The following is a 56,634-nucleotide window of genomic DNA, read 5'->3' as shown; positions in this document are numbered from 1 at the left end:
AATATCCCCCAGCGGGGGATGAGGGGTTTGGGGTGTAGGAGGGTGCTCTGGGCTGGGATCAAGCAGTTCGGAGGGCGGGAGGGGGATCCAGGCTGGGGTAGTGTGTTGTGGGAGCATGAGGGGGTGTGGGGTCTAGGGTGGGGGTGGGGATGAGGGGTTTGGGGTGCAGGAGCATGCTCCAGGCTGGGATCAAGGGATTCAGAGGGTGGGAGGGGAATAATGGCTGGAGCAGGGGGTTGGGGCACGGGGGGGAGGGCTCCGGCTGGGGGTGCGGGCTCTGGGGTGGGGCTGGGACCTAGGGGTTTGGAGGGTGGGAGGGGGATCAGGGCTGGGGCAGGGGGTTGGGCGCAGGAGGGGGTCAGGGGTGCAGACTCTGGGCAGCGCTTACCTCAAGCAGCTCCTGGAAGCTGCAGCATGTCCCCACTCGGGCTTCTACATGGTTGTGCAGCCAGGTGGCTCTGCGCGCTGCCCCCGCAGCTCCCATTGGCTGCGGTTCCCGACCGGCTCTGATTGGAGTCACCAGGGTCCCTTTTCAACTGGGTGTTCTGGTCGAAAACCGGACATGTGGCAACCCTACAGCAACCTCAGGCTGGGCTGAAGGATTGGCTGTTGCAGGGCTTAGCTGCTAAGAACCGAAGACGCTCCTTCCCCTGGGACCCCCTGCTCGCAGGTGCCTCCCACCACCTGGCTCACTGTGTCTGTGTGTGTGTGCAGGGGGGGAGAGAATCTGTTGCAGGATGGAGTTTGGAGGGGGCCAGGAGGGTGAGAGCACAATACAAGTGATAAATAACAACACTGAGGTCAAGGAGTGTTATGCAATTTGCTGCCTGGGCGGCACCATCTCATGTGTCTGAGGGAATCGTGCCGGGGGGCAGTTGGTCAGTGAGATCTTCTGGCTTTGTCTGTACAATGGGAGCAGAATTAAACGTCATTAGCAGAATGTCGTAGAAAGAGAGCCTGAAACACGGGGCCTTGTATAAGAGGCCCGCTATGAGGCCTGAATTAAAGTAGAAGTCAAGCCTGGCTAATATAAAGCAAAGTTAGCAAAAGTCGGGCTGTGAGCAGAAGTCAGGCCCTGTTATAAAACACGCCTGCTTGCAGGTCACAGAAGCTGGCAAGAATAGGGCTGGTATTGCAAAAACACACACATTCCTAAGAAGCGCTAGGCACAGGACACTCCCACCTGCACAGTCCAGAACACCCCGATGCCAAGTATGGTACAAACACACGCCCCAAAGAGAACAGGAACATGCTGACCTCTCTTAGAGATAAGGTCAGGATGACAGGGTGATGGACAGAGATGTTTTGATTGAACCAACAGGTACGAGGTAAAGGATGGTAACGAGCTACGTCAGAGGGGCCGTACGTAACTTGTTTGTATCGGTGTATAGGGCGGGGTCTTGGAGTGTCTTTGGCCAGCCGAGGGGGCAATGGAAAGTCCCGCCATTCACCGAGCTGCGTCCATTGTCATGGGCACACGTCTTAGTATCCCCGTAGAGTCTGCCAGGTGCTATATATCGTGCTTCGTCAACAGTAAACCTGGCCGGGTGCCTTCGCTACTAAACCGAGTCTTGTGGTCTTCCTGGGTGGTTTGATCGGAGCCGCTGTACGGGCTAGCTGGCCAGAGCCAGTGCAGCACACAGAGAGACCACACATGCAGCCAGCGTCTGACAACACAGAGCTTCATGGGAGGTGGTTACCCTGGCCCAGGAATATTTTTGAGATATGGAAAAAAAAATTCCCTTCCCAAACTGCGATGAAAGTTGCCATCTCGAACACTTTTGCCAGTGCTGGTGCTAGCCCATTGGGGGCCTTAAGCAGGAATATTTTGCCCCCCCCCCCAACACAATAAAAAGCAAATGTGGGGAGGGCCTTTGAGCTGCTTGGAGCCCTAAGCAACTGCTTAGTCTGCTTATGCCTAGCTCTGACTTTTACTAACTGAAAACTAATTTGTTCTGGGTCAGTTGAAACATTTTGTTTCAACGTCAACATTTTTCAGTCTAAAGTCACTAAAAATCTTGAAGCAAAAAGTCGTTTTGACTCAACCCCCCCCCCCCCCACACACACACGTTCATCCCCCAAAACATTTTCCAGTTAGAATATGCGGAAATGTCCCATTTTGACTATTCAGCAATTTGTTTCCTGCCAAATGTTTTAAGTCAGGAGACTCATCAAAACCAACCCTCTTCACAATCAGGTTTGGAGTTGCTGAATTAGCTACGTTGTATCATTCTGTATTAGGCACATGTTCAAAGTCTCTTTATAGTAAGGTTCCATCATAAAGATTCAACAAACAAGTAATAGATGTTTTAATAAACAGTTAATCGATAGTTACAAAAAGTCCAACAGGTCAACAGGTTGTGTATAACCATGGCTTATAACCATTGTATGACACATTATACTGATGTGCTTGTAACCATCTATAACACATGCTACTCAGGTCTGTGGCATGCTTAGAACATCTATTATGCCTTTATAACCCCTTTGAAACCATTTATAAATGTAACTCACTATAAAGTGTGAACCTCAAACGTAAGTGCTCTGCTGAATAGTGGCAGGCTGTTGACTCAGGGCTGCCACATACTTTTAAGTAGAGTGACCATAAAAAGTAAGACCTAAAGTAAAAATGGGACGGCTGGGGCTCGCCTGAGCCCAAGCCCTCCCGCCCCCTGCCTGCAGGGCTCGCCAGAGCCACCCCCCCACACACTGCCCGGGGCTGGGGCTGACCCCAAGCCTCCTCCTGAGCTCTGTGCCTTCTGCCACTCATGGCTGGGGCTGACCCCTCTCCCCAAGCTCCATGCCGCCCGGGGCTGGGGCTCACCCCAGAGCCCCGCTGCCCAGCACCTCGCATCGCCCCCCTCCCAAGTTCCTCTGCGCCCCCCATAGGGGAGCGCACCTGACTTTTTTGGTAAACTGGGCATTTGTTTGTTTGCTTTTGCCAACTGATCAGTTGGGAAGAGCAAACGAGACAAATGCCCATTTTTTGTAAAAAAGGTTGGGACAGCCAGGACAGAGCTTAAAAACGAGACTGTCCCGGGCAAAACGGGACATATGGTCACTCTACTTTTAAGCTAATAGTGACAGTATTGTAGAAATGAAGGGCTGGAAAGGAACTTGAGATGTCATCAAGTCCAGTCCCCAGTGCTGAGGTGGGACCAAGTAAATCCAGACGAGACCATCCCTGGCTGGTGTTTGTCCAACACCTCCAGTGAGAGGAATTCTACAACCTCCCTTGGAAACCTGTTCCAGAGCTTAACCTGATAGTTAGAAAGGTTTTCTTAATATCTAACCTAAATCTCCCTTGCTGCAGATTAAACCCATTACTCTTGTCCTACTTTCAAAGGACCCGGAGAAAACCTGATCACCATCCCCTTTATAACAGCCCTGAATAGAGTTGTTATCAGGTCCCTGCTCAGTCTTCTTTTCTCAAGACTAAACATGCCCAGTTTTTTTAATCTTTCTTCAGAGTCACTAAAAATCTTGAAGCAAAAAGTCGTTTTGACTCAACCCCCCCCCCCCACACACACACACACGTTCATCCCCCAAAACATTTTCCAGTTAGAATAGAATGACTTTCTAAACTGTTGATCATTTTTGTTGCTCTCTTCTGGACTCTCTCCAATTTGTTCACATGCTTCCTAAGCTGTGGTACCCAGAATTGGACAGGACTCCAGCTGAGGCCTTACCTGTGCTGAGTAGAGTAGGACAATTACCTATTGTGTCTTACATACAACACTTCTGTTAATACACCCCAGAATATCAGCCTTTTCACAATGGCCTCACATTGTTAACATATAATCAGTTTTGTGATCCACAAAAACCTACACTTAAAGACTGAAATAGAGAAACTACCATGTCCTTAGTTAAATTGTCCCAGTGATTAATTACTCTCATTAGTAAATATTTGCATATTAGTCCCAGTTTGAATTGGTCTTGCTTCTGCTTCCAACTAGTGTCTCTCATTCTGTCTGCTAAATTAAAAAGCCCTCTCCTGTCATAACCTTTCTTCCCAACTCCAGGGGGTTCTGTGTAGCATGGAGGAGCAGAGCCCATGAGTTCCAGAGCCATCTACTCACATTCATTTCGAGCCAGAGTCCAGGACCCCGACCGACTGCCCCCCATAAAAGAACAAGTGCCCCAAAATCTCCAGAAAGTCAGCAGGTAATGATTTGTCTTCTGACAAGTAGACTACTCTACAAGTAGCCCAAAAACATGAAAAGCGGAGCTCCCATCTCCACCTCCACCTCCTGAACAAGAGGTTGATGGCCCTGCTGGAGAAAATTGCTGCAGATACAGTAGATGTCAAGGCCACAATGCCCACAGTACCACTGACTGTTACCTCAATTCGCTCCTCTCTGCAAGCACTGACAGGGATGGTGAATGAAGCAGAAGGGATAATATCATTGGTGGAAGATCAGCTAAGGGCTCTCTGCCCTCACAGACTTATCTTCTCTTAAATCTAAAGTGGCAGACCTCAAGGGATGGTCTCGCCCCAATAATCTGAGATTCAGACCTGAAGGAGCAGATCAAGGCCGTCCCCTAGCATTCATTCCTGGCTCCTATCAGAAGTGCTTAGCCTGTGGGGTGATTTTAAATTTGGTTTAGAGAACGCTCGTAGGTCCTTGGCTCCTAAGCCAGCTTCAAATGCCAAACCTTGCCCACTGATTGTCAGATTTCTCCGATTTCCTGTAAAAGAAAAAAGACTGCAGCTAGCTCATGGTGGTGGGAAGAACTGTTTTGGGGGCTGCCACAGAAGAAGATAATGCTTTTTCAAGATTGGGCACAAGTTGTGAACAAAGATCTTGAACAAAGATCAGCCTTCAGAAGAGCAAAAAAACTTGCCAAGCAGTGAGAGCTCAAATGTTTTATAAGGTTGCATGTCGAAGTTGATGAGGAAGCGCATCTGTTCCAAAAGTCACAAGAAGCAGAAGGAACTGAGTACCTTCTCTGTTGTTTTATGTCGAACTTACTTCCCCATCATTATATCTGCCCTACATACACTTACAAACTTAATCAGTTAATGGGACTAACTTACTGATTTGGCTTATCTCTTCTGCTCCAAGCTGATACCTAATATCATTCATATTAGCATTGTCTGGTCTTGCAGTTTCAACAAGCTGTAAAGTTGAGTAATTGCATAATTTCATTGGCTCTCCTGTGAAATGTGGGGTATTTGATAGCATATATGAGCTGTAAGTCATTTACCTTTCTGTATTTCTTGGGGTTTGCTTCTTTATGAATTTTTTTTTAAATCACATAAAAGGAATATGTAGATACCCATGTAGGCTCCTATAGACCACAATCAAGTCACCTCTTAACCTTCTTGGATAAACAAGATAGATTGCGCTACTTGCATGTCTACGCAGCCCATGACAGCGAGCCTCCGAGTTGACAGACTTGGGTTCGCAGGGCTCTTGCTATGGCACGAAAACCAGCTGTGCAGATGTTGTCACTTTGGCTGGAGCTTGGGCTCAGAAGCTTAGGGAGTGGGGAGGGCTTCAGAGCCCGAGCCGCAACTGAACACCGCTGTCTACACAGCTTTTTTAGCACCGTCGTGCGAGCCCAAGTCTGTTGACCTGGGGCTCGGAGGCTCCTGGCTGCTGGCTGTGGAGACATACCCTATAAGATTTGACAGACCTCCGATCACTCTTGTAGCTCTTTTCTGAACCCTTTCCAATTTTTCAACATCCTTCTTGGAGACGCCAGAAGTGGGCGCAGTATCTAGTCATGGTCTCGCTAATGCACAAAGTAACACCACCTCCCTTCTCCAAGTTGATAGTCCCGGCTTATACAGCCAAGGTTTACATTTGCCTTCTTGCCTACAGCATTGCCCTGGCAGCTCATGTTCAGCTGATTATCTACCATGAGCCTGAAGCCCTTTTCAGTGCTGCTGCTTTCCATGACCCAGTCCTGCCTCTGTCACCATCTGACCTATGCCTAGATGCCTGACCTTGCATTAGACCATGTGAAAACAGACGTTCGAAGCAGTCGACACTGTGCTGGTGAGCCCTGTGAATGTGACCCAACATTGGAGCCCAAGAAATGCTGCCACAACGTTAACATGGGCTTTCACCAAAACGTTACCTGCCCTTGGCTGGCTTAGACAAGAATGGCCCCTCATGTGAACAGAGCCCATCCTCACAGCTCTACCACAGACCCAGAGTTTTACTGGAGAGATCTACACCCCAGTCTCAGGATGGAACTGGGGTTTCACGTCTACCCCCATGATGAAATGAATCTTCTTCTCTAGGGCCATGTCTACACTAGCACTTATGAATAAAACACCCCCCTCCCCGAGCAACATAAGTTTTGCTGGTATAAGCTACTTCTTTGAGTTGTTCAGGCAGAATCTCAGGGTCGCAGGGACAGAAAGGAGAGTTAGCAGCACAGTTATTCTCCCACTCACACCGCAGTGGCTCACCAGTGTGATTGGAAGCCACAATCCCCTCCTTGGTTATTTTTTTAGTGCAGATTTCATATACAGCCCCTTGATGGCCTTTCCCTGGACAGTTGAATGTGGTTGCATCAGAAATGGCCTTTCTTTGGCCCTTCGCACGATTCCTTAACCTGCTTGGGGGCAGCAGGAAGATAAATATCACTGCTTCTCTTCCAAACAATCTCCCCTTCGCCACCCCAACCCGCCTTGACTACTGTCTCCAGGATTTTACCAATCCCAATTAGCTCTCTGCAAATAACATGGACAATTTTAACACTCACAATGTAACAAATTTGACCTGAAGTTGCTATTGTGTGTTGTTTTTTAACCAGTGTGTCTACCCAATTTTTGTCCTCCCCGTCCAAATTGCTCTCCCTAGTCACAAGTAGGCTGGGCAGGTGGGGGGAAAGGGGAACGCATTCCAGTGGGCATGGTCCATTTGCACACTTCCCTTTAAGAGCTGAATTTTCCACTGCCAGGCTTCTGCTTTCTCTCTTTTCCACCTGTACAGCCACTCTGCCCTCCCCTAATGGCAAAGAACGGAATTGCAGGATGTAGGATGACTATTCATCAGGTCCCAGGGAGATTTCCTTGGGCCTTCTCTCTCCCATGCCGGCCAGTTCCCTGCCTGAAGACAACTAGTACATTTGCCCACCACAATAAAGTGAGCAGCTGCAGGGCTTACTCCACTGGCCTCCGCGTGGAGAAAGCGTTAAACCAGGCTGCTGGAGCCAGAAGGGACACAACAGGACCATAGAGGAAGTTCAGAGGAGCAGCATTTCCTGTGATGAGTCACTGCGGTGCAGAGGACTGATACAAAATTTCCTGCATCCACTTGTGTTCCACCGTGAGCAAAGCCCGAAAGCCCAACCTGAGGGGAGTCTGTACTAGCCAGCGGGGCTGTTGGGATTTGCCTGCTGACCCCCATCCTCACCAGAGATGGATCCCAGGACATCCCTCTACCTCGTGCTCAACTTCATTGCCTGGGGTGAGTTGTGTTATCCTTCCCTGCTGCTAACCCCCAGCCCAACCACACTGTTCTGTGGGCACCACCACCCCACAGCGATGGCCTCGTGGAAGGAGTGGGGAGCCCTGGTCCTGGTAGAGAGGTGTCTTCACCGCGCGGCCCTCCTGCCGGCTCAGCACCCATTGCTTCCCCGTGCTGGATTTTGGCAGAGTCCCAGGACTGGGAGGTCCATGGAGTCTGAACACTTCACTCACCCCAGGCTTGAGAGGTAGAAGGTGAAGCAGAGGGTGTCTGGCTCCCTGTCTTCTCCTCTTCCTCCCGCCTCTCACCCTGACCTTTTCCATGCACCTCTGCCTGGAATGACCTCCCTCTTCCTATGCACCCAGAGTTTCCCCTGTCCTCCAAAGTCATCCGAACTCCTCACTTTATGCTTGGGAGGAACTCCCTGTAAACATCCACAAAACCGCCTCCTTGTCCTCCTTCAAAATTCTCCCCTGCCATGGCAGCTACAAAAACTTGACATCAGTCATGCCGCTGGCCTGCTGAGACCCCTGCCCAACCTGCTGACTAATATGGTCGCATTATTTCCTTGCACTCCTCCGTACGGCTGCAATCAGCTCTTGCCCTAGGTTGTAAGCTTTTGGGGCAGGGCTGTCTGCTTGTTCTTTGTACAGAGCCTAGCGCAACGGGGTCTTGGTCCATGAAGAGGGCTCCGAGCCGCTCCCGTAATATACAACAAAGAGTCCTGTGGCACCTTATAGACTAACAGACGTATTGGAGCATAAGCTTTCATGGGTGAGTACCCACTTCGTCAGAGGCATAAAGTGGGTATTCACCCATGAAAGCTTATACTCCAATACGTCTGTTAGTCTATAAGGTGCCACAGGACTCTTTGTTGCTTTTTACAGATCCAGACTAACACGGCTACCCCTCTGATACTCCCGTAATATAATTAATCATAATAATAAAAGCACCAGTGGGATTAATCTGCCACAGAGCCAGGGCTGGCCCAGGTTCAGCACCCCCTTCTGGAGCAAAAGGGGGAAGCAGTGTGCCGACGGATTCAGGTCCCACTCTGCTTGCTGGGCAGCACAGCTCTTCACTGCCACAAGTTAGCTCCAAATAATGTGGTTCATATTATTTTAATTTCCTCTCACCCTAAACTCTTCTCCATTCCCTTCTTCCTTGGGTCATGATGGATTCTTCATCACTGGCCATTTCAAAATCAAGATTGGATGCTTCCCGAGAGATCTGCTGTAGGAATTATTTGGGGGCAGTTCTCTGGCCTGTATTATCTAGGTGGTAACACTAGATATCACCATGGTCTTTTCTGGCCTTGACAGCTATGAATCTTGTCTGTCACCACCGTTTATGTTTGTCCCATGTAGTTTTTAAGCAAGGGACCCCTTCTTTTTCATTCACTGTAAAGCACCAAGCAAAATGCTGCTGCTGTATTAATAATTATTGTGCATGAAAAACCACTATTGATAAATGAAGCAATCAGTGAAAATCATTAACAGTTATAGCAACCCCTAGATCACTCTTCTCCCTGCATGAGGGTATTGATACTGCTATGGTGGTGCCACCAGATGGTGCTGTTACACACAATCTTAGCATGTGAGCCAGAGTACAGTCTTGGCAGACATAGTCTTGTTAGTTTTGTAATCCAATTTATTTTTGGGGGGCAACTGTTGCAAAGGGCAGGAGGATTTGTTGCTCCCTGGGAACCTGGCACTGATGCATGGGCTGAGATCACTAACAGAGGGGCTTGAATGTGTGCTGTTTGTGACCACCTCTGTTCCAGGACTGGTGCATAAAATGTAAATGAACAAGGTGCACTAAGAAACTACTCAGAGTCCATGTCACTGATTTCTCCTGCAATGAGCAATTGGTATAATACTTACCTGCCTTTGGGACCAATGCATGAAACATGTTGCACTGATGTTTTATTCTCTCTTGCATGCTCATTGCACTTGTGGTTCCCGATCTTGACACCAGGTGCCTGCTCCCAGGAGAACTGTCTCTGCGCCCGTGGCTTTTGTTACGAGGGCTGGGTGCAGTATCAAGACGCCTGCTATAAGGCTGTGAAGGAACCGATGAAATGGCCTGAAGCTGAGGCAAGTCTGAATGCAGGGAGGTAGCATGGCCTAGTGGAAAGAGCCCCAGCCTGGGACATAGGAGAGTTGGATTCTATTCCCAGCACTGGTTTGCTGGGTGACCTAGGGCAAGTCACTCCCCTCGCCGTGCCTCAGTTTCCCAATCTGTAAAATGTAAAGATACTGACTTTGTAAAGTGCTTTGAGATCTTGTAACAGTGCACGGCCTCTGCTCCTATCTTTCTCTGAGCGCCCAGAGCACTTGGAGAGGCTCTGCTTGGGAACACCACGTGTAGTTGATTTACAGCAGTGATCACCAACCCATCGAATGTGATCGACTGGTCGATCCTGGAGCCTGTGCCAGTCGATTGCAATCTCTGGGCCGCTAAAAGTCCTGCGGTGCAGTGGGGCTTAGGCAGGCTGCGTGCCTGCCGTGGCCCCACACTGCTCCCAGTAGCAGCTGGCTGCTGGCACGTCATTGTGGCCCCTGGGGGAGGGAGAGAAGGCGGCTCCACAAGCTGCCCTGCCCCCAGCACTGTCTCATAGACTCATAGACTCATAGACTTTAATGAGACCAATTATGAGACTCATAGACTTTTAAGGGACCAATATGGTCATCTAATCTGCCCTCCCACATGATGCAGGCCACAAAAGCTGACCCACCCACTTTCCCTTAACTCAGCTGTTGAAGTCTCCAGATCGTGATTTAAAGACTTCAAGTCGCAGAGAATCCTCCAGCTTGCGACCCCTGCCCCATGCTGCAGAGGAAGGCGAAAAACCTCCAGGGCCTCTGCCAATCTACCCTGGAGGAAAATTCCTTCCCGACCCCAAATATGGCGATCAGTAGAACCCCGAGCATACAGGCAAGAATCTCCAGCCGGACCCTCATTTTACCAGCGATGGCACGTTATTGCCTAATTGACTAAAATTGCGTTATCCCATCAAACCATTCCCTCCATAAACTTATCTAGCCTAATCTTAAAGCCAGAGAGGTCTTTCGCCCCCACTGTTTCCCTCGGAAGGCTGTTCCAAAATTTCACCCCTCTGATGGTTAGAAACCTTCGTCTAATTTCAAGCCTAAACTTCCCCACAGCCAGTTTATATCCATTTGTTCTCGTGTCCACATTAGTACTGAGCTGAAATAATTCCTCTCCCTCCCTGGTATTTATCCCTCTGATATATTTAAAGAGAGCAATCACATCCCCCCTCAGCCTTCTTTTGGTTAGGCTAAACAAACCGAGCTCCTCGAGTCTCCTTTCATAGGAAAGGTTTTCCATTCCTCGGATCATCCTAGTGGCCCTTCTCTGTACCGGTTCCAGTTTGAGTTCATCCTTTTTAAACATAGGAGACCAGAACTGCACACAGTACTCCAAATGAGGTCTCACCAGTGCCTTGTATAACGGAAGCAGCACCTCCTTGTCCCTACTAGAAATACCTCGCCTAATGCATCCCAAGACCGCATTAGCTTTTTTCACGGCCACGTCACATTGCCGACTCATAGTCATCCTGCGGTCAACCAGGACTCCGAGGTCCTTCTCCTCCTCCGTTACTTCCAACCGATGCGTCCCCAGCTTATAACTAAAATTCTTGTTAGTCATCCCTAAATGCATCACCTTACACTTCTCACTATTAAATTTCATCCTATTACTATTACTCCAATTTACAAGGTCATCCAAGTCTCCCTGCAGGATATCCTGATCCTTCTCCGAATTGGCAATACCTCCCAACTTTGTGTCATCCGCAAACTTTATCAGCCCACTCCTACATTTGGTTCCGAGGTCAGTAATAAATAGATTAAATAAAATCGGACCCAAAACCGAACCTTGAGGAACCCCACTGGTGACCTCCTTCCAACCTGACAGTTCACCTTTCAGTACTACCCGCTGCAGTCTCCCCTTTAACCAGTTCTTGCAGGAACCGGCCAATGGGAGCTGTGGGGGTGGCGCTTGTGGTCATGGGCAGTGCACGGAGACCCGCTGTCCCCCTCCCCCCAAGGGGCACAAAGAGATGTGCCAGTAGCCAGCCACTACCGGGAGCCGCCTGTGGTAAGTGCCTCCTGGACGGAGCCTGTACCTTGTACCCCCTCCTACACCCCAACCCCCTTCCCCCCGGCCAGAGCCCCTCCTGCACCCAAACTCCCTCCCAGAGCCCGCACCCCTCACCCCCTCCCACACCCCAATCCCCTGCACCCCCTCGTGCATCCCAACTCCCTGCCCCAGGCTCAGCCTGGAGCCCCCTCCCACACTCTGAACCCCTCAGCCCGTCCAGAGCCTGCACCCCTCCTGCACTCCACCCCAACCCCCTGCCCCAGCCCAGAGGGAGGGAGGAATGGAGTGAGCAGGATGGGGCCTCGGAGAAGGGGTGGGGCCTCGGGGAAGGGGTGGGGTAAATCCTGGGTTGATCTTAAATTCAAAGTGTGATCTTGAGTGTAAAAAGGTTGGAGACCCCTGATTTACAATGTTCCCCCCTCAGCTGTTCAGCATAGTGCACCACCTTATCTGCAATAGCACATACTCCTCAGCCCCTTAGAGCAAGGCCTGGAGAGGGAGGAGCGCTCTCCCTCAGAGATCTCTCCTGGGACTAATGCTGAAGGTGCGTCTACACTGCGATTAAAAACCCCACTGCACTGTGTCGCTGAGCCCAGGTCAGCTGACTCGGGCTCATGGGGCTAAAAATAGCTTTGTAGCTATTCGGGCTTCCCAGAGTTTCAGAGCTGTCCGGCTGGTGGAGCCTGAACGTCTACACTGCCATTTATAGCCCCGTAGCCGGAGCCCCAGGCGTGCAAGTGAGCTGAGCTGGGCCAGCCACGGCCATGCTGCAGGTCTTTGATTGCAGCGCAGACACTCTCCCCTGGCACTTCCTTCCTGGGCCTCCTTAGCCCTGTAGCTGTCTGCAGCCCACCTCTGATCTGTCACTGAGGCACAGCTTCGCCCCTCCGCTTTAATTGGTGCTGCAGTGGTCAGAGTGCTGGTACAGCTGCTGTCGCCCAGCGCTCTGGCCCAGATCAGCTGATGAGAAGCACTTTACAAGAGCTAGGGACTATTAACAGCTGGGCATATTTGCTGAGCAGGGAGAGAGGCAGGGGACAGGAAATGCTCTGGAGGGCACATTACTAAGGGCTGGATTCTGGCCAGCCACGGGTGGCGCTGTACGTGGTTCCCTTGAGATCAGTGGCCCTGTCGGTGGAGTGGGCTCCTAGGCAGCGTCTGTTCAAAGGGGTCCACTGACGTCTCTCATTAAATCCTGAGCCATGTGAGTGAATCTGCCCCTTGAGCAGCTGGTGTGACTCCTGCTAGGGAGAATGTTGGAATCCCTCCTCTGCCACACGAACAAGTCTGGGGGAATTTCCCAGCCTTCCAGATGGCCTCTGTTCACCTCCTCTAAATATTCCTCTGATGGCCATTATTGCCCTCCCACCGAGATCTCTGTATCCATAAGCTTATATTCAGCTCGAGGGCATTTCTCTGTGGGCGTGTCTGTCGATAAGGTGATAACACTTGAACGCCGCATGCCATCTGTTCCAAAACGTCAGGGAACCTTCTAGGCATCGATGCCTAGAGTTCTATTGATCTGGGGGGAAATCAGAAAAAACAAAAAGGGGGAAATGGAGGACGCCGGTCCGGTTTTTGCCATCTGGTTAGCAGAGCAGGTAGCTACAACCACCTCTCTCATTGTTGGTGGATGGCAGCCATTAACACCTTCTGGCATAACACAGCCCCTGACCTGAGCTCTGCCTGTCCTCCCAACAGACTTTTCAAATGTTGACACTCTCAGGTTGTGTCTACACCAGGAGCAGCGGAAGCTCTCTAAAAGGGGGGGGGGGGGGGGGCAGGTGCCTGAATCATGGCCCCGCCCACCACACTGCCCCTTCCCCAGAGACCCCGCCTCTGTGCTGCCCCTTCCCCCACTAGGCCACACCTCCACATCGCCTCTTCCCTCACTTTTAAAAGTGGGGGGGGCATATCCCCTTGCCCCCCCCATTCTGGCACATGCTATAATGGCACAACTGCAGCTGTGCTGCTCTAGCGTAGACACTTACTACAGCCACGGGAGGGGTGCTTTTGTCCCCGCAGCAAATGGACCAGTCCCCTCCCTGTGGGGGAAACCAAGGTGTGAGACGCTAAGAGACTTGCCCAAGGCCACCTGGTGAGTCTGTGGCAGAACTGGGAATTCAGTCCATCTCTCTTGAGGGCTAGCCCACTGCCTCAACGACCAGACCACCCCCCTTCTCTAGGGCCCTGACCCACTGATGTCAACAGGCGTTTTTCCATTGATATCTAAGCGTTTCGGGTCAGGCGCGCTGGTTGCAGCCTTGTGTGATTTGTCCTTGCGGTGCCTTTTCAGGTGGCGTGTCAAAGCCACGGCAAGAATTCCCATCTGGCCTCCATCCACAGCGCAGAGGAAAATGACTTCATCTTTCACCTGATGGGCAAGCCGCTGGATTACACTAAAGGGCAGGCCTACTGGATCGGCGCACATGACACTTTCAAGGTAGCTCCTGCCTCACCCGTCTGGCACAGCCCACAATCAGAGCAACTGCAACTTCAGAGCAATCGCCAGGGATGGAGGGTCAGACTGGCATTTCCACTTATACCAGGGGGACATCGTGGGGTTGAGGGCAGAATTTGGCTCCCTGTGTCTTACATTGTGGGCTTGTTATTTCAATCTGATGTAGAGCAAAGAGTGTTTGCCTTGTTTAGGCCCCAGGAGTCCTCAGTTCTATTCCTGGCTTTGCTGCTGGGGTGGCTTTAGGCAAGTCCCAGCCTCTCCTTGTGCCTCAGTTTCCCCATCTGTAAAATTCGGGTAACGCTACTGACCTGCTTTGTGAAGTGTTGTGAGCTCTACTAATGAAAAGTGCTAGAGAAGAGGTAGGTGTTACTGTCCCTCAGCTGCAAAGCATGCTGGGATACAGGGCGTAGAAAAGGTGCAGTGGAAACTACAGCTGTTTTGTCACCTCCGCACTCCAGCTGACGTTCACTCTCCAAGAACCAGGTCTGAGCTTGGGGAGAGCTGGGGCTGGGCGTGGTGCGGCTGCTGCAAGTGGGGAAGGTGTGCTGGGATCTGGTAGAGGCTGGTGCCATCCCAAAGTGGAGGTGACGCTGGCACATGACGGTGAACTCGGTGCCAGCTTAGGGCTGCGGGTGAGGGTTATGACAGAGCTGATTCCAAGCCAGGTCGGCGCTGCTCACTCTGCCAGCCCCACAGACAGAAGGATGGCCCAGCACTTAGGGCAGCGCACGGGGACTTGGGAGTCCTGGGTTCAGTTCCTGGGTCTGCCACTGTCTCCCTGTGTGACCTTGGCACAGTCACTTAATCTACCCTGTGCTGAGTTCCCCTATCTGTAACCCGGGGCAGACCCTTCCCCACTCCCCGGGGTGGTGTGAGGCTGACGCTGTCAGTGCTGGAGAGGGCTGCAGTGAGGAAGAGGCCTCCACAGCTGGGATATTAGGTGCTAGAGACAGTGCTGATCCCTTAGTGGCTATTGCTCCATCTCCTCTCCCCGCAGCGCTCCTGGCCCCCGGTTCAGTCACTAACACTGTCACCCTTTCTCTAGGAGGGGTCTTTCATGTGGACGGATGGTTCCAAATACAATTTCCGGGCATTTCCTGCAGACCAGCCCGATGGTCTCCCGGGAGAAAACTACCTGGGCTCTTGGACCCTGGAAAACGGTGGGAGCTTTGTCCTGGGGCTGTGTGTTGGGGGAGGGGGAGCAGATGCTTGGTGGCTCGGTTTGGTCAGGGCTGGCTCATTATCTCGACCCCCTGACTCTCACCAGAAGAACATTGCCCAGATTCAGTTCCTGCTGGTTGGCTGCACCATCCGATCAAATCATTGAGCTGTCTGGTTTGGTCCCCTGCCCTAGCAGCTCAGTCCACTGACCTACCTACCTCTGCCTCTGACTGTGGCTTACGCCAAATGCTTTGGAGGAACACAACCCCTGCCTCCCCCCCTCCAAAACCAGCCCAATCCAAACAAAATCCCTCCCTAGTGGCTGGCCAGTTTCCTGGGGAAAGCCCTCCCCAATACACCCCGATCAGTGCCAGAGGACTGACAACTCCAATGCATTATGACCCACTTTCAAAGTGAACTCCACAAACGGAACAGTGTGTGATCACCTCGGGCTGGGAGCAGCTCCGGCCTGCCCCATGTGCCGTCAGGTCTACCAGAGCTACGTGGGTGCAAAGAGGGGAGGCCTGCGGGGGTGAAGCAGGGTCCCCCCCGATTTGCTGCTTGGCTTGTACTGAGCATGCTCACACAGACTGAGCATGCTCAGAAACACTACTGAAGCCAGCTGCCCTCACTCCGTCCCCTCCCACTATTGGCAGGCATGGGTCACCCAGTTACACCAATTTGCAATGGAGAAATTGATGACCCAAGATGCAAGGCGGCAATGGACCAGGGCAATATTGCTCTCAACCTTTCTTTTCATGCCTCATCTAAGTTCCCATTAGTGTTTTCCAGTATCTATCTATCTAGCTATCTATCTATCCCCATACACCCCCTCTATCTATCTATCTATCACCCCAGTCTAGACTGTACAGATGCCTGCACAGGTAGAGAGCTCACATTAGCTCTCACATGCAGATGACTTTCCTAGTCATGGAAGTGCCCGTTCCTGCCAGCGGGCGGTTTGTTCCTGGATTGATTCCTTCTGACTCCGTCTCTTTTAGGCTTCGTCACCTGGAACGACTATGGCACCAACTGGACCTTCCCGTTCGTTTGCAAATACACCCTGCGGAACAGGTACCATCCAGCGTCACTCCCACCAGGGCGGGCTATTCTCCGGACAGGCGAACTCTAGCAGTGGCTGATGGTGTCCCGGTGACTGTTCGGGCACCCGCGGGGCCCGGTTGTTGTTTATATTGCAGTTGTGCTCAGACTGGGCCAGCCACTGTACAAACACGTAGGAAGACACAGTCTCTGTCCCAGTGAGCGCCACATACAGCGATGGCAGCGTCCTGCCTGCACACCGCCTGCTCGGGAAGAGACGGCTCTGGGGAGCTTAGTCTCCAGGGCTCCTCTGGCCCATGGGTGGGTGACTCCTGTGAGACGGGCACCTTCCTCCCAGGCTGAGATCCACAGGAGCACCTTTAGTTACTGCTGACCTGAAACTGGCCATACTGGCACTAGAGCCTTAGATGGGAAAGGCCCCGTATCCCCTTCCCTGACCCCCTAAACCCACCAGGACCACTTCCCTGGGACCACATTGGAGCTAGCACCCCATACAGGGCAAAGGCCCCATGTCCCATCCCCTGAGCCAGCTAGTGCCCCACCCTGGGGCCAGATCAGAACTGGCGCCCCTAGAGAGAAAAGGTCCCATCCACATCTGGGCACCACAACCAACAGCCGTTTCTCTTCCTCTTTTGCATGGGCAATGCCTGTTCCCGCAGCTTCAGGGACCAATCCTGGTAACAGGACGTGGTGGAAGACGCGGCCTGTATCCTGCAGTGGAGGCTGTGTCACCTTCCTGTGCTGTAGCTTCACATCTGGAACCAATTACTGCTGTGTCCTTATCCCGTCTTTTGTGTCCCGGGTAGAACTGGGCAAATAACAGGTTTGGGGGTTTGCTGGGAATTCTGAAAAACTGGGAGGGGAAAAAAATGTGCAAATGGAGAAGTGGGGGAATCATTTTGCACCAAACAAAAATTTTGTTTTGATTGTGACCATTTAAAAACTCTTGTTTGCTTGTTTGTTTTTAATCAGACTAAAGGCCATTTAAAAAGGAAAAGTAGTTTCAGACCAAACACACCAAAGGTTTAGATTTGTTCTGGGTTGGTTTTTAGTTTTGGCCGATACACTTTAGTGAAGCCAAAACAATTCACCAAATGATTCGGTTTCACCAAACCTGCATTTTTCACCGGAAAAGGGGCTGGTCTGAAAAGTGTCACCCACCTGTATTCCCCCTCGGTCCCAGCTGGCGGCTCCTGCTGGGAGCCACTTTCCAATGGGAACCCGCAGCAGGCCGGAGGCCGGGGGAACAAAGGTCACAGTCTCTTTGGACTCCAGAGCCACCCAGCTGTACACTGCGCTCTCACTGGCAAGGCATCATTCAGCGATTCTGCTCATGCAAATCTGCTTAGAGAGCTCCTTGCTCTGATCCCTGCTTCTCTTTCTCCCGCCTCTTCCTCCTGCTTTATACATGTACCTGCTCATTCCTACAAATGTTCTGGGCCAAAACAAAATGATCAATAAAAAAGCTGCGCGCCCAGAGAACGAATGTAGTAGTCATTGTACAGCGCCTGGCACAGTGGGGACCTGGCCATGAGTGGGAGGGGTAAGGGCAGCAACTTGTGGGGAAAGGTGTATAAAACCACGGCAGCTTTGCCAGGTGGAACGCTCGCTCGCAGTGTTGCCTTGGGGATGAGTCAAGGTTCCAAATTTCCTCTTGACTCTCTGAGATTTCAAGGGACGGGGCGATTTCTCCCCTCTCCCCCGGCTGAATTCCCCATCTCAAGTCACCAGCACGACCCGACAGGGCTCTGCTGAATCCCCGAGGTGGAATTGCTCTGACAAGCATTGGGCTGTGTCCACTCTTGACCATAACCACAATGGACTGAACCCCAGAGCCCTTCTCCAGCCAGTGACACTGGGGGGTTTCCCTGGCTAAGGGCTGTGTGAAATCTGCAGGCCCAACCCTACAGCCTCATGTTACGAGGTGCCCCGTATGGAGACTCTTCTCCTGCGGGGAGGCAGCGTTTGCTCCACGGCAGAAAAATGAGGGGTTCATCCCCCTCAGCCCACCTGGATCCCCAGATCCCGCGTGGATCAGGCCCTTGGAAGACTACAGCTGACTTGATGCAGCGTATAAGTTCTGCCAAGGGGGGAACAGCCCAGGTACCGAGGGGCTCTCTATCCTGGAGGAGAAAGGCAGCACATGACACACTCGAGTTAGAAACAAGGCACGGATGTTTGCCAGGCTGGGTGAGTAACCCTGGGCACAGCCTGCAAGGGAAGGGGGGCCTTCAAACCCAGCCGGGAGGCCTTGGGGGAAGACGCTTCAGCCAGACAGTCGTTACTGGGCGCAGGGCAGGGGGAAATGGGTGAACTTTAAGGGCCTGCGATATACAGGAGTTCAGACTCGATGATCTGATGATCCCTTCAGGCCTTAAACTCCATGAGCCTCCGCAAGGCACTGCACACTCAGGCTCGGCCGGGCAGGTCTGTGCTGGATCTTGGGCTCCTACGGCTCCGCTCCAGGCCCCTGACAGCCAACAGAGGGACACCTCAACCGGCATCTGCCCCCTAAGGGGCACTCAGAAAAGTCAATGCGGTCTCTGGAGCAGTCTCCAGGGAGCAGGTGGGGAGTGATTTTTGCCCAGAGTGGCACCTCCTGCTGGCTATCTTGGGGATTAGCACTGCAAGTCGGTAGCCCCTCTCCTGACGTGCCTTGCCTGCCATCACGTCTGCTCTTGGGTCCACGTCACACCAAGGACTGTGGTATCCTGTGAGTCCCTATCTGTGCTCCCCCATTCCGGGGGCCCGGCAGTCAGCTGTCCAGTCACTTCCCAAGTGGCGAGTGGGGGGACTCAGACCCTGAACGTAAGGGTGCTGGGGGACCCAGTGGGGCAAGTGAAAGATAAACTAGCCATTGCAAAGAGCAGAGGACACCTCACATACCAGAGGGAAACGTTTAGCGATGATATGCAGGCCCAGGCAGACGTGTGTCTCCTGTTGAGGGAGGCAGAAAGAGAAAGGGATGAGCTACAGATGCAGCTTAGGCAGCTGCAGGGTAGGAGATGCCCAACACCCCGAGGGATGCAGTCTTGAGCGGGAGGGTGTGTGATGGGGTGTCTACCGCACACAGATGTAAAAGGGGTTAATCCTGCATGTGAGCAGTGGAGATGGGTCCTCCAATCAGCCTAGAGAGGCTGCGTTGGGCGCAGGCAATCAAGGAAGGGCTGCAGGGAGCGACCAATCAGAGCCCAGCAGGCTCACATAAAAGAAGCCCCTGGGCCAGAGCTGGTCAGTGGCTGCTGGGAGCTTGAGGAGTCAGGACTGTGTCTCTAGCAGGCGGAGAGCCCTGCGGCACCATGGGCAGAGCAGTGCTGGCAGGGACCGGGGGAGCGAGAGGGAACTCCCAGCTGGCAGCTAGGACTGTGGCCCTGAGGTAAGAGTGAAGAAGGTGCTGGGGTCGCGGGGAAGTGGCCCCGGAAAATGTGCTGAGCAGTTGGAGGGGGCGAAGCATGTGGCTGCCATCTACAGGGTCCCTGGGCTGGGACCAGGAGTAGTGGGTGGGCCTGGGTCTCTCCCCTGCCCCACCGGGGAAGCAGCTGGACTGTTAGGCTGGGATACTAACCCCGGAAGGGGGAACACGGATGGTGACATGGCTGAAGGGCTGAGTTGCAAAGAGGGTGTTGTGGTTCCTGAGGCGGCGAGGGGGGCTGCAGGCAGATGCAGTGACGCTGTGCAAGCTGCAGACGGGGGCGGCCTCAAGCTCCACCCCAGCATGACCAGGAGGTGCCAGTCTGGCGGCGAGTGATGTGCCCCGAAACACGCCCATCCCAGAGACAGCATCCCTCCAAGGGCTTGTGGCTTTGCATCCTGACACCCTGATGTGTCGGTAGCTGCGCTGGGCACCCGTAGCCTTGTGCTTCACTGTCCTGTTCTGGGCACCTCGTTCCTGCTGAGGTGTTTGCCTCAGACAGGTTGCCAGCCAGCCTCACCCGGGACTCGGACCCTTCCTGGCCCTGCAGGATGGGGTCACCGCAAGGTGGAAGCTGGCCCAGTGTTTGCAGGGCTGGCTTGGTGCTGGGAAGCGAATGGCGGTGCTTCCCCCGGGGCTGTGGTACTCACCACAAAGTGTCAGCCCAGAGCAACAGGCTGGGGGCACAAAGCCCCACTAAAGACTGTGGCCACAAACTTCTTTGGAGGAAGAAACTGCACCACAGGATGTTCATTTTACCAGGGTTGGCCCTTTGGCCCGAGCCATTAGCTGATGTTTGGGGCCTTCTTTCTGTTACTATGAGCAGTCTATGAGACGAGTCAAGTCTATTCTTTGTTGCATCTTGCGTATCTCCAAAGAATGCACACACAGTCCTGACAGCAGCAGGCAGCTTCGTTGCCAGAAATCCCCACGCCTGCCTCTCCAGCGGGCTCTCTGCCCAAGAATCCCAGCAGGTCCTTCCTCTCAGGGCCACGCTCACTTCTGGCTTTCTCTGTCTCCAGCACACACACGCTTCAAAACCAATTACCCAGCCCCTGTGTTTGCAACCAGGGAAACCCCTTGTTACAGGGACTGATCAGCTGCCTCCTGACTGGGTTTAAGAGAGGGCACCTGGGCTCTAGGCCAGTCCACTGGAAGCTGCCTGAAGAGGAAAGGAGAGACCCAGGAGAAGCAGGGGAGAGCTGCTAGAGAGAGGAGCAAGAACCCTGAGAGCTTTGGGCATTGAGCATGTAGCATTTTCCAGGCAAACCTGATTTCAGTTTCTGCGCTTCCTCCAGCTGTCAGGCCACTCAGAATCCTTCCCACCAATTGCCTCTAGCTGACCACTGTTGTGCACAGTGACGGAGCACAAGTAAGTGTGAAAAAATGTACGCATTTTTAAGAAGGCAAAGGGAAAAAAGAGGCTGTTCTATTATGTGGCTGGTGCTGTGGACTGGAATTCGGGAGATGTGGCTGCTCTTCTTGGCTCTTCTGCGACATCTTGGGCAGGTCACATCCCCTCTCTGAGCCTCAGTTTCCCCATTTGTGAAAGGGGGATGCTCATTACTTTGTGAAGTGCTTTGAAATCGCCTGAAGGAAAGTGCACCGTAAACACTAGAGATGACTCATCTGGTCTGCAGCCTTAACTGCAGTGCTCAGTCCCAGCTCTCAGGTTGGGAGGAGATGGACTCGACTAGATGGCCTGTAATTACAGGCTGCGATGCAATGATGCAAATACCCAAGGAGGCAGAGTTAAGGTTGTGCAGAGCCCCGTAGCTTTGGCATCTGCTGCCTTGTCAGCGCTCAATCTTAATGCAGTATTATTTTTTTAATGGAATGAATAAAATACATTCCCCATTAGGCCAGTCTGTGGAATGCTCCCTAGGGATCAGGGCTTGGGTAAAACAAATGGTGCTTGTATCCCGAAAGCTTTGGATTTCATCAGATACGTTGTTCGGTTTCGGGTCTGTCGTTGTCATCAGGGTCAGACAAGGCTCCCATTGTCTAGCGCATCACTCGTCGCGCTTCGCAGCCTTAATTCCCACCACAGGCTGAGCTGCAACAGCCACAATCAGACAAATGAAGAGACTTCTCAGTGCCTCTGTCTACACACCCTGCCCGTGTCCTGTTTCTAACAGCGTTCGGTTGGGACAATTGTTTATTACTCCACAATTATGAGACATAAATTGGGCCTTACCAAATTCACAGCCATGAAAAACATGTCGCAGACTGCGAAATCTGGTCTCCCCCGTGAAATCTGGCTATTGTAGGGTGGTCATGATATAACCACCCTTACTTCTGTGCTGCCTTCAGAGCTGGATGGTCGGAGAGCAACAGCTGCTGACTGGGCACCCAGCTCTGAAGGCAGCGCTGCTGCCAGCAGCAGTGCAGAAGTAAGGGTGACATGCTATTGGGGTTAGGGTGACCAGATGTCCCGATTTTTATAGGGACAGTCCTGATATTTGGGGCTTTTTCTTATATAGGCTCCTATTACCCCCCCCCCCCCCTCTGTCCCGATTTTTCACACTTGCTGTCTGGTCACCCTAATTGGGGTTCTAACTTGAACTCTGAATTTTAGCAGACATCCTTATCCAGGGCGACTTACAAACGTTACAGTTGTACAGTCCAATACTTGTGTATAGACTGTATGACCACATCCATAAAATTGGCTATTTATGCTGTGACCAACCGGCAAAAAATGTGTGGTTTCTCTGATTTTAAGTAGACCCTAATCATAAGTGAAGCTGTATTGTTACCAGTGTAATGATATGTACCTGCAGTATATTATTCAGGCATTCGATATCTCTTTGCACTTTATAGAGTTCCAAACAGGATGTGGGTCCTGGTAAACAAAGGTAACAAAGCCGGAATTCACACCAGGTGGAAGCCAATTTGTTTGGCACTAGTTGTGGCTGTTTCTTTCTGTGTATGAATGGTCAGAAGTCTATGGATCACCACCACCACTAGAAGGAGCTATTGTACTAATTTAGCATAATCCTGCTTTGTGCTACCAATGACACATCCCTGCACTGGTCTTCCACTTCCGGAGACCCAAGAAAGAAGCTGCAGCTGGGCTCGGTGAGGCGAGCTTAGTTCGTGCCCTCATTTCTGGACCGTTATTAAAAACCAAGGCGTGATTCCTGCTGCCTCATTGTCTTGCCAGCCCGTTTCCTCTCTCGCTCTCTTCCAGTCTCTCCACACTACAGCTGCAGCCGCCACGGCCAGTCACGGAGCCGGATCTATGCACTTTACCTGCAAGAGCAGGCTGGGAAATGCCTCCAAGAGCTGCAAGGAACCTACAGTCTCTAGCAGCTGAAGAGCTGTGGAGCAAGGTTCTTAGGCCCACGTCTTCACAGGTACTTCAGTGCCCAACTCCCATTGGTTTTAATGCAAGTTAGGTGCCTAAATACCTTTGAAGATCTAGGCCTTAGAATATCCTCCATCCATAGGCCTAGCAGCCGCTGTGACCTTTGCTAAGGAGCTCAATGGGGTTTTCTTGTGGCATTTGACTCTCTCGTGTAGTCCCGGTTGCAGCTGTTTTTACGTACACAAGGGCCAGGGTTCAAGCCCCAGTGGAAGCAGCTGAGCCCTGGCGCCAGAGCGTAAAAGCCAATGCTGCAACCTTCAGGGCTGCTTTCATGTCACTGGGGAAGATGGTTAGTGCCCACCCCTCTTCTCGGCCATCTTGATTCCCAGAGGCTCTTTCCCAGTGAAATGCAAGGGGGTAATGTTGCCTAGGGGATAGGGCACTTGACTGGGGCTGGAGAGACCTGGGTCTATGCTACTGGCTTCCTGGCCTGAGGTACGTCACTTCACCTCTTTGTGCCTCAGTTTCCTCGTGTGTATAACAGGGAGAATGATGCTGACCTGCTCTGGAAAGCGCTTTCAGATCTGCTGATGGTCAATACTCTATCGGAACCCCTGGCCTGTGCTGCCACTATGTGGCCACTGCCTTTAGCGCTCAGGCCACTGGCACTCTGGATTCCTGGGTGAGTCCAACAGGGATTCTCATGAATGCGGTGGGGCTACCCATCTGCCTCAGCTGCCCCCCAAGCTGGGTCTGCACCTCCCTCCCCCATCAGCAAGAATGTGCCAGCTGTGCGTCAGCACGGACTCCGAGATGGGGCACAGCTACTCCATGTCCTTCGGGGGGTTCTTCAGCTGCGTGACAGGGAACCCCCTGGCGGGGGCCCACCAAGGGACCGTGGATGACCCCTACCTGAAGCGCTGCCCGGCGGGGTTCAGCCAGCACCTGGCTCTGATCAGCGACGGCTGCCAAGTGGAGTACTGCGGCCAGTCTGCGATCTTCACCGGAGGGGCCCTGCCCCCGGCGCGGCTCCCTCCCTACACCCGCCATGACCCTGGTGGGCACTGACACCGTCCTGGTGACCAATGCCGACAGAGAGCGCTCCTGGGTCAAAGACACCCAGACCCAGATGTGGCGGCTCTAGGTGACCAGACAGCAAATGTGAAAAATCAGGACGGGGTGTGTGTGTGTGGGGTGGGTAATATGAGCCTATATAAGAAAAAGACCCAAAAATTGGGACTGTCTCTATAAAATTGGGACATCTGGTCACCCTAGGCAGCTCGGGGATCCCGCTGAGACGCGCCGTGCCGCAGGGCTGGATGGTGGAGGGGGCCTGTCGGGCAAGGAGACAGCCAGCGTCACGGTGGCCGTCACCACCGGCCTGGCCATCCTCATTGCCCTGGCTGTCTACGCTCCTGGCGGTACAAGGCCAGGGGTTACCGCACAGTGGAGGAGGGGCCGAGCCTGGCCCCAGACAGCTCCGTGTATGGCATCGCTGCTGAGCTGGGGGAGAGATGCCAGCAAGACCCGGAGAGCCAGACACGTTCATAGAATATCAGGGGTGGAAGGGACCTCAGGAGGTCATCTGCTGGGCAGAGACGAGATCCCTCCCCCCCAGCCTGTAGCTGTGTCCCCACGCCCCCACCGGCCAGCCCCCTGGAGCTAGAGATGTGTGTACACAGGAGTCAGGTCGGGGTAACCCTTGATCCCACCTCAGAGAGACGCTGGAGTGGAGCCAGGTGCTGTCTGTGCTCTGAACCACCCAGCGATTAGAGGCAGAGACAGGGAGGGCAACTCCCTGGCCTTCCCCCAGGGCCGACGTGTGGGGGTGGAATTAACCCGCAGGGCGGTGGGGAACAAGCAGCTTGTGGATGGGGGTTGGTTGAGATCAGGCTGGGGGTGGCTGTGACCCAGGCACTACCCAATTCAGGGATCACTCTAAATGCCCCCCCCCCCCCCCCCTACGGGCCAGCCCAGAGCTTCCCTGCCCCTTTCCTCTCCACACACCCCCTCCCACGAATCCCCCTCTGCCAATTCTCGCCAATGAGATGTGGGCCTCAATTTCTGACTCAGATTGGCCTAGCACCCAGCCCTTTTGGGGTGTCACTTTGGGCCCGCCCAGCCATGAGCCCCTTCCCAATGCCCAGGAGTAGAGGGAAAAGCATAACCAGCCAGGGGAGGAGCCCGGAGCTTCTCTCCAGGAGGGCAGGGTCGCAACGCTGAGGCGTCTGAATAGGGGAGGTCATGGATCTACTGGGAGGCGGCAGGGGGAGTTGAGCCCTCTGAGCCCCTAGCTACAGAGACACCCACCCTCCTATGCAGCGATGCCAGGGGGCTGACACTGAGGGACGGGGAAATACGTGCACTCTGTATTTCAGAGCTCCCATCCCCCCCCCAGGAACCCTGTCTGCAGCCTGCCTCTCCCCCTAATCCCTGGCACCCACTGCCCAGCCACACCGGCTTAACGCCCCTCGTCTCACCTATGCCCACATGACCCCACCGGGGGCGCTGTGTAGTTTGGGGTGTCTTTGGGGTCATCCTTCAACAAGGGGAACCTCCCCCCCACACACACACACCTCTCCTCCCCCTTTCTCTCATGCTACAGGCCCCAGACCTCCCTTCGCCCTCCTCTGCACGGAGATGGGTGCCACAGGGCTGCTGCGCTATAGCAGCAGATTGGCAGAGCACAGAGCTCCGTTCACAGCTCTGCGGCCCCACCACTGCCCCACATTACGTTCCCCAGCTGGAAAGCCAGGATGATGTTCACCCTGCGGGAGAGGGGGGTAGTAATGGATGGACAGACCTCCTTAGCACCCAGGGAGGCAGCACAAACCCCACTGAAAGCCAACGACCCTGCTCTTGGACAACCATCATGAGACACGAGGAGAGGAGCGGCCTTTGTCCATCCATAGGACGTTTTTCCAGCGTGCTCCCAGGGGGCACCCATAAAAGCAAGAACAAAAATGGTTCTAGGTTGTGTTCTATTGAAAATACCCCCCCTCACCCCCAATCCTCCCCCCTTAGCCTTGTCTGAGCGCGCACGGTCGGCTCACGTGCCATTAAGGACAGACGGCCTCCTAGGAACGGGATATAGAAAAGGAATCCAGTATCCGGAGTCAGCCACTACCTTCTCTCCGTAACCTCCGGCCGGTTACTACAAGAGATTAGAAAGATGCAGCTTTTCTCTTTTATTTCAGCCAGCAGTTAATGGCACAGGGGACAATGCATTAAAAAAAATTGTAAAAAAAAATGTACATAGTGTGTTGTAGTCTATGAAATCCAGCCTGTGTCTGGGGGGAGGGGATGGACAGATTCCTAGATCAAGAGGGTTTTTTCAATAGATTGGCCCTGCTCTTCCCTAGGGAAACAGCCCCAGGGTTTTAGGGGTCACTCCTAGTATAACCCACCCTGTTCTACCATTTGCTGAGCTCAGTCCTGCATTTAAACAGCCACCACGGGACATTAAATGGGCTTTGAGGCAGATGGGGGAGAGGAGAAAACCTGAGCATCTTTGGGGTAGAGGGAATTAAACACTCCCGGCTCAGAGGGGACATCGTCTCTGGCAGGTGAGGGGGGCAGGGCCTGCTCGGACAGACCAATGCAGAGAACCGTTTCAACTCAACTCACTGATACGTAAAGATCGTTGGCAGCGTTGTGGCAGGCATGCTGGTCCCAGATTATTAGCGAGAGCAGGTGGGCGAGGGAATCTCTCTTATGGGACCGACTTGTGCTGGTGAATGAGAATCAGACTCAATAACTCCCTCTCGGCCCTGGGTTGACTGTCCCCCTGGAAAGAAGGGGCTCTCGCATGACCACTTGCCACAAATGGGTAACAAAAGACACACGGACAGGCCCCGGTGACGCAGACAGCAAACGCCCTCCCGCCTGGTGGGAGAGCTCTCCGTTTATTAAATTGGCACATCCAGCCTACATGGGCAGGCAACACACCAGAGAGACGGGCACAGTGCACCGTTCACAAACAGAACACAATATACAGCAGGACACTGCCCCACCCCAGCCGCACACCCCGCATCCAACGCCACGAGGACACACAAAGACAGGGGAGGGATGACCCTTCCCATGGCCCAGCCTCCCTGCTCCACCCAGATCCTTCTGGAGAAAGTATAAAACCACAGTTAGAAATTAAACAAAAGCACAGCTGGAGGGCGGGGGGGGGGGGGGGGAGATCAACCCCCGCCCCTCCCTGGGAGGAACAATCACAGGGGCCTGTAGGAGACCCCTTCCAAGCCTCTTCCCCTATCCTAGAAACCAAGTCAGACTGGAGGCCACTCCTTGCTAGCACGGCGGGGTAGAAGGGCATGAGTAGAGGGTGGGTAATGTGTGACGATCTTACTGGCTAGGAGGGGGAATACGGGACTGGGGGGGTAGGCTGAGCACCAAGATATATTGGGAGGGGACGGAATATGGGACTCGGGAGGGAGCTGAGATAGACAGGGGGGGGGGATAGAGGATGGTGGGGAGGCTAGAGCAGGGAATCTCAAGGCTGGGGGGAGATCTGTGCAATTAACAGGATTCTCAGTTTGCTGGTGGTTCCCCCCCCAAAAAAATAATAATAATTTAGAAACCAAAAAATTTTGGCAACTCAAAGAAAAAAAGATTGTTTCAAGTTTAGAGCATTTTAAACATTTGTAAAAAAAAAAAAAAAAAGAAAAGAAAATGGAAAGCGATTTTGAAGCAAAAAAGCATTGTTTGCCTTGTAAAAAATCAAAATGTTTCATTTTTTAGTGTTTTTTTTCCTTTTGCCTAAAACAACCCAGCAAAGTGGACACAACATTTTGATTTCTGAATTTTTCACTGAAAAATGTTTTGGATGAAAATTTCCCCCCAGTTCTAGTTTGGGGGTAGGATTTCCCCCCCCCCCATCATTAGCGAGTGCTTGGGAAATACAGAAAAGGGGGGAGTCTTGGGGCACTGGCACCCCTGGGGACAAAAGGGGCTCAGAACAGGATGATCTCAGCCCCTCACAAAGGGAGGGGTTGCTGTGGCAATGAAGGGGGTTTCCAGGCAGTTTGGGACAGGATCAGCTCCTCAGCCATCCCAGCGAGGGGGCTGCTCTGAACTCTCCGGGGCAGCGTGAACAGGCCTTGTGAAGCCTCTGGGTTTCCCCTCCTCCTCTGCCTGCTCCTGCGAACCCCATCTGCAGCCAATCGCAACTTCTATCCCTCCCCATTCCTGCCTCACCTGCCCCCATCTCCTCTGCATCTGCTCCACAGGGACTTCACAAGGGCTGCAAGGGGAAAATCCTCAAGCCAGGAAAGCCCAAGGATCCAAAGACCTAAGCAACTAGACAGGAGAGGGTCAGGATCCCAGCAGGGAACCACCTCACCCACCCATCCCCAGCTCACAACAGGGATGGGACCTGGGGCATAGCCCATGGGACCCACCTCACTCACTAGCTGCAAAGAGGCCACTAGGTGGCAGCACCACAGAGGCCGAGCAGGGTTATGGATGCTCTATAGATTTTACTGGGCTCCTGTTTCCCCAACGTGGGGGCTAACCCCTGGCCAGGTGGGTTTCCAAGGCCTCCCATTGCTGCCAGCCAGAGACTATGGATCTTGGCATGGGAGGACTCAGAACTGCCCCCCCCACCCCCCAACAGCGCAGAGTCACACTAATGGGAGCGTGTGTATTTGTGCCCTTTCCCCACCTTCCTGAGGGGCGTGCAGTAGCCATTTTGAAATGTGGCCAAGCCTGACTGGGCGCCTCTGTTTCAAGATGGCCGCCCAGCTTGCCTCGCCCCCATGCCGTGGTGAACGGCCAGTGGCAGCGGACTTGGCCTCCAGGTCTAACTTAAGTACCGTTTCCTTTAAGCGTCCTAGCGCCAACGTCATCTTCAAGCGTGACATGATAGATATATGTACATATATACGACAAACCCCCAAAACATGAGGTATATAAATTCAGATCAGTATCCGGGGGACTCCCCCATACAAACAGTTCAAAGAACCCATCTTATGGGGGGAGAGGGGGGGAGAATTGGACCTCCCCTCATAACTCAACTCACCCCCACCAGGTCTGACCAGACAGAGCCATCCCTGGGGCACGGTTCCTTCACAGGTACAAGGAGATCAGCTCACACAGTTCTGGACGGGGCTGCAGTAAACGACACTCACTGAGACAGGGAGAACCAGACGTGGTTCCGAGCCAGTACTGGAGGATTTCTCTCTCCCACACCCCACTGGACAAGGCTGAGCCAGCTGGACTAGTTCTGACCCAGGTGAGAATGGATTAGGGAGAGTGGGAGGGGAAGAGGGACCCGGAGAAGACCGGGCCTGGTTCTGATCCGTCCATCACGGATTCCCGTCCCCTGCTCTAGTACCGTTCACATAGTGGCCGAACTGGTTCTGCTCCAGCCCACTAAGGACCGGTGCCAGGAGACTCGTACCCAGCTAGTTCTGGCCCTGACCCAGTTTGGAACATATCAAGGAGACGGGATTTCCACCTCATTTCCCCCAAGGCTCACATCCGAGCAGGCAGCAGGCCTGGCTCTGACCCGATGTGGGGTGGGATCGGGGAGGCAGGCCTGGGAGGGTGAGGTGGGTTGGGAGGGGGGGTACCAGACCTGCAAACAGCACATTTCCAACTCACACTGAGCCCACAACATGAAAGCAGCAGTGACATGACAACACACAACCAGTCTCCTAACCGGGCAAGACTACGACTGGTTTGAATCCTTGGCATTCCCACAGGCCTTTGCAGCGGCGCCCACGCGGTGCCGGAGCTGCCTTATGGGACGGGAGCACTTCCTGCTGGGTAGTGCCCTAAGAGGCAGTTCATTTTCACAGGGTTTAGCGGTTCAATCCCCCCTCCCTTCCCAGCCAAGTGCAACAAGATTAATGTAACCTTGGGTGAGGGGCGGCGCCCATGTTGGGAGACCGGCCCCACAGATATGCCCATTGACGAGGCACCGTGGGCCTCCTCCTCTGCTCCAACCCCAAGCCACGTCTCAATGGTGCGACTGGTGCCCTCTGAGCATCACAGCAGCGGGAGGAGGAGGGTGCAGGCCCTGGGGCAGGCAGGAGGAGATGAGTGTGGGGTGCTGCTCCCACCACAAAGGAATGCCATCTCCTCCCCTCCCCCTGTTCTCAGTCCTTCTCCTGGGCCGTGCACTCCTCCGTGATGCCCTGCACCGCCAGCTCGGCCAGCACATTGTCCAGGTAGTTGGCGTCGGGGTAGCCGTGGCCCGTGAGGTTAGAGCCAAACTCTGTCTTGTGGTGGATCTCGTTCCAGATCACCGTGTCCGACTCGCCTGTGGTGCTGGAGGTACCGATGGCGAAGATCAGGCGGCGGTCCCAGGCCACCAGCAGCAGCTTCAGCACCTGGGGGAGCGCAGGAGGGAAAGGGTTAATACAGAAGCAGCTGAGAGCCCACCCCAAGACAGGCTGGAGTCTGCACATAGCCTCTCCCAAGCGCGAGTGGCGTGGTTCATCCCATTGTGCCGTTAACTCTGAAACATAATGATGACCGATAACATGATAACGCTGTTAACTATTTCACAGCTGATCATCCAGCTGATGTGCTTATCCCCACCACCACCAACCTGGCTTCCCAACCAAAACCTCCAGCTGCCTCACATGACAGATTTTGCAAGGCACTGAGTTTTCCATACAAAATGCGGCAACATGTTATCAGCAAATTTTGAGGCAGCACAAAACAAATCTGAGTTTATTTCCATATCAAAATTCAATAAAAAAAAAAACTCCATGGTTCAATTTTGGGGTTTGTTTTTTAAATGGTCTGCAACTGACGTTGTATCTGGTCTCTTGCGCACAGAGCACTGCTGGATTTAGCTCGCTGTGGAGTATATGGGGGCTTTGTCTGGCATGAACCCACAGCCTCTGAAAAGGCCTCGATCGTCCATTAGAGATGTCACTGAAATGGTGGGCTCCTGGCATCTTAGGTCTTTTGCAGGAGACCAAGTGAAAGGAGGTGGTACATCCCAGGGCTGAAAGCTCATCTCCTAAGAGGAGCTTGTGTCAGGGACGCACACGCCAGGCTATGATCCCCATTATCATCCAAAGACCCCTGGGCTAGTCCAGAAACCCTGCATCTCCTGCAGATTTCCCTCCCTCATCGGCTCTCCGGCGAGGAGGGGGCAGCCTGTCCTATGACAGCCCCTTCTCTCAGCCCCACAGGACGATAGCCCCACTCTGCAGGGGTGCTCTGTCCCTGCTCCGGGTCTGGAGAACACTTTCTATCTGAGATGTTAGGGGGGTGTGGCTCTTCCTTCAGCTATTGTCCCTCCCCAAACCAGCTGCTCCCTCAGATAAAACTCACCCCACCCCACGCTGCCCTAATGAACCATCGACTGAAGGCAGAGCCCCCCTCGCCCCCCAGCCCAAATGTCCTGGGTTTGGGGGAGACAGGCCAGGGCCTAAGTTCCCTCTAAGCTGCATGGCCGCGCAGCAGCCTATTAAGCACCGTGTGGCGCTCAGGGCTGTGGCGGGGAGAGATGCCTCTCCCCCAGCCCTGGACCTGCTGCAGCCAGGGTGGAGAGGTGCCCCTCCCCTGGCCCCAACCCAGCCCAGCCCTGGAGCTTCTGTGGTGGGGAGAGGCACCTCTCCCCCGCCACCCTCCCAGCCCAGGTGCTGCTGCGGGGAGAAAGAGCTGGGGGGAAGTCTTCTCTCCCCGCTGTAGCCCTGGGGCAGCCTGCACCCCAAACCCTTCATCCCTGGCCCCACCCCAGAGCCCTCACCCCCACCCCAACCCTTTGCCCCAGCCCTGAGCCCCTTATCCCCAGCCCCACCCCAGAGCCCGCACCCCCAGCCGTCTGCCCCAGCCCTGAGTCCCCTCCTACACTCCAAACCCCTTGGCCCCACATCCACGAATTTTGTTATGTGCATCAATATGAAGGTGATGGGTCACACATCGGCTCCATATTGGCGCACGTAACAAAATTCATTCCGCACATGGGTGGGAAAAGTTAGAGGGAACACTGGCAGGACACCCCTCACCTTTCGGCCCTTCTCGCTGTCCGGGAGGTAACAGTGTCGAGGGAATCCGCGGGCTGTGAAGCTTTTCCCGGGGTTCGGGTGCTCTGGTCCCTGTGCAGAGGGAGAGAGAGAAATGGCATCCTTTGGGATCTTGAGAGGGTGCATAAGAGCTGTTTAATCTTGAGTCATCACAGCACCCCCAGCTGCAGGGCTACACAACTGCAGGGCCCTCCAGTGCCCCCGTCACCCACTGCTGGATCTGCTACAAGCCCCCTGCGGGGAGAGGAGGGTGCCCAGCAAGGGGGCCGGGGCCCTGCAGAGAGACATTCCCCCGAGCTCCCCACTCAGCCTTCCCGGCTGGCAGCGCTTCCAAACACGGCTGGTTCTAGTGCACGCGCCATCACCAAGCACAAGACAGCTGCTGCGCCAGCGCGATCGTCCCCTCCAGGAACCGGGTCACAACCAGAGACATCCCTTGGGGTATGGAGTCATCGCAGAGATCTCGCCATGGCTGCACCAAGACAACTGCACGCGTCAATACAGCAACTGCTCTCACGAGAGGCGCCCCCCACACCCATCCGCTGTGATCCAGGGATCTCCTGAGGCCAGTGGGCAGGGGGCACAGGGGGTGCATAGGGTTTTATAGGGATCCCCGAGTCGGGTAGCTGCATAATAATTCACCAAAGGGTGGCATATGAGGTCTCTACAGAGCGCCAGCAGCCCACTGGTCATCACGATCGCCGTGACACGTACGTACAGATACTATTTAAGGGGTTATGTATCTATACTGAAAATTATGTAATCAAGATATGAGAGTTAAGGCGGGTGTGACATTGCACCCCATATTCCTCACAGTGATATGCTGATATGATAAGGACATAATTATGATGCATTTTGTACAAGACGGGTCATGTGAGGTGTCAATGGAAAAGTTATAATTTGCTGAATATGATTATCCTATTTGCATGCATGTATCATTTTTGTATCTAAAGTTAGGAATATTGACTATGTATCTGTATGTCCATCCTGCTTAATCTGGGTGACACCCACAACTAGCCTTTCTGTTACAACAATGAGGAAGCCAGACAGTGCTGATGGCCCATCAGCAAAGACAACGGACCCTGGAAGAACTTAACCTTCCTGTGAACGTTCCAGACAGCCTGTAAGTAATGGCTGCTATCTCTCAGCAAGGTAACCAGGCCACATGACTCTGGGCTCCATCTTGGGGATGTCCGTGTTTTTCCACAAACTCATTTTGGGACAAAAGAGTCACGCCATATGGTAGGGCTATATAAGGCAGGGAGTGACATCATCTGTTGTTCTTCACTCCACACACAAGACGACTCCCGAAAACACCCGAGGAACAAAGACTGAACTGGGGGAAGTGCTGGACCCAGGCTAAAGGGATTTCTAGCCTGTGTAGGAAAACCTGGGGATTCCAAGCTGCAAAGCAAGTGCAGCTTGTGCCTTAAGAATCTGCAGCCTGATTGTATCATCCATCAGGGTGAGAGACTTAATTCAAATCCTATCTTTCTAGTATGTTGAGCTTAGTCTGCGTTTTTGTTTATTTACTAGGTAATTTGCTTTGCAGTAGCGTAGCTAGTGGGGTGCAGGGGAAGCAGCCACTTCCCCTCAGCACGTTTTCAAAAAGCGGCGCCTGCCGGCCCGCGCTGACCTCCTATAGGCAAGGGGGGGCAGCACGGCCGGAGGACCCATGGGGAGGGGACGGCACGACCAGAGGAGTGTGGGGGGGGTGCCGCAGGGCAGCCTGCAGCGCGGCCGGCAGCCAATGGGGGGGCGGTGGGTGCGGCCGGAGGAGGCAGAGCAAGGGGGGGGCGCAGCAGGGCGACCCGCAGCCAATGGGGGGGTGGCGGGCGCGGCCGGAGGAGGCAGAGGGGGGAGGAGGGGCGCAGCAGGGCGGCCCGCACAGCGCGGCCGGAGGAGCGAGGGGGGGCGCAGCAAGGCGGCCTGCAGCACGGCCGGAGGAGCCATGGGGAGGGGGCGGCGCGGCCGGAGGAGCCTCTCTAGTGTTGGTTCATGCAGTGGCTGGTCAGATAGCCTGCATGTAACTGCAGCTGGGTGTGTCCCTACTTGTGTGAATGCTGGAGGAAGTGTAGGACCGGGAGCGGGTCTGCCGCTTGTCACAGCGGCAGTGTGAGAGGGAGCCCTGGCTGGGTGGTCAGAGGTACCCCCAGCGTTCTTTACTGAGGACACAAGCGTGACTTGCCTCATGGGAAAAGGATCACAGCCAGGCCTGGCTGAAAAACACTGGCAGGGCTTTGGGGGGAGCTTTAGCTGACTCAGTCTAGGTTATCGAACACATGTTATGATTTTACTTTAGATGTAACCTTTTGTTTCCAAAATTTCTACTTGCTTTCATTTGAATCTCCGTGCCTATATTGGAATTGGAAAAGGTACAGAAAAGGGCAACAAAAATGATTAGGGGCATGGAACAGTTTCCATATGAGGAGAGATTAACAAGACTGAGACTTTTCAGCTTGGAAAAGAGACAACTAAGGGGGGATATGATGGAGGTCTATAAAATCATGACTGGTGTGGAGAAAGGAAGTAAGTGTTATTTACTCCTTCTCATAAACACAAGAACTGGGGATCACCCAATGAAATTAATAGGCAGCAGGTTTAAAACAAACAAAAGGAAGTACTTCTTCACACAACGCAAAGTCAACCTGTGGAACTCTTTGCTAGGGGATGTTCTGAAGGCCAAGACTATAACAGGGTTCAAAAAAGAACTAGATAAATTCATGGAGGATAGATCTATCAATGGCTATTAGCCAGGATTGGTAGGGATAGTGTCTGTAGCCTCTGTTTGCCAGAAGCTGGGAATGGACGACAGGGGATGGATCACTTGATGATTACCTGTTCTGTTCATTCCCTCTGGGGCACCTGGCATTGGCCACTGTTGGAAGACAGGATACTGGGCTAGATGGACCATTGGTCCGACCCAGGATGGCCGTTCTTATGCCTTGTTAAATAAACTTTGGCTTGTTTTCACAACACGCTTGTCTCAGTGCTGTGTGTTTCACGGAGCCATGACCGGAGATGTCTGGGGGTTGGTCCTGCTTTGAGCAGGGGGTTGGACTAGATGACCTCCTGAGGTCCCTTCCAACCCTGATATTCTATGATTCTATGATCTGGTAAACTGGGAGCAGCGAATCTGTGAATTTTGTGAGTGTCTAGTGGAGCAGGGGCTGGATGCTTCAGGGAGATGCTCAGAGGGTTCAAGGCTGGAGTGTGCCTATCGCTACGCCATTGAGTGCCGGGGGGCCAGCGAGGCCTAGTGAGGATTGTGTGTGTTGCCTGTGGAGGCAGGGAGCTGACCCCTGGCAGGCAGAGACAAGGTTTTCTCACACTAAGGGCAGGTGATAGCAAACTGCCTCCCGACCCCAGGTAACTCTGGGAAGCGTCACACACACCCCCTCCCTCCTGTAGAGCTGGGGTCTCACCTGGACCCCCGGCGGGATGTTGTAGATGATCCGAATGGTTTTACAGTCAGGGTGCCCAGGCAGCGAGTGAGGGATGAGGTGATATTCCATCTTCCCGGGGGGCTGAGTCCCAGTCTTCACCCCATATATGGTTTTGCAGGTTGGACACTGCAAGCTCCCATCCTGAGAACAAGAGCAAGGAAGGAAGAAAGGAGAGAAAGAAACCAAATCAAATCCTTCACTTTTACTGTTGTCAGGCTGACATTCCTCCAATCCCCCGGCACACCCCTCTACTGAACCACACACACTCCCCCCACACCTTGATTAGGAAGTAGTATATGATCAAAAATGGTTTTTCCCATAAACTGATTGAGAATGAAACGTTCTTTGTTTCTTTCAAAAACGTTTATGGAATTTTTTCAGCTTTTTTGACTAAACAATTTCCTTTTCTCCCCCATTTAATTTAAAACCGAAAAGTTTCGTTCTGAGTTTCATGTTTCTTCCTCATGCCTTTCCCTCCCTTTTCTCAGTGGGGGGACAAAACCCAAAAATGGAAATCAAAATGAAGCAAAAAATTTTTGATTCCCCAGAATATTTCAAACCAAACAAAAATTTGTGTTTGGTTTGAAAAGCCATTTTTCATCAGAAAAACTTCAACCTTCCCTAGAATACATTGAACGCATCTTCTTCCCAACACGCATTGATCAATGGTCATCTGCGTGAATTGTTTTCAAGGAGAGAGAAAGAGAGAGAGAGAGACTGACCTGCCCCAGTGCCCATTAGGACACTCTTCTGCAATGTGAGAGACCCAACTTCAAATCTTTTTTCGATCAGGCGGTGGGGAGGGAGGGGAATTGAATCCATGTCTCCCACAATCCAGGGGAGTGTCCTAACTCCTGGGAAAAAGCTTTTAAGGGAGGTGGCACCCATGCTTCCTTCTCCGGCCATTTTGTGACTCTAGATCAGTGGTTCTCAACCTTTCCAGACTACTGTACCCCTTTCTGGAGGCTGATTTGTCTTATGTACCCCCAGGTTTCACCTCACTTAAAAAATACTTGCTTACAAAATCAGACATAAAAATACAAAAGTGTCACAGCACACTATTACTGACAAATTGCTGACTTTTTCATCTTTACCTTTAATTATACAATAAATCAATTGGGATATAAATATTGTACTTACAATTCAGTGTATAGTATAAGGAGCAGTATAAACAAGTCACTGTATGAAAGTTTAGTTTGTACTGACTTCACTAGTGCTTTTTATGTAGCCTGTTGTAAAACTAGGCAAATATCTAGATGAGTTGATGTACCCCTTGGAAGACCTCTGCAAACCCCCAGGGATACGTGAACCCCTGGTTGAGTACCACAGCTCTAGACCTTTAAAAATGCACAGAAACAAAACGTTCTGGGTTGCTAAAACATTTCATTCGACCCAAAACAAACGGTTTTGATGTGGCAAAAATTTTCAAATTCAGCTTGACCCAAACCATTTTTTTTAATTTTATTTTTCAGGTCAGCAAACCAAAAAAAAAAAAAAAATTCAATGATTCACCCAGCTCTACTCACAATACCTTCTGTAGTACAGATGGGGAAACTGAGGCACAGAGCAGGGACCTTATTTGAGTTGAATTTCAGCTGTCTTATGCTCCCATTCTCTTCTATGGGCTGGGCTCCTCAACTGGACTTCAACTCCCATGATGCATCGTGGCTATACACCAGTCCTGATGCAACCGCCTCCACTCACCAAGACAAGGAGACCACGATGCAACAGGAGAGACGTAGTCCAACCAGGTGGCCTGGCCAGCAGAGGAGAATGCCATCGTAAGGCACCCACGAAGTAACTCCCAGGAGGCACCACAGCTTACTTTCCAAATGGAAATATTTTGATTGTAGCCAAGATATTCTAGCTTTAGATTTTTTTTGCCGAAAACTCAAAAATTCTCCAGCAGGTGAGGGGACATTTTCCAACCATATCTGCACATCAGCGACAGTCTCATGACTCCCCATCTGTATCGCTAACTACTGCCTCACGCCCAGCACATGAAGGGCAGCAAACCAGATAATCTTTGCAGCACGGACATGTGTCTTAATGAAACAGAATAAAATGGTGGGAAAGCTGTGTAAAATTCACTGACGATTTAAGGGAAGAGAATGGAAGAGGCCTTCTGGGGCAGGGATGGCCAGATATGAGAATGGTTTCTACTCGACTCGCTGATGTTTACAGAGACAGCCAAGCATTCGGGAAGGGTCAATCAGCGCTCACTGCAAAGTGACTAAGCAAAGCCCTCCTGTCCCACAGAGCCAATGGGAGACACCAGGAGAAATGGCAGAGAGAACCCTGGGCTCTTACAACCTATCAAGCGGGAGGATTCAGCCCCAGGCAAGCAATCTGATTGGCTCAGCATCCAACCCCACGTACAACCTCCGTTCTATGTTAGGACCCAGTCCTCGCTGGGGCCCCCTAGTGGCAGCTGGCCGAGCACACGCCCACCTCTCCCAGAGCCCACCACGCACCTTGTTGCCGTTGTTGTACATGGCGACCAGGCAATGGAGGTGGTAGATATGGCCACACTTGGACAGCTTCCCCACTAGGTCGGGCTTGACAACTGGCTGGGGCCCCTTGTAGCCAGACGGGGTGGAGAGGCGCTCCATGCAGATGGTGCAGTCCTTGGGGGAGCGGAGGAGGAGGAGGCAGAGAGAGGAGAAAATCGAGTCAGACGGAGACACGGACCTGGTCTGAATCCAGCCCAGGCTCGGAGTGATTGAGCATGCAGGCCAATGTATATGAGCCAAGTTGGGGGGGAGGGGAGTGCATGTCTCAGCCCAGGCCCCACTGGGCAAGAACAACCACCATGCAGGCTCAGAGGGGAGGCGAGGCTAACCAGGAATCAGAGCCCCGTCACCAGGGTAGGGTCAGGGCCCACTGGCGGGGGAAGCCAGAGCTGGCCTTGCTCTGTGGAAGGACAGGCAGATGTGAGCTCCAGTGATATCAGCCTAGCCCTGTTTGCCGGCGCGAGGATCCCCTTCCTGAAGACACACCGACAGCCAGAAGCAAGCAGCTATGCAACACCCCGAGTGCAACTCTGCCACGTGCTTACACCCACCCAGACAACGTGCACACAGCATGCAACCCCCTACACCTCACATACAGCGTGAGCAACCTTTCCTCACAACTCACCCAAAAGGGGGTGTTTGCATGGCATGATAACCAACCCGGGACAGCTCCAGCGCGCTGTACGAGCCTGGTGTAGATGTGGCTCTGATCTCGCTGTAGCTGGCGGAGGTCACCCGGTGTGTGTGTGTGTGTGTCTGTGTGTGTCTGTGTGTGTCTGTGTGTGTGTGTCATCGACTTTGACCAGCTACACTGAGGTCAAATCTACCTGTGCCTTGTCTTCTCCAGGACTGTACAGCCAGAGCGCTAATGCACTGCAGAACTACAGAGATTTTGGCAGTGAAGACCTAGCCCAACACAGACACACCCTATGCCCTGACAGACGGCAACCTGCTCTCACCTCGTCCGGAGGATGACGCACCTTCTGCAGGTATTTCTTCAGCACCTCCTCCGGGGTTTTACCTGGGGCAGGGAGGAAGAGAACCGGCACATTGGAGCAAGAGTTACACTGCCCTGAACGTGTCTGTGGAGACATGAGGCACCCTAGGAAAGAGGCGCCGTGGGGCAGGGAGGGATGGGTGGGGATAGAGCCCTGTGGGGAGGGGAAGCTGTGCAGTGAGGCTGGGGTGAATGGCACCAGATGGGAAGGGCTTCCCCTGATGGGGAGATTGGCAGGACATGGGGACAGGAAGGGGCTCCCGCTAGGGATGTGCGGACGCCCAGAGGCTCTGGGTAAGGGCTTGCGCTCACCTTTCTTGGCCTGCTTTTTGGTGGTCTTGCGGCAGGTGTTGGCCACGCCCGGGATGGATTTGATCTCGCTCTTGCTGACGGGTGGGGGGTGCAGCACCAGCTTGGGGGGGCGGGTGAGGCACACAGGCAGCCCCGCTGCGCTCATGAGGATCCCTGTGATCCCTGGCGGAGAGAGATGGGGAAAGGCCCTGAGAAGCCAGCTCCGATGAACCCCAGGCACCCCCCACAAGCCCTTCTGGCCAGCGGCCCGAAGCCCCACTCTGCCTCTAACAGACCCAGACCCACCCCGTGAATCCCCCACACCCCAGCACCCTCATGAAGCAGACACCCCAACCCCACTCGCTCCTAAACAGCGGCCTATGAGACCCCTCTCCTGCTGCCATATGAAGCACATATGCCCGCCAATGGTGCTCTCTATCCCCTACCTAGAACAGGGACCCTCCCCACCCACCCCTTACAACCAAGGGGCCAATATCACTCTCTGCCTCCATTCCTCTGGGGTACAGGCTTGTCCAGTAGCCCCCATCCCCTTCTACACAGGTGCTGCCCAAAGCCCACACCAGCCCCCGAAGTGTGGGTCTGCCCCCCTGTCCCCAGAGGTCTTTATTGCTCAGTCACGCTAGGCTGGCCCGACCGGTTGGCTCCCTCACCTGCTAGCGCGGGGTTAACAGGGCTCGAGCCGTTGAGGTTCTTCACTGGGACGGTGGGGACCCTGAGGGGAAGGAATTGGGGGATCAGAATTCACTGTGGGTTCATCCCCCTGGAGAAAGCCCCTGCCCCACTGATTGGTGCAATGCATGGACCACCGGTTCCCAGAGGCTCCCCTGTCTCAGGCCACCATCCCCCACCACGAGCCAGCGAGGAGCACACAGGAGCTCTCCAAACAGAGGGAGCAGGAACGTCAATGGACAGCGGAGAACCCCAAAAGCAGGGGACATGGCCTAGGGCTGGAGTAGGCTGAGCGATCCAAGGACCGCCGGCCAGAATGGCTCCACACAAGGGGCTCAGCAAACCAGGGAGCGAATGTGGCTGGGCCCCCAAGTTCACAAGACACCCCCCCCCACTGGAGAAGGGGGCTAGCACAGCAAGGGCAGGTGGCACATTCCCTTTCCCAGGATGCCTTGCACCCAGCTCCCACCAGGCGGCCCGCAGCCACCCGTCCTCTCCTCTCCAGACTGCACCTTGCAGGGGATGGGAACTGTTATTGTTCACGTGACCCAACCAGACCAGCAGGTTTCACCTCCGGCTAACATCCTGCAGTTCACACACCTTGTGGGCCAACCTGGTCTGGCAGGGGCCGGCATGTGCATACGTGAGCCAGGGTGTGCACCCAATCTGGGTAGGAACATAGAGTTGGAGGGGTGGGAGAGACACTCATCACTTGATCTGGAAATAAAGCCACCAGAGACAACGCCAAGCTGAGGGGAATGTGGGCAGAGGCTAGAGATCTCTAGTCCCCACAAGGCCTTGCCCCAAAAATGTCCTTGTCCTGATGACAACTACACTGACCCTCCAGCGTCTTTCTAAGCTCTGTACCTGGCCCTAAAAATCACCTCAGGCCACTGCTCCACCCACCCACGCACTTCAGACGTGTCCGTGGCAGCCTGACAGCAGCAGAAAGCTCCAGTTACGCCCAGATGGTGCACAGCCCTGTTTTCCGGGGCTAGCTCTTCCGCCAGGACCGACACAGCAGGAGCACCATGGTAATCCGGGCAATGGGATTTTGATACGCCCATCTCCTACTCATTCAAGAGATCATGTCTAGGGCTGGCGGGGCTGCCATCTATCAGACCTGGAACCGCAACCAAGCTCTGGGGGCGGCAGTGCTGTTCTGGCCCGGACCTCAGCGCCGGGACTGAACATCACAAGACCTTGGGCCAGCACCGAGCCTAACGACTGCACCACCTGAGAGGGAATGACGGAGAGGAAAAGACGACGCTGCAACAAGACTCGGGGAAATATACCACTGAGGGGTGCTCTGGGCACAAGGCAGAACCCAGGGGGCCGAGGCCCCACTACACCACCCACTCTCGTGTCCAGCGTTTGCTGCCAACCAGGCTGAGACCAGGAAATTGAAGACATAGGCGCCGTCACAGACGGCTGGCTGGCCATGTACCGCTCGTTGCCAGTGGGGTCAGCTGAGCCCACAACGGGTGTCCCTCTCTCTCCCCTCCACGCCCTGCGCTTCTTGCTAGTGTCCCAGCGAGGCCTGCTTTGCCCACTTTCTCCATCAATGCTTATGCCCCTGAAGGGCTAAGTGGCGTTGGAGGGCCAGGAGAAGAAGTGGGGCTTCTAGGGGGCGACGATGGCAAAACAGCCCCCCACATTTTGCACGGGGGGAGGCCCGCGTCCTATTCTGCAGCCTTGGAAGGGACAAACGGCCGCGCGAGGCTGCGGAATGAGAGACAGCTCCCCGGCGAGACACAGGGGTCGGGTGGCACAACGCCAGGGCACCGGCGCGCCCGGCCAAGTCAGAATGTGCCATTTCCTGGCTGGACTTTTGACACGGCTTAGGGCGGGGGGAAGCAGGGAGATCGATTTCATTCATGGGGGCGGCACCACAGCAACAGAGGAGGGCGAGCCAGAACCGGGCACCTTCCTAGCCGGACAACAGTTGCCGTAGCGACAGACCAAGGCCTAGCCAGAGAATCCTCTAATCTAGAGACATGCCCCCCACCCCCCGCCCCCTCCTCCCCGCGTCCCTTTTCTCTCAGTCTTTAGAAACCCTGCCTGAGTCTTCGAACCATTCACAGCCCCTTTTGTTCCAGTGGCCCTTTCCTCCCGCTCCCTATCATGGGAAAGTTTCCCGGAGGGGTCACAGGCCCGGGCGAACGGCGACAGAAGGCCGATGGCAAAGCCAGACAAAGGGCGAGAACCACGCTAATTAAATGGCCAAGAAAGGGATTTCTGGGGAGGGGGGTGAGATGTTTTCCTCATCAGGCAGCAGCATGAAAAGCTTTCTATAGGCCTTTTGATAGTGCCCCCCTCCCCCTGCAGGGCCGAGTGAAAGAATGTCCCATAGCTTCATTAAGATTCAAAAGGGGATTGTGGGGCCTCCCCCATTTTATGGTTAAAGAGGTCTCTGGTATTTGTCGAGGGGGAAAGAGAGGGGCTGCGATGGGAAGAGGGGGATAGAGAAGGGCTGTGGTGTGGGCTACAGTCACAGGGGGCTTTATTACTTCCTTAGGGACTTTCCACCACCCTGGAGGTTTGTGCCGTACAGTTTTGGAGGTGAGAAATAGCCACCACAAAGATTCTGGAGTGATGGCCCATTGAGCCCAGCTGGGGATCTGGCCCACTGACTCCACTGGAGCTATAGCTGATTTACACCAGCTGGGATCTGGACCTTGGGGTTTCCTCCACCTACAGCAGCTAAAACACAGACACTGTGGAATACCCAGGCCAGTTGTTACCGAAACTCCCAGGTCTTAATGGCTGAAATGCTGGGACTGGCTGACGTGGTCTAGACCCCAGTCACCTGGCGTAAACACGCCCTGTACGCTTGGGCTGGGACTCACAAGGAAACTGCCAGTCTGGATCAGACCCCAGATCCAGCTAGCCCAATCTCCTGCCTCTGACAGTGGTTGGCACCAGATGCTGCAGAAGAAGCTATAAGAGCCTCACAGCAGACATGGTATAATCTCCCCCCACATTAGGTGTCATCCTCGTCTCTACTAGAGGCTGGCTTAACCCCTTCAGCGGGAGGTTTAATATCCCTGCTACCTTTGTTAGCACTGTTATAACTCTGGATATTCTTGTTAATGGTGAAAATGTCCAGTTTCTTTTTGAACCTTGCTAGGTCGATGGCCTCAACAACATCCTGTGGCAGTGAGTTCCACTGGCTAATGACAAAACGTATGGCAAAGTATTTCCTTTAATCAATTATGAATTCTCCCTCTCTCCATTTCACTGACTCTCCCTTGTTCTTATGTTATGAGACAGGGAGAACAGCAGCTCCCGATCTCCCTTCTCTAGACAACTCGGTATTTTACATATTTCCATCACGCCCCTTCTTACACAGCTCCCCTTTAAGGTAACAATCCCAATCTTTTGCAATCTCTCTTCATAGAAGTTTTTTTTCCCCAGGCCCTAGCCATTCACACCGCCCTTCTCTGAACCCCTCTAATTCTACAACATCTTTCTGGAGACGGGGTGACCTGTGCTGTCAACGGCATCCAGGCAAAGCCACCCCACTGATTGATGTATTGGCACTACAATAGTCTCTGTGTTATTCTCCATCCCATTCCTTGAGCATCCTAACAGCTTTTTCGCTCTTCTGACCATAGCCGCACACTGAGCAGAGGTCCCCACTGAGCTATCTATAATGACAACTTATTCCTGCGCTGATGCGATTAATGTACAGTGCACAAGTGGTTTAAATTTTCCCCTCCAGTGTGCATTACACTGCATTTATTGACACAACTTCATTTATCATCATGTTTCCCATTCCGCAGGCTTGTTTGGGTGTCTCTGAAGTTCCTCGGAGCCCTCTCTGGTCCTAACTAACCTAAATACCTTTGTGTCTTCTGCACATTTTCCTGTCCTCCCTCCTTTCCAGATCACTAATAAATATATAAAATACCACAGGATCTACTATGGAAATTATATCCCTCTGTTCACCTTCTGCTGGGATGAGAACTGACCACTGGACCCTACTTTTTGCTTTCTGACTCCTATTCAGATTTTGATCTACGACAACACTTGGCCTCCTGTCCCATGCCAGCTTGGTGTCTTGACTGCCGAAGGCCTTTAAAGCAAAACAACAGCAACACCAAAATGAAAGGGGATTGGACTAGATGACCTCCTGAGGTCTCTTCCAACCCTAATGTTCTATGATTCTATGAAAGTACAGACACAGCGCGAGATCGAGGCAGCGGATGCACGGTCCCAGACGGGTAGCCATGACAGACAGACCCATGCTATAGTGGCAGCACAGATGCCCACGGACAAGGCCAAGGGTGCAGGGCACCGGAAGCAACAGCGGGACCCCGACGCAGGCTCTCCTTTCAATGGATGTTAACTGAACACAGCTGAAAGAGTCAGCGGGGCAGCCCTTGGAGCTCATTCCCAGAGTGGGGACTGAACAGGTTACACCAGGGCAAGTTCCCCCCCTCCCCCATGCACAGTCCTGCCAACAGCCTCCATAGCCCACTTCACTGACCCTTGGCTAAGAGGCCGATTAGCGCCAGCTATTGGAGGGCAGGGTGATGTGGGTACCCTGGACCCAGGCTGATTATTAAGAACCCCGGGGGAACCTTGCTCGCTCACTCACCCAGAGGCAATCAGCACACGGGACTGGGCGATGGCCAGGCGCTGCAGGTGGGTGCGGTTGAGGGTGTTGAGGCTGGCACGCGAGACCTTCCCATTGGCGGCAGGTGGACTTGTGGCAGAGCTGGCCGAGCTCAGGGCCGGCGTGCTGGCCGCCTGCCTCCGGCCCACCTGGGATGCCAGGGTCTTCAGTGGGCCACGCGTGGTGGCCGTGCCATCCGGGGGCTTGAGCCCAGGTGCTGGAACAGGAGGCTTGGGACCGCCCGATAGAGCGGTGGCTTTACGCTGATGCTGCTGGGGGACTGCGGTGCCAGTCCCGCCATTGGCCCCAGCTGCGACCGCCGCCTTGACACTCATGACCAGAAGGCACTGGGGGCAGGTGCAGGGTGGGGTGGGGGGTGAGCTGGAAACGCCGGGGCTGGCCGGCCATGACTGGGACTTGGGCAGGGTGCCGGTGACCAGCGGGTAGACCAGGTCGAGGCGGCGGCGGATGCGGCGCTTGCGTTGGGTCTGCCGGTTGATCTGGCCCATGGTGCTGAAGTCAATGACGTAGCAGAAGCCGATGGAGGTGAGGTCGATCCACGGGTGCTGCTTCTCGTAGGCGTGCTGGATGGTGATGCCCACCTCCATGTCGTAGGGCGTCCATGAGCCGCTGTCGTTCTCCCACTCCCACACCACACCCTTGCCCGGCGCCGAGGAGGGGTCATAGTAACTGCGCCGCACCGGGCGGATGGTGCCTGGGGAGAGCAGGGAGAAACAGAGAGATGATAAAAGCCTGTGGTAGCCAGGCTACACACATTGCCCATACCCTACTCCCCAAGGACATCCCTGGGAAGGGACAGGCGTTACGAGCCAGGGGCCCACAGCCTCCATGGGAGGGGATGGGGGTACAAGACATAACCAGCCCAAAGCAAGATGCCACAGCCTTAGACCAGTGGTTCTCAACCAGAGGTACGTGTACCCCTGGCGGTACGCAGAGGTCTTCCAGGGGGTACATCAACTCATCTAGATATTTGCCTAGTTTTACAACAGGCTACATAAAAAGCACGAGCAAAGTCAGTACAAACTAAAATTTCATACCGACAATGACGTGTTTATACTGCTCTATATACTCTACATTGAAATGTAAGTATGATATTTATATTCCAATTGGGTTTTTTTTATATATGGTAAAAATGAGTACGTTAGCAATTTTTCAGTATTAGCGTGCTGTGACACTTTTGTATTTTTATGTCTGATTTTGTAAGCAAGTAGTTTTTAAGTGAGGTGTAGCTTGGGGGTACGCACGAAAAATCAGAGTCCTGAAAGGAGTACAGTTGTCTGGAAAGGTTGAGAGCTACTGCCTTAGACTATAATTGAAATTAATGGAAATTAAGCATCTAAGTACCTTTAGGGATCTGGACTTAAGTTCTTAGGGGCAAAGACTGTTTCTTGCACTTCAAACAAAGTTGCATCAGTTCAAGGGGAAGGGCTGATTTTATACCAGTTTATTTATCAGCACAACTGTGCTTGTGGACTCTCTTCCATCAGGCCTCGTCTCCACTAGATTCATAGATTCCAAGACCAGAAAGGATCATTGCGATCATCTTGTCTGACCTCCTGTCTAACACAGCCCAGAGACCTGCCCCGAAACAATTCCCGGAGCAGAACTTTTAATGACCAGTGATGGAGAATCCACCGTGAGCCTTTCTAAATTGTTCGAACGGTTCGTTAGCCTCACTGTTACAAAGGAAAGCGTTTGCAGGTATAGCGATCCTGGCAAACCCTCCTACTGGAGACACAGCTGATGCCAGCAAGAGTTCCTCTGCTGGTATAGTTTATATCTGTTCTCTGAACAAAACCAGCAAAAGGACATTTTTTTGCCAGTGTAACTTCATCTATACTGGAGCTTTTACCAGCACCGTTATGTTGACTAGAGGTGTGATTCCCCCTCCCCTCCCCACTCCTAATCAACATAGCTATGCCAGCAAATATTTTAAGTGTAGACCAGGCCTTAATCCATCTGGTAGTAGTTCGTCCCTCATCAGTAGATTTACAAGCACAAGCTAAACAAATATACCCAGCATGAAGCTGGTACATGAGTCCACTCAGAAGTTGCACTCGTTTGACTAAACCGATTTACGTGAGACCAATGGAACTTGGGAGCATAGACAAGCTGAGGGTCTGTGCAGCACCCTCCACCATGAGGCCCAATTGGAGCTGGGGCCTTTATGGGCTACAAACAATGATTTTTTTTTAAACTCTGTAAAAGACACAAAATATATACAGTCATGGTTCCACAAACGGCCTTAACTCTGACCCCACCTCCCTACCCACCTCTCTTTGGAGTCTGCTGCTGATGTGGAGGATACCGATACAAGGTGTATTGCAATCAACAGAGTAGAATTGGCAGCCTGAGCTTTCTGTCCCCTTGGTTTTGATTTCCTCCCAAACATAACCATCTCCAAATGCTGTTTGCAGCAATGACATTCGTTGAATTGGACTTGAATGCAGTTTGACACCGTCTATAGCACTCAGCCCCAGCCCAGCTATGCGAGTTGCAGAGGACTATATTCAGAGGTGGCTACATTTTGTAGCAGAGCCAAGCCACAGGTATCCAGGGCAGCATTATTTCTGGGCTGTAGGCGGAGGGGTAAGAGCAGAGATGTCTCTCTCTGTTGACAGGTGGCTGAATGGAAGGAGAGTCTATGTGTGAGTTGCTGCTCCATGGAGAGGTGGGAATGGAGGAGTAGAAGTGTATCTACATTACGGTAGTTGATAGTATTCCCAGCATGAATCAGAACCCAAAATTCATGCGACTCCAGTATTGGGAGAGTCCCAGTGAGCTCTAGTTCTCTGTGTGTGGCCCCAGAATTGGGCTGAGCCCCGGCAACTCATTTCATCCCTGGCACGGTGCAATGGCAATCTGTGTATTTTTGGTAATTCAAGGTTTGCAGTGCAGATTGAGAATGCGGATGCAGGATAGGGGTAGAAAGGAGTGGGGGATGGGTAGAGGACAGGCATTGGTAAAAGTGCAGAGTCCAGTTAGTTTGTGGAACCTCATCTAGGCAATTCCTGAATTTCAGATGTTTTGTTGTTAAAATTACTACAAAATTTCTCTTCCCGTTTTAAGAACCAACCTCCATTTGTAGCCTTCACACAATTGTGCGTTTGGGAATTTCCTTAGTTTTTAAAAGGAAACGTTTTATGACACTGATGCAAAAAAATTGTCACAAGGCAATAAACGTGAGACTACAGCCCCTGCAAAGCCAAACCATGTTAGGCAATGGAACACAAGAAGACACCACTCAGATCCAGTACTCCGTGGGTGCCGTCTGGATCCTCTCTGACCCAACGCAGCTCAGTTGGTGAATCTCACAAACTCTGACAGTGTCGAGTTTTAAAACCCTGCTGGACTTAGTCTGATAGCATGAAATCGAAGGGAGAGATTTCTGTGGCACATAACCACTCTGTTGTGTTTCCCCTCTTGCGCCCACCGCCACCAAGGTCAGCAGCACAATCTCCACTGACTTCAACATTGCAGGATCAAACTTCTCATGAAAAAACTAACCTTTAGCCTTATATGCTACACCTCATCCAGTCACTACTGCGCCAAACAAATGTGCAGCTGCTGGACCTGCACTTTGTGAGATAGGGCGTTCCCCAAAATAAAAAGTTTCTAGAGACTTTAAAAAACAACACAGCAGTAGAACCACATAAATCAACACCAATGACAGATTCCCATTAGAAATCCCATCGAGGGTGGACAGTCCAAAGGTTAGGGTACCAGCCTGGGATTTAGGACACCTAAGGTCAATTCCCTGCTCTGGCACAGTTTTCCTACAAGTTCTTAGGCAAGTCCCTTAGTTTCTTTGGGCCTCAGTTCCACATCAGTAAAGCAGAAACACACACACACGGGTGCGTGTGGCTAAATATTAGAGATTGTGCGGCACCCAGACACTGCAATGGTGGAAGTAGACTAGAAAACACTGAATTTTGCAGCTCAGCATGTGAACAAAGAAAGGATAATCTGGAGTTTAACTTGAATTACATATGGTGCTCCGTAACATGCCCGTAAGCACGCTGTAAAGCACAAGGAAGTCTCAGACGTGGCCCACACACCAGTTTGGTACCACTATAATTATTCTAGTGATCTTCTACCTTAACGTTTATATCAGTACAACCCCTAGCACGGTTTATACTGGTATAGCTTCTGCCTCTTCCCAAATGGCAACAGCTATCACAGTATAAGCACCGGTGTATAGTTAAAGTGCTACAATTTTGGGGTACAGCCCCCCACTTTGTCAGCGCCAGCACTTCATTAAATCTCCATGGGAGGTCACGCTAGGATTTTTTAATTGTGCACATTAACACGGCGGGTGAAGGGAGTTCGACCGCTTCCCACCTGATTTTTCGAACTCCGAGCTTGACAGAATTCCTCAGCCAATTAGTCTGAGTTTTCAGTAAAAAATATTTTAACTCTCCCCCATGGAGAAAGGCCACACAATGAGACATGTGGGGGACAAAGGGGGAATTGCTGAGGGAGCTGTGTGTGGGGAGGGGTGGGGAGAGAAACCAAGCTCCGAACAGCATCTGTAATTTATTATAATCCCAGATGAGAAGGGGAAGAAGCCAGTGCTGGCATTCAGCATCTGGCAGGTCCAGTGCCATGCAGCAATCCTGTGGGAAAGTCCCCCCTCCCCTCCCCTAACCAGAGACGTGCGGCCAGCCTCCCATTCAAGAAAGGAAGAAAAGGGACAATAGCTATTCAAGGTTCAGCTGGGGTCGTGACCCCCCACATCAGAGCCCCTTAATGACCCAAAATAACAACATTCAGAACAAGCCAGCCAGAGGCAGAACAATTCCCCATTCAGCCCAGCGGCAGGGCTGGGCGGGGGCCCCCCTCTAGCCGCCACCATCCCATCCCCCTCCCTCCATCAGAGCCCGTTTCACTATTACTCCCCCGCCTTCCTCTCAGCTGGAACCTGGAGAAAGAGGGGGTCCGCTCTGGGAGCCCCATATATGTAGGGGTGCCCCCACTGGAAACCAACTCCCCATCCCACCGAAGCAGATGGGGGGCCCTGCTGTCTGCAGATCTCAGACCTGTACAAAAATGGAGAGCCCTTCCCCTGGGCCCTATCACCCCAAGGGAGATCTCAGAGCTGGGGGTGGGGTGGGCTTAACTTTCTGTGCCAGGAGCACCAGCCCCCCAAGGGGCAGTTCACCTGGAGGGCTGTGGCACCCTCCCCAGCCACACAGGAAATGAAAAGGGATCCGAGGACAAGCACAATCACCTTCGGACCACAGCCCCCAGCCACGGACACCTGTAGCTTCTGAAGGGGTGTCACGCCAAGAGCAAAACCAGCACCCCATCCGGAAGGGCTGCCCGCACCCTGGGTCACTGCCTCCCTCCCAGGCATCCCCCTGGGGGTCACTGCTTCCCTCCCACTCCTCTGTGCTGGCTCACCCGGTCACCTTTCTGGACAGACTGTGAACAATGGATCCCTGGCCCTTCCATCACTGGTAATGGTGTGTGGGGGGTAGGGTGGGGGGTGTTATTCCAGACAGTTTCCAGAGGAAAATCTGGCCCCAATGAACCTGGACAGACAACTTGCCTCTGTCTCCATGGTGACTAGCCCACCGAGTGGGGTGATTTTGGAGGAGCCTGAACCGAGCAGACACAGGGCCAGCGGGAAGGATGGGGAGAGGGAGCTGAGCCGCGCCCCATGGGGGAGAGGAACCCACGGGAAGAGCGGCGCCAGATCACGATCCATCCCGCTTGGGAACATCCAGGGCTAGGGGCATGGTGCCCATCTTCCCCAGCATCATGTCGGGCCACGCACATGCCACCACTCATTTCTGGCCAGGGCCACTGATGTCTCCAGTGCTGCCCCCAAAGCCAGCTTATACCCTTGCATCTACGGGGCTGCACATGGCACCAGAGGCGCTAGCCGAGGAGCCAACCATCGTGGCCCCATAGTAGCCCCAGCCGGCGCCCCTCCCTATGCCAACAGCCGGATTCTGCGCTGTCCTCTCAAGCGGCAGCACCTCCCCGCTTCATAACAAAGCAGGGAGGGGCTGCCATAAAGCCGGGAGCCCCTGTGCTGTCAGGGGTATCCCCATCCCAGCTGCCTGGGGTCCTCTCCAGCTCCGACCTTCCCCACTGCCAAACCCCTCTGTGCCCCTGGCACTCCCCATGCTGCCACCTCTTCCCCCCACCCCTCCCAGTTCCAGTCCCTTCTCACCCTTGCTCCACTACCCCCTCCCAAGTGCACTGGCCACCCACAGCCTGGTGCCAGGGTGGGCTCGCACTGCTCCACACCCTGCCCCACCTGCAACCTCCTCTCGGGATGCACTGGGGATTCCCCAGCTCCGTGTGAGCTCACAGGCGCCCAGGGATTCCCAGGCAAGCCGCCTTTCCTGGGTATATTCCTGTTCTCTGAAACACCCACGCACCCCCATCCTTCCCGTTGCGAGACCGGGGGCTGCCTCCCTGCGGGGAGCCCAGGTGCAGCTGGGCTGGGAACACCAGCCTCCCAGTCTCGGGGACTGAATAAAACACAGGCACCAACCCTGCCACGCTTTGGGGAAACCCCCCCCCCAGCTCTACCAGTGCCCCCCAATCCCGACCCCCCCAGTCCCTGCTATCCCAGCCCTGGACTCCCGCCAATGCCCCTCAATCCGGACAATACAACGCGATATGGACCAGGGCAGAAAACAGATAGAACGACCCGAGACAGGGACGAGACACTCGGGGCCGGGCTCCCCTTCCCCAGGGCGATCCGGGTCAGGCCGGGCCCGCCCCACCCCCGGCAGCGCAGGGCGATCCGGGTCACGCTGGGCGCCCCCCCACTCACCGGTATCCTGGCGGAACTGGTGCATAGAGTGCAGGTCCAGCAGGTAGGGCGCCAGCCGCCGGTCCGCCTGGCCCAGCACCACGCTGCCCGCCCGCGGCCCGGCCCGGATCACCGCCTCGATGTGGTGGCTGACAGCCGGGCTGTAGGGTCTCCAGCGGCCGTGCTCGTTGAGCCATTCCCAGACCACCACGGCCGAGGCCAGCAGCATGGCTCCGCCGGCCGGGGCTCAGCGCCGCATCGGCCCCAGACCTCAACAAATCGGGGGGGGGGGGGTGTCTCCGGGCTGCTTTTTGGGGGGGGTATGCAGCTCGCCCTCACTCCCCCCTCCCTGCAACGTGCCCCCCCGGAGCTCCCCTGCAGCGCCCAGCCATTGCACCCATCCGCCAAGACCCGGCCACGGGGCGCTGCTCTGCAATGGGGCTCCCGGGAGGGGGATTAGCTCGCTCTGGGTTTCTTGGAGGCGGGGGCTTTAGTTACACCAGTTGCAGCTCCTCCTGCTGCTGCTTTTCTCTGCAACAAGCCCTTCTCGAAATTTCATGCTCTAGTTTTTTTCCTCCCCCCTTTGCACGGGATGAGCAGCAGCTCCACCCCCCTGTTGCTCTCCTGCCTCCTGGTTTTAAAGGAATCCGGGTGGCCGGGATTTCCCGGACGCAGACAGGGACATGCAAGCCGTCACCCAGCGCGACGTCCCCTTTCCAAAGCCGGGAAGCGGCGCCCCATTGCACGGCCCAGTTGCTTCCTTCCCTCCTGCCTATTGCACCCTCCCCAAACAACTTCCTTGGCTTTTGCAGCCGGGGAGTCTGAGCCGCAGCGCGAGCTCCCAGGAGCGTAGCGTCTCGAGGGCCCTCGTTGCCCACTCCCACCACATTACCTCATGCCCGGCCCAGCGCCAGGGCGCCACCTACTGACCACGTAGCTGGAACTGCAGCTGCAGGGTTGGGTTGAACCATCTCACCCCAAAAGAGGGGGATTTCACCTGGGGGGTTAAACCATTTATCAGCACTTTGGTGTAAAGAGGAGGGCGGGGGATTCTCCCAGAAAAGGAAGCTCCAGGCCCTGGGTGGGCCTGAGGGTGTCTGTGAGATCTATCCCCCACAGCTGGGCCAGTGCCCCCCCCTCAACCCACAGCCCCCTGCTATCCCAGGCCTGCACCCCCAGCTCTGCTGCTGCCCCTCAGTCCTAACCCACAGCCCCCTGCTATCCCAGCCCTGCCCCCCAGAACTCAATCCAAACCTGCATCCCCCCATATCCCAGCCTTGCACCCCCCACTCTGCTTGTGCCCCTTGATCCTGCCTCACAACCCCCTGCCATCCCAGCCCGGGCCTTCCCCACATGGCTCTGCAGTTGTATGCCTAACTCAATTCTGAAATCAGACCTGTGGCTTTTTTAGCCTGGCAGGATCCCTTTTAGAACCTCCCTTAAGGCGCTCTCAGGGCTTGTTGGCTGCCTCCCAGCCAGCACTCCCCTTCCTAATCATCCTTAGAATTTGTCAACACAATCTGCTTGGTGTTTGCAGACAGAGCGCTGTGCACAGCCAGAACCGGTTTGAACAGCTGCAAACCCTGATTAATAGGCAACTCCTAGCCAGGTGTCTGGGTCTTTATGACCCGAGCATGCCCGTGGTGCAAATCCTTGCAAAGGAACTGGATCCTCCCCCAGTCCCTCCTCCTCACATGCCAGGTCGCCCCCACAGCCAGAGCCGTTTGGATTGGCTTTTACTGAGAAGTGACCTGAGTATCAACCCTGTGTGTTGAGTCATTCCGTTGGAGCTGGCTTCCTAGAAACTTGGGCATAGGCCCAAAGGGAACAGTGACCATTGCTTAGTGACTGGAAAATGGAAGGTTCAACCCACCAGCAATGATCGCCCATTTCTGTCCCTGTTGCCCTTCACACCTGGTAACAGCCACAAAGCCAGCATGTCTCACCTATCGCATGCATTGCGGTGACATCCTAGATAGCTCCGCTGCAGGGTTTGAACCCGTGAGTCGCCATGACTCTGGGCAGCTATAAAGCAGGGGCTTTGATTGCCTGAGCTACAGCTCCGAGGCTGTAGAAGTGATAAATCTCTATAAGTGATGTCGCCACTAGAGGCAGACAGAGTGCCGCTAGCCTGGGTTATGCATACAGCGCACTGCTCCACTCCTCTGTGAATGCAATAGCTTTTCCTGACTGGTTACCAACAGCGACTGCAGCCAGCCTGGCCTGAAACCTTGATGCCCCTTTCACACAGTGAGTGTTTCTTCCAGCTGTTCGCTTAGCTTTTGAGTTAAACAGGTAAAAAAAAAAAATCACACGCCTCAGAGGGGAATTGCCTTGGTCGAGAAGATGCATCCCCTCACCAAGATGTAGGCAGTTCCCTGGGGATGCTAGGGTCATAGCATGGCTGGGAAATTGTTCCCTAACTGTCTCAGCTCTTTCCTAACTGCGACCCTGCTCACTCTTGGCTGCTACCCACCCCCCCACTGATTCCCCCTCCTCCTCTGCCCCCCATTTAGCTGAACGAGTCTCCAATCTCTTCCAACCAACAGGGCTGGCTGCCCAGAGAAAGATCTCCCCCAACCATGGGGAGGAGACCCAGCCCCGGTTTCCTCTTTGCCTGCTCAAGAGCCTCCCGCTTCCTACACATGAGAGAGGCCCCCCCACCCCGAGCAGCATGGAGCCCAGCAGCTCCCTAGCACAGCAGCGGTAGCTGCAGCTGGGAGAGCAGATGCCAGCTGGATGGGAGCAATCAGCAGCGCTATAGCTGCCACCAACAGTCGTGAGACACCAAGCCAGGAGCCAAGGGTCCGATAATTTCACAGTAGCGGGGGCTGCCCCAGCCAAGTCAGAATGTTCTGAGTCACGCAGCTGGGGGCTGCTCTCCTACCCCTAGGAAATTCCCACAAACCCCAGCAGGAGCATCTGGTAAGTTTCTTGGATTCATTATCATTCACCTAAAAAGGGAAATCATTATTGTGGAGCTAGTGAGGAGCCTTGAAAAGTAGGTCAGAGCCAGCTAAGATCTCAGCTTCACCCTTCCTTCACGAACCAGCTAGATCATAGAACCATAGATTAGGGTTGGAAGGGACCTCAGGAGGTCGTCTAGTCCAACCCCCTGCTCAAAGCAGGGCCAACACCAACTAAATCATCCCAGCCAGGGCTTTGTCAAGCCTGACCTTAAAAACCTCTAAGGATGGAGATTCCACCACCTCCCTAGGGAACCCAATCCTGTGCTTCCCCACCCTCCTAGGTGCTCTCAGAACACCTCGCTCCCTGGTGCCCCCAAACACCTCGCTATGTGACATGAGCAGAGCGAGTGCCGAGCTACAGCGCCGAGGCCTAACATCCTTCCAGTGGGTTTAGTGTCTGGGTTCATTTCCCAGCTCTGCTCTGGACTCTTTCCAAGGCCTTGGGTGACTCAGGCAGCTAAATACCTCTGAGGAGCTGGGCCTGTCATGTACACCTTGTGCACAGTAGTTGGCAGGGCTGCTCCTAGCAGGTCAGGCTCCTGTACCAGATATGGACTGGCTGCAGAGAAAGCGTTACCAAAGACGTGTTCCCTTAAAGGGACATGAATACACTGCCAGGTATGGCTGGTATATGCTCAGGGAAGGGATGTTACAGATGGTGCCGCCTAGTTTAGCATTCCAGTGTAGGGCCTTCTTAGGCCATGTCTACACTACAGCTGCGACAGCGGCCTAGCTAGTACTGCAGCTGTGCCACACGTCATAGCGGCTGTCAGCTGAGCTTATTGGTCACCCAAGGGATGGGGCGCCTATCTCTCTCTTCCTCCACAAGCTCCCTGGGCACCACCCACCTATCCCCCTTTACTGTAAGCACTTTGCACTCCCCTGCCTCTCCCCTCAGGCCAGGGGTTCTGGATCCCCCCCAGTTCCTCCTCCTCCCATGCCAGGTCCCCCCCAGATAAGTTCCATAGCTAGGCTGCAGGATTTCACTTTACAGTTACTAGCTCTTCTGATTGTAAGGAAACTCCTAGAACCATGAGCCTGCTGCACCGTAGTCCTGAGTCTGCAGGCAGGCAAGCATTGTCGCTCTAAGGGGGGAACTAGCCCTCTGCTAACACTCAGGCCTGCGGGTCTCCCCTACTGAGCCTGAGCCAAAGCCCTCTGGAAGCAATGAGAAGACTTAAAGCGAGGACAAAGGCCCTGAGCCTTAAAAACATTTAGGTTCCTAACTCCCACTGGTTTCAAGAGGAGTTAGGCACCTACATACCCTAGAGGTTCTGTGCCAGTGACCATTGTATAGACTCACTGGCTGGTTCCACATCCGTCTACACTACAGCCACGGTTTTCAGAAGCGATTAGCAAATTTGAGGGCTTCAGTTTCCAGGGGGTGGGGGAGGTGGGTTTGTCAGCTGGAGAGACTAACTCACTGGAAGCCAGGCCTTTGTGGGGAGTCTCCCTTTCCAGGCACCCCTGAGATTAAGGCCCCCTCCAAATCGCTAGACACTCAAACTTGGCCTTACAAGCTCCACCCCGCTTTTATAAGCTGTTTGGGACACACTCCTTTGCCCTGGCTCCCAACACAACCGGGCTGCACAGCAAGGGTTGTCCCATGGCACACCCTGCCATCAACCACATTTGTGCACCAGTATTGCCCACGCTGGGTTTTGAACCATTGAATTGTGGGGGGAAATCGAGGCCATTTTCCCAGGCTGCCTTGCCAGGGGATAGAGTTTGCACAGGACACAGAGCAGCACTGGCAAGGCAATGCATTCTGGGACACAGTACTGCAAAGACAGTTCAGCCGGTTCGGTGACGGGGGCACAGCTGGGAGACTCCCCTCCCCTCTGTACAGCTAAAACAGTATTAGGCCCTGGTTACAAGAAGCTGACCATGTGCCATGCCATTGTGCTCACCATGAGAAGGGCGGGCACAAACTACGCTCAGAGCCAACCGGCTGGCTACAAACTCCGTTAAAAGTTCTAGTTTGAGACAACCTTAGATTTACTCCTCTGTGCCTGGAGCACCAGCAAAGAGGAAGGGAAGGAAAATGGTCGGTAACGAGCAGAGATCCTGAGGATCCTTCGCTTCGTCAAACCTGTGAGCTTCCAATGGATACAGTCAAACCCCAGTTTGTTCTGGCGGGGCAGGCACCAGAAAGCAGTTTCCTGCAGAGATAACAAGGGTGCCTCTGTGCCCTTCCAGCAAGCAAACTGTCGGGGAGCTTGCGCTTAGCCTGCTGCTGCTAGGGCTTTCCAGGCCCAGGCAAAAGGTAACTAGAGGGCAGACCTGTTTAGAAAAAAATCCCTTCATTTCTCTTCTGTTCCTGATTTAAAAACAATTGGGCAGAGGGGTGAATGGAGAGCAGCTGGCAGAGA

The 56,634-nt window shown here is 53.7% G+C and overlaps 2 protein-coding genes across 2 annotated transcripts; one reads left to right on the top strand and one right to left on the bottom strand.

The window, feature by feature from the left end:
• The first annotated feature begins 7,244 nt into the window (after nucleotides 1–7,244).
• On the top strand, nucleotides 7,245–17,712 carry LOC135877668 (regenerating islet-derived protein 4-like). Its single transcript, XM_065403197.1, has 6 exons — nucleotides 7,245–7,424; nucleotides 9,402–9,520; nucleotides 13,843–13,989; nucleotides 15,053–15,167; nucleotides 16,170–16,242; nucleotides 16,890–17,712. Exons 1-6 carry the CDS (start codon nucleotides 7,376–7,378, stop codon nucleotides 16,909–16,911), a joined length of 525 nt encoding a protein of 174 aa, XP_065259269.1. The 5' UTR covers nucleotides 7,245–7,375; the 3' UTR covers nucleotides 16,912–17,712.
• A 12,343-nt stretch (nucleotides 17,713–30,055) lies between these two features.
• On the bottom strand, nucleotides 30,056–51,522 carry DTX4 (deltex E3 ubiquitin ligase 4). The gene is made up of 9 exons (XM_065403775.1): nucleotides 51,315–51,522; nucleotides 44,483–45,215; nucleotides 39,861–39,922; nucleotides 39,211–39,372; nucleotides 38,861–38,922; nucleotides 37,863–38,015; nucleotides 35,368–35,529; nucleotides 31,925–32,014; nucleotides 30,056–30,289 (listed from the first exon to the last, which is right to left on the bottom strand). Exons 1-9 carry the CDS (start codon nucleotides 51,520–51,522, stop codon nucleotides 30,056–30,058), a joined length of 1,866 nt encoding a protein of 621 aa, XP_065259847.1.
• Nucleotides 51,523–56,634: the final 5,112 nt, after the last annotated feature.

This window comes from Emys orbicularis, chromosome 4 (genome assembly GCF_028017835.1).
Source record: "Emys orbicularis isolate rEmyOrb1 chromosome 4, rEmyOrb1.hap1, whole genome shotgun sequence".
NCBI classification, from domain to species: domain Eukaryota; kingdom Metazoa; phylum Chordata; order Testudines; family Emydidae; genus Emys; species Emys orbicularis.
This window is presented reverse-complemented; position numbering and strand designations above follow the sequence as displayed.

Coding starts and splice junctions, on each gene's coding strand:
- DTX4 (XM_065403775.1), bottom strand. CDS start 51,522: ATGCTGCTGGCCTCGGCCGTGGTGGTCTGGGAATGGCTCAACGAGCAC. Junction 39,923..44,482: donor CGTGTGCTGATTGCCTCTGG/GTGAGTGAGCGA, acceptor CCTTCCCCTCAG/GGTCCCCACCGTCCCAGTGA. Junction 35,530..37,862: donor TGTACAACAACGGCAACAAG/GTGCGTGGTGGG, acceptor TCTTGTTCTCAG/GATGGGAGCTTGCAGTGTCC.
- LOC135877668 (XM_065403197.1), top strand. CDS start 7,376: ATGGATCCCAGGACATCCCTCTACCTCGTGCTCAACTTCATTGCCTGG. Junction 9,521..13,842: donor TGAAATGGCCTGAAGCTGAG/GCAAGTCTGAAT, acceptor GTGCCTTTTCAG/GTGGCGTGTCAAAGCCACGG. Junction 15,168..16,169: donor CTCTTGGACCCTGGAAAACG/GTGGGAGCTTTG, acceptor CGTCTCTTTTAG/GCTTCGTCACCTGGAACGAC.